A 72,089-nucleotide genomic window follows, 5' to 3' on the forward strand; every position below is an offset into this window, starting at 1 on the left:
GGGGCTTGGAAGGTGGAAAGACGCGATGCATAAGGGAGCGAGAAGACATGGTCGCCCTCCGTTTAAAGTCAACTCTCCCTACTTGCGCCCCCAACCGTCACGGGCTGAGTCTTCTCCAACACGCTCCAAGGCCCTCCCCTGCGGCGCGGGGGCTGGGTCCCGCATGTCATGCAAACCGGCTTAGAGCAGAAGAAGCCAAACTGCCACGCGTGGTGCACACAACCGCCCAGCGGTTACAAGTGACCCTCCACTTTTGCCCAGACCAACGGGCGAAAGAGGCGGGCAGCCATGCAGGCGGCATGCAATCGCGCCAAGTGGACGCGCTTCTCCGACTCCCAGCGCGCCTAGCCTAGAGGCCCAAGCCCACGCGTCACGCAACCGGCGCGCCGGCTGCATCATGCAAGCAACTGCACCGCCACTTGCGCCACCACCGCGCCTCCTCGATTGCGGAACCAATACCGCGACTCGAGGCGACCCAGCACATGACCCAGCAGCGCCAGCCTGGCGCGGCGGTCAATGCGGTCGAAAGTGGGCTGGCAGTAATGACGGTGGCAGGCGGGCGGGAGCAGCGGTCACGTCGTCAGCCAAACTCACGTCCCATCCAGGGGCAGCAAGAGAACCCCCTCTCACGGCGTGAAGACGACGCGCCTGTGATCCGTTCCTCGAACGGCTCGCGCACGCGCGACGACCGCCCCGCCAACCAATCGCCCCGTCGCATTAACTCCGCGGCGGGACAGGCGGCGCTTCTGGCAGGAGAAGCGGGCGACGCTTCGCCTTCGCCGTAATAACCGCGCCAAAAAAGGTACGCCACGTCGTTCGATTTCGTATCCTTTTCCTTTTTTCCTCTTTCTCTATCTCTTGCAACAGGGACCGGGAAAGGGGGATACCCCGAAAAGGATCCTTCCCCGTGAAGGAACCGGGCTCCGAGCCTCCCTACTGATCAGAGGTTCGAAGGCTGGCCTCCCGAGGGGTTCAACAGCCGCCTCAGATCGCGTGGGCCCTACACCCACTACTGGTCAGAGGTTCGAAGGCCGGCCCCCCGAAGGGTTCCACGGCCGCCTCAGGCTACTCAGGCTCCGCGCCCATTACTAATCAGGGGTTCGAAGGCTGGCCCCCGAAGGGTTCACAGCCGCCTCAGACGCCGAGCGAGGGATGACTAGGGGTACGTTCGATACATAACCAAGGCTCGGGCTGCGCTCCCGAGGTACCCTAGGACATTTCCGAGACCAGCGGGAGCGATCTTGTAACAGAATCCCATCGGAGGGAGGCATCGAGCCCTCGGACCCCGTCGCTAGGGGACCGGGTCCGGCAGATCACCCGCAGGTACTTTTGGGCGTGCCTCTGGGCCCCTAGCCGACCCCTAACGAACGGGGCACGGACGTCCACTCGGATTACCCGCTTGCAGCTCACCGGAGACACCATGTTCGGCGCCCATCGAGGGCAACATGGCGCTTTCCCCCCCTCCTCCTTGCGGAAAGGCGACGCAGGGGCATATGTAAAAAAGCCGAGTCTGTCCCTGATCGTCCTCTCGCCCTGTGCGGAGGCTCGGGGGCTGCTCTCGCAAACCCGGCTCCGGCCGAACCGTTGACAGCGTCAACGTACCAGCCCGAGAACTTGGGCCCCGACCATACACCCGGGCTACGGCCAGTTCGCATGAGGGAACAACCAGACCAGCCGAAGCATTACGCAAGGCATTAAGACCTCGGAGGAGTGAAACCACTCCTCCGAGGCCTCGGGGGCTACACCCGGCGGGTGCGCTCGCGCGCACCCACCGGAACAAAATGCAACCGAGAAAGGCTGGTCCCCTTGCAAAAAAGTGCGACAAAAGCCTCCAAGCGAGTGATAACACTCCCTTCGAGGCTCGGGGGCTACTGTCGGGGACCATAATTAGGGGTACCCTCAAGACTCCTAATTCTTAGCTGGTAACCCCCATCAGCATAAAGCTGCAAAGGCCTGATGGGTGCGATTAAGTCAGGGATCAGTCCATTCGAGCGACTCGATCATGCCTCGCCCGAGCCTAGCCTCGGACAAGGGCAGCCGACCCCGGAGGATTTCCGTCTCGCCCGAGGCCCCCCTCCAACGGCGGACACATCTCCGGCTCGCCCGAGGCCCTGCCTTCGCTAAGAAGCAACCCTGACTAAATCGCCGCACCGACCGACCGAATCGCAGGAGCATTTAACGCAAAGGTGGCCTGACACCTTTATCCTGACGCGCCCCCCCCCGGCAGAGCCGAAGTGACCGCCGTCACTTCGCCGCTCCACTGACCGGCCTGACAGAAGGACAGCGCCGCCTGCGCCACTCCGACTGCAGTGCCACTTGTCAGAGTGAGACTGACAGGCAGTCAGGCCCTGCTAAAGGCACCATAGGAAGCTCTGCTCCGCCCGACCCAGGGTTTGGACTCGGGCCAAGTCCCGGAAGACGGCGAACTCCGCTCCGCCCGACCCAGGGCTCCGACTCAGGCTAGGTCCCGGAAGACGGCGAACTCCGCTCCGCCCGACCCAGGGCTCGGACTCGGGCTAAGTCCCGGAAGACGGCGAACGCCGCTCCGCCCGACCCAGGGCTCGGACTCGGGCTAAGTCTTGGAAGACGGCGAACTCCGCTCCGCCCGACCCAGGGCTCGGACTCGGGCTAAGTCCCGGAAGATAGCGAACTCCGCTCCGCCCGACCCCAGGGCTCGGACTCGGGCTCAGCCCCAGAAGACGACGAACTCCGCTTCGCCCGACCCCTGGGCTCGGACTCCGCCCTGGCCTCTGCCGAACGACCTCCGCCTCGCCCGACCCAGGGGCTCGGACTCGGCCTCGGCCAAGGAAGACAGACTCGACCTCGGCTTCGGAGGAGCCTCCACGTCGCCCAACCTAGGGCGCAAGCCAGCCACGTCAACAGGAAGCGCCATCATCGCCCTACCCCGAGCTGACTCGGGCCGCAGAGAACAAGACCGGTGTCCCATCTGGCTAGCTCCGCCAGATAGGCAATGATGGCGCCCCGCAAGCTCTGTGACGACGGCGGCTCTCAGCTCTCTTACGGAAGCAGGAGGACGTCAGCAAGGACTCAACCGCTCCGACAGCTGTCCCTCCGCCAGGCTCCGTCGCTCCTCCGACGGCCACGACATCACACCAGCTGGGTGCCAAGATCTCTCCGGCTGCCACATCGTCATGTACTTAGGGCGCTAGCTCTCCCCCGCTAGACACGTAGCACTCTGCTACACCCCCATTGTACACCTGGATCCACTCCTTACGCCTATAAAAGGAAGGACCAGAGCCCTCTTAGAGAGGGTTGGCCGCGCGGGGACGAGGACGGGATAGGCGCTCTCTTGGGGCCGCTCGCTTCCCTCACCCGCGTGGACGCTTGTAACCCCCTACTGCAAGCGCACCCGACCTGGGCGCGGGACGAACACGAAGGCCGCGGGATTTCCACCTCTCTCACGCCCATCTCCGGCCACCTCACTTCCCCCCTTCGCGCTCGGCCTCGCGTCGACCCATCTGGGCTGGGGCACGCGGCGACATTCACTCGTCGGCTTAGGGACCCCCCGGTCTCGAAACGCCGACAATACTTGTGCAATGTAATCTGAAGACAAATTTGTCACAAGATTTGAATCTAATTTGGAATTGAAATTTGAAGTTGGAAAAGAAGAAGATAAAATAGGAAAATATAAAAGAAAAGAAGAAGCACCTGCGCATGGGCCGACTATCCCTAATCTCGCCCATTTAACCTTTCTTAACTCAGCATAGGCCCAAACGGATCTCGCTCGACCGCGCACGCCAGCTCCAGTGACCACCTGTCACGTGGGCCCCACTGGCCAGCCGCTCGCCCTCAGGCCGCGCGCTGTTGTGCTGTCACCGCTGTGTGGGCCACTCATGTCAGCTCTATCCTCCCCAACAGTTTCTGCCAATCATGGCGGGATTGCGCCGGGTTGGCCTGGGAGAGCTGTCTGACCGTAGATCTACCAGCAGACGACCCGGATTAGAACTTATCCTACCAGTTCGGGCAAGTAATTTGTGTCGTCTGTTTTTGGGCGGACGGTTGGAAATGAATTATGTTTATTTTAAATCATGGCCGACGATCTGTGAATCCACGTTCCCTGTTCCATACCACTTCTCGATCTAATATGAACCCATCGTTTGGAATCCAACGGTGGAATCGCGCCCGGGGGTAAGCAGCCTTGCCGCATTTGCAAATAAATCCCTAGAAGACGTAGGAACTAACCCGCGATCCATCCCCGGGTGTAGCTGAGTCTTGGGAAAAATTGCGGGTTAGCCCTCGGGCTTCTCTAAAATCGTGCGAGCAGTCCAGTGTACTGGTAAATCTGAGAAAAGGTTTAGAAATTGATTTTTGAGTATAAAAATAATTGCAGAACCTCATTTAATTCATAGAAAAGTCAGATTAAATCCATTTTAATTCATTCAAGTGGCATTAATTTTGTTTTAATATTGTTCATCACCTAGTACCTCTGTTTAGCCATGAAACTTGAATTAAAATTGTTCATTTAAATTAATCTATTCTGAGTACTAAATAAATACATAAATTCATAACTAAATAACTATAACACCAAATTTAGTGATTCTTGTTCCTACGATCTCGTTACGCAGCGTAGAATATTATCATGCATTTTGTTCTATTGTTTGGTGTGATGTTATTTTTTGCTATACTATGTATGTTTGTATTGATGCGAGTAGACGAGCAAGCCACTGAGGATCCAGGGGTTCATCAGGTGGAGACTGCTGAGCAGAAGCTCGTTGTTCACTTCCTTTTTACCAAGTCATGTTCTTATTAATCATAATGTTCTGTATAGGTTAATTTTGATGGGACTAAATAGGTTACCCCAGTTTGGCTATCTTTATACCTTGATTTACCACTGAATTTTTGGGTAGTACATGCTATTGCTTTATGTGGTTTCGGGTATGGAGATATACATTACTCATGTTCACACTTTTATTATCAGTTTATTATTTACTGTTCATGATAAGATCATTATGTTAATGGGAATAAGGAGAACCACCCGGGAAAACAGTGCAACCACAAGGGTGGTATGTGACGTCCTTGGCTGACTAACTAGGAAAGCTAGTGGATGACTACCTTAACCGATACGGGCAAGGGCAGTAGGGGAGTGGTCAGTGTAGGGAGGTCCTTGGGTTGATTTTGCTGCAATGGTGGTCAGGCGAGGGTTCCTATAGCGGGTTTTCTGAAGCTAGTGGAACTTTGTAAAGGCCTCATAGTGTTACCCTGCCTCGCTTCCTTGGTAGAGGTGTATGGTGTCTGATCAACCCCGTGGCAAATGGGTAACACGACTTATGGGTAAAAATGCATAACCTCTGCAGAGTGTAAAACTGGTATACTAGACGTGCTCACGGTATTGAGCAGCTCGGACACTCACATGATTAATTTATAGAATTAAATTTAATTTGTCATTTGCATCGCATTGGGATTATTTTATTATTACTAAGGTTTGGTATTTACTTACACTTAGCTACTGCTAATAAAATTTTGACCAACTTATAAAAGCAATGCTCAGCTTCAACCTTTATTTTATTGGTCAGCCTTACACTTTACATGAACTCTCACCTTTGGCGAGTTCATGCACATTATTCCCCACAACTTGTTGAGCGATGAACATATGTGCGCTCACCCTTGTTGTCTGACACCCCCACAAGAGAAGAACATGTGGTTCAAGAGGAGCCGCCTAACGAGGAGTTCGACTTGATCTAGGTGGCGTCTCCCAGTCAGCTTTTTGGCGCTAGAGAAATAATATTTAGTTCGCTTTATTTTTGTCATTTATTTTGTAAGACTTCCGCTATGTAATAAGTACATTTATGACATTTATCTCTATACATTCTGTTATTATATGTGTTGTTCTTCTCTGGTGCACATATGAGATGCACCCGGCTTTATCCTTTAAATCTGGGTGTGACAGAAGTGGTATCAAAGAAAATGTTAGACTGTAGGACGAAAGCTAGATAGAAATGGACAAAACCCTTACCTACTTACCTTACTCTGATTCTTTCTACACTTATCTTGATCCTGTCTCACCTTTTGTTGTTATATTATGATATTTCTTATCTTTTCTACTCTAAGACAAGACGGATTTCACACCTTGGAATCCTACATTTATGACCTTTCTAAGGGATAGGAGACATAAGACAAAAAATTAAAATTATTTCCTCTATTAAAAATGTTGGTTGATTGTTCTGATGATAAATGCCTGATTTACTTCTTTGATTGATTGGAATATTTTAGTTGGGCATCTTAGCATGTACCACCATAAAGTAATGTATTAACTTTAGTAGGTAACACACTAATCTACTTAGCTAATAAATCCCCCAAAGTAACATGATTCGTAATTACTTGCCTTGTCTACAATTCTTCCTTTCTTACCATATGTTTCTAACTCAGATGGTCAATACCAGGAAGGGTGGTGGAATTGATCTACCCCCCAATCGACACAGTCGGAGGATATTTAGACAACCACAACAACAAGAAGAAGAGATGAATCCTCCAAATCCTCCACTAGCCAGAATTGACCCAGCTGTTGCAGCCCAGATGCAGATAATGCAACAGATGGCTGATACTATGGCGGATATGCACGGGCAGATGCAGCAGGAACGCCAAGAGAGTGAGGAGATGCATCAGGAGAGGAGGGGGCAACAGCAGCCAGCCCCATTGCCACCACCGCCACCGCCACTTCCACCCCGGGACAAGCACAGAGAATTTATGAGCCACAAGCTGCCTACCTTCGCTAGTTCTCCAGATCCTCTACACGCCGACGACTGGTTGAAGTCAGTGGAGAAAATGCTAAACATTGCTCAGTGCTCCGACCAGGAGAAGGTTCTATATGCTTCAGGTCGTCTGACTGGTCCTACTGCTGACTGGTGGGATTCTTATGTTGCTGCCCATGATACTGCTGACACTATTACTTGGGCGGAATTCACCATACAGTTCAGAAACTACCACATTCCTGCTGGATTAATAAAGATCAAGAAGAAGGAGTTTCTGTCATTGAAGCAAGGCAACATGTATGTCAGCGAGTACCGTGACAAATTCATTCACCTGTCAAGATATGCTCCTGATGAGGTGGCTGATGATTAATGAAAGCAAGAGCACTTCATAGAAGGACTCAATGGGCCGCTACAGTATGCATTGGTTGCTCATACCTTCCCGTCATTTCAGAGGCTGCTTGATAAAAGCTCTAGCTATTGAACACAAGCGTGTTCAACTAGGAGACATGAAGAGGAAGGCCATTGCCCAGGGTCAGGGTAGCAGCAGTATTCGTCTGTGCTACGTTCCGCCCCAGGGTACACCAGCTCGTCCAGGAGGAGGACCACGCCCAGCTCAGTATGCTCCACAGGGGACTCCACAGACGCCCCACACTCATCAGGCTGCCCCTACTGGCACCCCGGCGAGGCCTACAGGACAGAAGACAGGTCCTACATGCTTCAAGTGTAGTCAGGTTGGGCATTATGCAAATGCTTGTCCGGCGGGGAATTCCATTGCATCAGCTCCAAACAAGCATCAGACTCTTGGTAAGGGATTCAGCATTGCACTTGGTATGTTTTATTTTAATGCAATTCCTGCAACAATATTATTTGATTTTGGTGCTACACATTCATTTATGTCTGCTCGATATGCCAACACAAATGAGTTACCACTGAAAAATATGAAAACGCCAATGATAGTAATTACACCTAAAGGGTCTGTTGAGGCAAATTATATGACACATAGATTGACATTGACAATTATGGGAAGAGAATTCTAGGCTACCCCTATAATATTAGAGGAAAGCAGTATAGATCTGATCCTTGGTATGTCATGGTTAAGAAAGGCAAAGGACGTTATACAATGCGGTAGGGGTACTGTAGAACTCACCAGCCCGAAAGGAGAAAGATTTGAAGTTGAAAGTGCAGTAACTACCACTACCAGACGTGCAATATTCTTGGTAGATGGGAAGTTTGTTGGTGACAACATCTATGTGGTTAGGGATTTTCCGGATGTCTTTCCAGAGGAGTTACCAGGGATGCCACCAGATAGGGAAGTTGAGTTTGTCATTGATCTCTTACCTAGGTCTGCTCCTATTCCTAAACGGCATATAGGATGTCCATAGAAGAACTAAAGGAACTTAAGAAGTAGTTAACAGAGTTACAGGGGGCTGAGTACATTCGTTCGAGTTTCTCACCTTGGGGAGCACCGGTTCGGTTTATACAGAAGAAAGATGGATCACAAAGGATGTGCGTGGATTATAGATCCCTTAATGATGTTACTGTGAAGAACAAGTATCTGTTACCCCGCATTAAGGATTTATTTGATCAGATGCGAGGTGCTAGGGTATTCTTGAAGATTGATCTCCGATCGGGTTACCATCAAATGAAGATTAGGCCATCTGATATTCCCAAGACGGCTTTCTCAACCCGATATGGTTTATATGAATTCACAGTTATGTCATTTGGACTAACTAATGCACCAGCCTATTTTATGAATCTGATGAATAAGGTGTTCATGGAGTATCTTGACAGATTCGTCGTGGTTTTCATCGACGATATTCTTATTTATTCCAAGAATGATAGTGATCATGACGAACATCTGAGATTGGTGCTAAAAAAGCTATGGGATAATCAACTCTACGCCAAGTATAGCAAATGCGAATTCTGGATTAACGAGGTGCCATTCCTTGGACATATCATTTCTAATGGTGGGATATCGGTGGATCCTGCTAAAGTCAAGGAGATTATGGCATGGAGCATACCCAGTATAGTTACTGAAGTTCGGAGTTTCTTGGGACTTGCAGGCTATTATCGTATGTTTATTGAAGGCTTCTCTAAGATTGCTAAGCCTATGACCTCACTTCTGGAGAAGGGGAGAGAGTTTAAGTGGGATGAGAAGTGCCAAGATAGCTTTGATCAATTAAAGATGAGATTGATGTCACCCCTAGTGTTAATTATGCCAGATCTACAGAAGGGATTTGGCATTTATTGTGATGCATGTGGCCAAGGCTTGGGATGTGTGCTTATGCAAGAAGGCCACGTGATTGCCTACGCGTCTCGTGAGTTGAGGAAACATGAGTTGAACTATCCCACTCATGACTTAGAACTAGCAGCCATAGTGCATGCGCTCAAAATATGGATACATTATATCATGGGAACCAAGTGCCAAGTGTACACCGATCATAAGAGTTTGAAGTACATATTCACTTAGAAGGATCTCAACCTTAGGCAACGTCGATGGTTGGAACTCATAAAGGATTAATATTTGGAGATTCATTATCACCCGAGCAAGGTGCATCTGGTTGCGGATGCCTTGAGTCGGAAGGAACATGTCCATTCAGCTATTGTTGCCCAGCTACCCGATGAGATTGTTGACGATTTCAAGAGACTCAACCTGGGAATTGTTGCACACACTGAAGGAGTCACCATTGAATTGGAACCTACCTTGGAGCAAGAAATCCGTAAGGGTCAGATTGGGGATGCTAAAATTCAAGAGATCAAGGATCTTATTACTGAAGGTAGAGGTCCATAATTCATGGAGGATGAACAAGGCACAGTATGGTTCAAGGACCAGATATGTGTTCCTGAGATTGATAGCCTTTGAGAGACTATATTGAAGAAAGCCCATGATTTTGATTACTCTATTCATCCTGGTAGCACTAAGATGTATCAGGATTTGAAGCGAAAGTACTGGTGGTATGGGCTGAAAAGAGATGTGGCTGCACACGTGGCTAGGTGTGATGTGTGTCAAAGAGTCAAGGCCAAACATCAAAGACCAGCTGGACTATTGCACCCGCTTAAGATACCCGAGTGGAAATGGGAAGAATTTGGCATGGATTTCATTGTTGGACTACCCCGCACTCCTGCAGGGTACGACTCCATTTGGGTGATTGTGGACAGACTGACGAAAGTGGCTCACTTCATACCTATGAGGACTAATTACACGGGAGCCAAGCTTGCAGAATTGTATATGACTCGGATAGTTTGTCTACATGGGGTGCCTAAGATGATTGTGTCAGATCGAGGATCACAATTTACTTCTCGGTTTTGGAAGAAGTTGCACGAGTGCTTGGACACACAGTTGATTTTTAGTTCGGCCTACCATCCTCAAACTGATGGGCAGACCGAGAGGACTAACCAAGTTCTGGACGATATGTTAAGAGCTTGTGCTCTTAAACATGGTGGCAGTTGGGATAAGAGCTTACCATATGCGGAGTTTTCTTACCATAATAGTTACCAGGCCAATTTGAAGATGTCCCCGTTTGAGGCTTTATATGGCGGAAATTGTAGGACTCCACTGTATTGGGATCAAACTGGTGAAAGGCAGTTCTTTGGGCCAGAAATTATATAAGAGGCAGAAGAACAAGTGCGAATGATAAGGGAGAATTTGAGGACTGCGCAGTCAGGGCAGAAAAGTTATGCGGATACCTGGAGAAGACTGCTAGAGTTTAAGGAGGGTGATCACGTGTATCTGAAGGTGTCACCGATCCGGGTATGCGAAGATTTAAAGTTGAAGGAAAGTTATCCCCTCGCTTTATTGGACCCTTCTTGATCCTGAAGCGAGTGGGAGAAGTTGCATATCAACTAGAATTACCCGATCATCTTGCAGATGTACATTATGTGTTCCATGTGTCTCAACTAAAAAAGTGTCTCAGGGTACCTGAAGAGCAGCTACCAATGGAGGATCTTAGTGTTCAAGATGATCTGACTTATATTGAGTATCCTATCAAGATTCTTGATACACTAACTCGTGTCACAAGGAGTAAAGTGATCAAAATGTGCAAAGTGCAATGGAGTCACTATGGAGAAGATGAAGCTACTTGGGAAAGAGAAGAAGAGCTACATGTAGATTTTCCCCACCTCTTTCCTAGTTCTACCCAAATCTCGAGGACAAGATTCTTTGTAAGGGAGGTAGGATTTGTAATACCCAAATAATGAGAGTGATAGAATGTACAAGAAATGAGAAATATAAAAAGTCCATTTGACCACTTGTGTTGTTATTCTCATTTTTGCATATAACAAATCATAGGATTAAACCTGACTACCAATAAATATACTAAATAAAAGAAAGTTGCATCATGTTGGGTTTTATTTGTTTATGCATCTAACAATGATAACAATAATACCAATAAAAATATAATAATGAGTGGAGGATTTAAATTAAAACCTAAAGTTAGAATTTGGAAATATAATGAATGAGGAGAAAGAAATGAGAAAAGAAAGAGTTAAGGAATATAAAACTCACATAAAGTATATATAGAATCATCTTTTCAAAATTTGTACCATACTTGTGCAATGTAATCTAAAGACAAATTTGTCACAAGATTTTAATCTAATTTGGAATCGAATTTTGAAGTTGGAAAAGAAGAAGAGAAAATGGGAAAATATAAAAGAAAAGAAGAAGCACATGTGCATGGGCCGACTATCCCTAATCTGGCCCATTTAACCTTTCCTTAACTCAGCGCAGGCCCAACCGGATCTCGCCCGACCGCGCGCGCTAGCTCCAGCGACCACCTGTCACGCGGGCCCCACTGGCTAGCCGCTCGCCCTCACGCCGCGCGCTATTGTGCTGTCACCGCTGTGTGGCCACTCATGTTAGCTCTATCCTCCCACAACGGTTTCTGTCGATCATGGCGGGATTGTGCCGGGTTGGCCGGGGAGAGCTGTTTGGCCGTAGATCTACCAACGGACGACCCGGATTAGAACTTATCCTACCGGTTCGGGCAAGTAATCTGTGTCGTCTGTTTTTGGGCGGACGGTTGGAAACGAATTCCATTTATTTTAAATCATGGCCGACGATCTGTGAATCCACGTTCCATGTTCCATACCCCTTTGCGATCTAATCTGAACCCTTCGTTCGGAATCCAATGGCGGAATCGCGCCCGGGGTAAGCAGCCTTGCCGCATTTGCAAATAAATCCCTAGAAGACGTAGGAACTAACCCGCGGTCGAGCCTCGGGTATAGCTGAGTCTTCGGAAAATTTGCGGGTTAGCCCTCGGGCTTCTCTGAAATCGTGCGTGCAGTCCAGTGTACTGGTAAATCTGAGAAAAGGTTTAGAAATTGATTTTTGAGTATAGAAATAATTGCAGAACCTCATTTAATTCATAGAAAAGTCATATTAAATCCATTTTAATTCATTCTAGTGGCATTAATTTTGTTTTAATATTGTTCATCACCTAGTACCTCTGTTTATCCATGAAACTTGAATTAAAATTATTCATTTAAATTAATCTATTCTGAGGACTAAATAACTTCAGAAATTCATAACTAAACAACTATAACTCCAAATTTAGTGATTCTTGTTCCTGCGATCTCGTTACGCAACGTAGAATATTATCATGTATTCTGTTCTATTATTTGGTGTGATGTCAATTTTTTGCTATACTATGTATGTTTGTATTGATGCGAGTAGACGAGCAAGCCACTGAGGATCCAGGGGTTCAGTAGGTGGAGACTGCTGAGCAGGAGCTCATTGAAGGCAAGTTGTGCCCTTGATCACTTCCTTTTTACCCAGTCTTGTTCTTATTAATCATAATGATCTGCATAGGTTAATTTTGATGGGACCCAATAGGTTACCCCAGTTTGGCTATCTTTATACCTTGATTTACCACTGAATTTTTGGGTAGTACATGCTATTGCTTTATGTTGTTTTGGGTATGGAGATATACATTACTTATGTTCACACTTTTATTATCAGTTTATTATTTACTATTCATGATAAGATCATTATGTTAATGGGAACAAGGAGAACCACCCGGGAAAACAGTGCTACCACAAGGGTGGTATGGGACGCCCTTGGCTGACTAACTAGGAAAGCTAGTGGATGACTACCTTACCCGATAGGGGCAAGGGCAGTAGGGGAGTGGTCAGTGTAGGGAGGTCCTTGGGTTGATTTTGCTGCGATGGCGGTCAGGCGAGGGATCCCTGCACTAGAGCTAGTGGAACTTTGTAAAGGCCTCGTAGTGGTACCCTGCCACACTTCCTTGGTAGAGGTGTATGGGGTCCGATCAACCCCGTGGCAAATGGGTCACACGACTTATGGGTAAAGATGTGCAACCTCTGCAGAGTGTAAAACTGGTATACTAGTCGTGCTCGCGGTCATGAGTAGCTCGGACACTCACATGATTAATTTATGGAATTAAATTCAATTTGTCATTTGCATCGCATTGGGATTATTTTATTATTACTTTTATTTATTATTGCTAAGGTTTGGTATTTACTTACACTTAGCTACTAGTAAAAAAATTTGACCAACTTATAAAAGCAATGCTTAGCTTCAACCTTTATTTTATTGGTTAGCCTTACACTTTATATGAACTCCCACCTTTGGCGAGTTCATAAACATTATTCCCCACAACTTGTTGAGCGATGAACATATCTGAGCTCACCCTTGCTGTCTCACACCCCCCCACAGGAGAAGAACAGGTGGTTCAAGAGGAGCCGCCTAACGAGGAGTTCGACTTGATCTAGGTGGCGTCTCCCAGTCAACTTTTTGGCGCCACAGAAATAGTATTTAGTTCGCTTTATTTTTGTCATTTATTTTGTAAGACTTCCGCTATGTAATAAATACATTTACGACATTTATCTCTATACATTATGTTATTATATGTGTTGTTCTTCTCTGGCGCACATATGAGATGCACCTGGCTTTATCCTTTAAATTCGGGTGTGACACATATTCAGGATTGGCCTTGGCACCAAGCTCCGAGAGCGTCTCAACACCATTCGGGCCAATTGTTACAACGAGCTAGTCAATTTGTCCATCTCACAAGAAGATTGTATTATGGCCCATAGAGCAGAAAAGAAGAGGAAAACACATGTGGCTGGACCCTCTACACAGCCTTAGTGTTTTAGGATCTTGTCCAACATTTAGAGCAAGGGACCACAGCAGCAACAGGGAAGATGGGTACTTAGGCCACCATAGCAACAAGCACCCAATCGTTCTCAAGCCCTAGCTTTGAGGAATGACAACAACCAGCCTCCACAACAGCAGCAGCAATACCATCAGGGCAATGGCAACAAATGTTGCTCTTGTGGCAACACGGGCCACTATGCTAAGGATTGCCCTCGGAACCAGCCAAAGCCAGCTCAGAATGCAAATCAGAACCAGGGAAGGAAAAAAAGTGCAAGTGAGGCAGGGCAAATTGAACTTCACCACGTTACCAGAACTTCCCGAAGGAGCACCCGTCATTACTGGTACCTTTACCGTTTTTAATCAGCCTGCTCTTGTTTTATTTGATTCTGGCGCATCACATAACTTCATCAGTCCAAGGTTTAGTGTCAAGTACCAACTACCGTTTTTTCACACAAAAGGGGCAATCATGATCGCAACGCCAGGGGGCAAAATTGCATCTAACCAAATTGTTCGACACGCACCTATAAAGATGGGAACCAAAGTATTCAAAACTGATCTCACTATTCTAGGGCTAGAAAATGTGGACATCATTCTGGGAACTGCTTCGATGACCCAGCACCAGGTATTGCTGGATGTCGCAGCCCGAGCCCTTGAAATACACTCCCTTACCTGTGGAGAGCTCATCTTATACCTTCCCAGCCAAGGTGACACACATTCTTGTGCCTTTTCCATGATTGAATCACCCTTGAAAAGGATTCTTGTGGCTAGTGAGTATCCCAACTTCTTTCCCGACGAATTGTCTGGAATGCCTCCTGACCGAGACATAGAATTTGCCATAGAATTGCAGCCAGGAACAGCACCCATATCTAAAAGGCCATACCAGATGCCACCAACAGAGTTAGCCGAATTGAAGAAGCAGCTACAAGATTTACTGGACAAGGGATTCATCCATCCAAGTACTTCACCTTGGGGATGTCTAGCCTTATTCGTGAAAAAGAAGGATGACCGTCTAAGGTTGTGTATAGATTACCGCCCTCTTAATCCAATGACTATTAAAAACAAGTATCCTTTTACCCCGCATTGAAGTTCTTTTTGATCAGCTAGTTGGGGCTAAGGTATTTTCAAAAATCGATCTTCGCTCCGGTTATCATCAAATCAAGATCAGGGCAAGCGATGTTTTGAAGACTGCTTTCTCTACCAGATATGGACTTTATGAGTATTTGGTGATGTTATTCGGATTGACTAATGCCCCAGCTTGTTTCATGTATTTAATGAACTCAGTTTTCATGCCAGAATTAGACAAATTCGTCGTGGTTTTCATTGATGACATCTTGGTGTATTCGAAGAATGAAGATGAACATACCATACATCTGCACATTGTACTCTAACGCCTACGAGATCAGCGCTTATATGCCAAACTTTCTAAATGTGAATTCTGGCTGAAGCAAATCAAGTTCTTGGGTCACACAATTTCTTAGGAAGGAATAGCTGTTGATCTCGACAAGGTGCAAGAAGTGATGGAATGGAAGCCTCCTACTACGGTTCGACGGATTCAAAGTTTTTTGGGATTAGCTAGATATTATCGGTGATTTATTCCGGACTTTTCCAGAAGTGCTAAACCAATGACTGAGCTCTTGAAAAAGGGAGTCAAATTTGAGTGGAGCCAGAAGTGCGAGGATGCCTTTGATACCTTAAGGCACCACTTAACAACCGCACTCGTGCTAGCGCAACCCGACAACACCAAGTGTTTCGATGTATATTGTGATGCTTTAGGAATGGGACTCTGATGTGTTCTGATGCAAGATAACAGTGTCATCACATATGTGTCAAGAGCACTAATGCTCATGAGAGCAGAATTATCCTACTCATGACTTGGAACTAGCAGCTGTAGTTCATGCTCTAAAGATCTGGAGGCACTACTTGATGGGAGCCTGATGTAACATCTACGCTGACCATAAGAGCCTCAAGTACATATTCACCCAGGCTGACCTCAATACGAGACAGAGGAGATGGTTAGAACTGATCAAAGATTATGGCCTGGAAGTGCACTATCACCCAGGTAAGGCAAATGTGGTAGTCGATGCTCTAAGTTGTAAATCTCAATGAAATTGTCTAACCATGGATTCTCACATCAACACCTTGTGCGACGTGTTGAGCAAGTTAAACATGGAAGTGATTTCTCCGGGAACTCTGGATTATATCCCAATCAAGATTAGATCATCTTGGCACAACTTGGGGACAATGGAGTTTGAATCATCAAGGAGATGCTCACCGAAAAAGTGGAAAAGTACAAATGTTTCCGTCAGGATAGCAAAGGAATATTGTGGTTCGAGGACCGACTTGTTGTTCTGATGGATCAAGCCCTAAGGAAGAAGATTTTGGGTGAGGCTTATCTTTACAAATTTTCCATGCACCCTAGAAGCAACAAGATGTATCACGACCTCCGTTCCCTATATTGGTGGACTAGGATGAAGAGGGAGATTGCTAAGTACGTGTCTGAATGTGACACCTGTCAAAGGATCAAGGCAAGTCACTTTAAGACACTAGGCACCTTGCAACCACTTCTTATACTATCATGGAAATGGGAAGACATCAACATGAATTTTATTGTTGGATTACCCAATACCTCCCGGCACCATGATTCTATTTGGGAGATTATAGAGAGGCTAACTAAGGCAGTTCATTTCTTGCCAGTGCATACCACTCATAGAGCAGAGAAATATGCAGAAATCTACATTGATCAAGTGGTACGCTTAGATGGGATACCCAAGACCATTATCTCTGATAGGGGGCTCAGTTCATAGCACGCTTTTGGGAGAAGTTACAAGAGTCCCTTAGAACGACTCTGATCAGAAGCTCAGCATACCAAACCCTCAAACTGATGGTCAAACAAAGAGAGGAAATCAAATTCTTGAAGATATGTTAAGGGCGTGTGTGATTCATTATGGAAAAAACTGGAACAAATGTCTTTCACTGACCAAGTTTTCTTACAACAACAGCTACCAGGCTAGCTTAAAGATGGCACCATTTGGGGCTTTATATGGGAGGAGATGTCGAACACCCCTGAATTGGTAAAAACGGTGAGAGGGAAATTTTCGGACCTAACATAGTGCTTGAAGCCGAAGAAAAGGTCAAGATCATTAAGAAGAACTTAGAAGCTGCTCAAGCAAGGCAAAAGAGCTATCACGACAAAAGAAGAAAGTCCCTATGGTTTGAAGTGGGAGATCATGTGTATCTCAAAGTCTCGCCCACCAAAGGTGTGCACAGATTTGGAATCAAGTACAAATTAGCTCCTCGCTATATTGGACCTTACAAGATCATGGAAGCATGTGGACCAGTAGCCTACAAGCTGAAGCTACCATCTAAACTGTCAGCGATACATGATGTATTCCACGTATCTCAGATAAAGAAGTGTGTCTGAATACTGACAGAAATCCTGGTTGAACCAAAAGTGGAAGTGGAACCAGATTTGACTTACCAAGAACACCCCGTTGAAGTACTAGATCATAAAAGCATATCCACACGTAATCAGACAAATAAGATGTATAAAATCCAGTGGTGCAATCACACCAAAGAAGCTACATGGGAGACCGAGGACTTTCTAAATAGAAACTACCCCAGATTTCTATCAAAAAGTGTTGGTACATAACCATACCCCATCACCCCTTGCCTTCTGCTCTTAAGATGCCATCATACCTCCCTACTTAAAGGAAGATAAAACCTCTAGTTAAGAATAATAGGACTTCCTTCTGTAGTTGCAAAGAGGATGACATTCGAAGAGCCAGTTGGAAAAGGGTCTCGAAATTTACACCACCCATGTTCAGACAGTAGAGTCACCAACCTCCTTATCACTCAAGATCTCACCCAAATCTCGGGATGAGATTCTTTTTAGGGGGGAGGGTTGTAACACCCCAGGTGTTACTCAGGGTTTCTACTCTAGAGCCACACCCTGACCTATTATCACATGTGTATTAGTGGAGCCTTGGATAAACATAACAAAACAACAAAGGGGTCAGCTAGTGTTTAAGATCACATGATGTTTTCCTTGACCATATGGTGCATATGACAAGAGAAAATTTTCAGAACCCTAAGTCTAAACCACTCAAACTATGTGAACCAAGACAGAAATTGTAAAAAACAAACGATGAAACAATCCTTATCACAAGTTGGACTAATTACACGAGTTGAAGATCATCAAAATATCCACTAGAGATAGTAAGGGAGATTCCCCAAAACAAGCCTTAAACAGCCCCAAATCGATCACTAACTGAAAGAACCCTAGAGGGGAAAACTAGATTTTCTCTAAGTCTCTCCAACCCGAATTCCAAAAACCTGTGGTGTTCACCAAACTCCTCAACTCAAATCCAAATGGTCAAATGGAAAAAATGGCGCCTAATTACCTCAAGCACGCCCTGGTAAAGTTTGACATCGAACCAAGACAGTTTGACATGTCGTGGCATGAGTTTTGTCGCGACTTGGGTACAGCGACAGGCCCGACTTGACACTGGCATAGCTCCTCACCCTAATCACATCACAACTTGGGACTCACATGAAAAAGCAAGGATTTGAAGGATGGAAGAGATCCTACATGGGGCCCTTGCCAAGATAGGCACTCTAGGGCAGCTAAACAGGCGCTTGGACATGAGTAGAAACGATCCTCCACGTGTTCGACCTCAGCTGAGCGCGCTCTGACCGTGTCGCGCACACCACGAGCTCTGGTCGGCTCGATCGCATGCTCAACCCTGCACCCGTGCTCAAGCCCTTGCATATAAGAAGCCCCAGCCCTTGGCCTTGCCCTCCCGCACACCCCATACCCTTTTATCGGTGATTGGACGCCGGTAATTGCCAGAACACCGAGTGCATCGTCGTCCGCAAACTTGCCGACGCGTCGACCACCTCAGACCGAATGATACCTCGCCGGAGAAGCATGAACACCTCGCCGGATTTGTCCTGTCCGCTGGTTCCCTTAGTCCAGGTAATCCAACCATCCATTCATCAATTCCTTACACGCACACACTCCTTGCCACTTAGTGAACCTCCTTGTGCGCTCTGATTGAGCTCTACTGTCATGGTATGGTCAGTGCAGACATCTCCGACGAGCTCCACCGCATGGATCCGTGGCCAGACCAGCTCCGGGCACCAGAGAAGCCGACTCGTACCTCGACGTGACTTCCAAAGGCTCCCCATCCTCGCCCGACCCTTCGCTAGAACCCTACCAACGCCGGTAAGTCACTCCACCGTCTTCTTCACCGTGCGTACTGTGTAACCTAGCCAGGGACCGAGGCTTAGAGGTTAGGAAAACCCAGAGGGTTATGCGTAAAGGTCTAGACTCAAGTGAATAGTACGCCAGGGACCAATCCGTAAGAAAAGAGGGCATGGACCCTTCTGAAAGAAGGATTTTCCTTTCTTTTTCGAAAATCCATTTTAAATAATCAGCAGAAAACTTTTAAAATTCATAACTTGGACAAAATATGAACAAATTTAGTCAAACAAATTTTACTAGGTTCTGGACAAGGTGAACTTTAGAATAAAAATAGAAAACCCACTAGTCCAGTACTGTTTCCGGAAGTTTAGATTTCTATTAAGATATTAACTAATGTGCAAAAATAGAAGTAAAATTTGTAGAAATATAGTACTGAAGCGAGTAGAGTCCTACAAAAATTTTGTACACCATAGTCTTCTCATTTAAGTAGAGATTATAAAACAAATTAGGTTTCTGTCCATTTTCTTGGAAAATAAAATTAGGACCTAGACATGTGAACCACAAGACCAACTTATTTTTCCTATACTAATTTAGCAGCAAGGTTTTGAGGAAAATATAAAAATGACCTAAGTATGACTAAGAAATATGTTTCCCCTGCCCCATGAGAAATTATAAAGAACTTTAGAAAATCATACAACTCATCCCCTACAAGGAAAAAATGACCAAACTTAGAAATGATTGCTCTTGCACAAAAAAAAGGTTAGGAAAAATGCCCAATCTATTGTTTGACATTTTTCAAAGGAAAAGTTAGTTAAGAGTGCCGGTGTCTAGTGTCCGACCGCACACCCAGGGCACTCTCGTGGTGCTTTTGGGTAGGACGGTGTCGTAGATCGTAACTCGATGGTTCGTGCCGTGGGCACGAGGAAGAGAGAGTCGGGCAATTTTTTGCATGTTCGGGCCGCTTTGAGGGGCGTAATACCCTACTTCCTGGGGTGGATTTGTATGTATGGTGTGTTTACAAGTGGCGTCTCTTGAAAGGAGAGGTGCCAATGGGATGAAAATGATGGGGTTCCCCTAGGCCTTAGATACACGACCGTAGGGCACTCCCTGCGCACATGCTTGTCACACTCTTCTAGCTTATCTCCTAGCTAATAGCGAACAGACTTTGCTTATCTTGAGGAAAACCCGGTGGCTCCGTTCTGAGCTATCCCCGACATTTGAGGACATCGGGCGCGGGAAAAACGAACGGTTGCCTAATCCCGCGAACGATCCGGACGTGAGCCCATCGCATTCTTGGGTCGGCCCATTTCAACTGTAGTTTTTGCCCAGCCCACGATGCGGCGACCTTGTGGGGCGACTGGCTTGTGGCCCCGAGCAGGGTTTTCGCCTTCTAGTGGACCCGGGGGATATCTGTCCCCCACAAGCCCCCAATCTTTGGGTTGATTTTGAAATAATTGACTCAAAGGTTCCTGGTCCTGCCTATGGGTTCGTAGCATGACTTGAACTATTTGTACCTCTATTGGGTGCATCGAAGGTGCACCCATTGGGTGTAGTCCCCGAGCTTTGAGTGGATTTAGAAATAATCCCTTCAAAGGTGTTCATCTTTATGCTTTTGAAACCAGCACTTAGCTTCAGGGTATTGTGAATATGTTGGGTGCACCGAAGGTGCACCCAATGGGTGTAGCCCCCGAGCTTTGAGTTGATTTTGGAATAATCAACTCAAAGATCTTCATTTTTGTGCTTTTGAGATCAACACTTAGCTTTAGGGTATTGTGAATTTGTTGGGTGCACCAAAGGTGCACCGAATGGGTGTAGCCCCGAGCTTTGAGTTAATATTGAAATAATCAACTCAAAGGTATTCATCTTGTGCCGCTTTCAAAATGATTCTTCTGAATAACCTGGTGATGACATCTGTCCATATCTTGTTAGGTCCAGAATCAATTTGATCGGTGACGAGTTGAAAATCTAGGCAGTCGAAACAGAGAACCCTTGGCTGGACACCACTCAGCCTCGTACTTTAATGCTTCTGCTGATTGGACTTGTGCTTTGGTAACTGCATTTGGACTTCCTCCCATTTCAGTCGATCTTCCCTTTTTGTCACGGTATATTCATTGCATATATTTTGCAGTTATCGCCACTTCAGAAAATCTTGAAGAAATTAGGCGGTTAAGCGGTACACCCAATGGGTGTGCCCAAAGGGTGTCTGCTCCGCGAAAGGTGTTTACCGCGTTGTCCTGAAGTAGTAACTTGATATGACGGAGGGGTGTAATCATTTGCCTGAGGAGTGGACTTCAATCATACCGGTGCCTTGTTACGCAAAACGGCGCCAGATGCCTGACTCATTTTCAGGCAGTTTGAATAGCTTATTGAATTCTTGCGACTGTTCGGTGAGCGAGTTAGGAAGTGGATGGTCACCCCTCAACCTCTTTCAATAGCCCACTTACCTCGGCTTCTTTCTTCACTCGCTCTTGATCACTTGCTTTCTTCTTCCTTCTCACTTCTCCCCCTTCTGCGCGATCATGGGGAGAGACAAGAAAGGCAAGGGATGGCCCCGCCGCGCTGATGGGAGCGCAAGCGTCCTCCAAGTCCGCCCTCGGAGGACTTCGGGGACTCGGAGTACTCGAAGGAGGCTTCCTCCGAGTATGGTCGGTCGCCCGCTCCAGCGTCCCCCGTGGCGTCATCCGAGGACTCGGACGACTCCATGGGGTTGTCCGTTGCGGCATGGGCATACTGGCGATCCATCGAGCACGCTGGGCTCAGTGGGTCGGACGACTCAGAGGAGACCTCCTCGGAGGAGGTGGAGGACTCCTTCGACTCTGAGGAGTGGAGCAGCGGCGAGGGCGACGGTAGCAGCAACGACGACGACTGCGATGGCAGGGGCGATAGTGACGGCGAAGGTGACGACGGCAAGGGCGACGACAAAGGCGACGACGAAGGTGGCAATGGCGACCGCAAGGGCGACGACAACGGCAAGGGTGACGGCAAGGCTGGTGGTGGCATAATGCTGCTGGCATGAATATTAGTATAGGTAGTAGTAGTAGTTAGTAGTAGAATAAGGTAGTTCAGTTAGTAGTGTAGTGTAGTGTAGTGTAAGTAGTAATGTAATGTAATGTAATGATCGAGGGGTGGGGAGGCCGACTCATAATGAGTCGGTCTCAAGTTTGTAATGGTCTCCCCCTATGAATGAAGAAACGGTTTCCTGTTGATCTGTTGTTGCTCGCTTTGTTCCTGCATTTGATGGCTAATTAGAATTTTAGAGGTAATGCTTGAGTGATGCTTGCTTTTCAGCGATCTCAACTTTTCCCGATTCATCGGCCTGCCACTTTGTGCCCGACTTAACACGCCAACCCATACTTCTGCTGACGTCCCCCCTTGCGTTCTGAACCCTAGTTCTTGCTTTTTTTTCCTCCGCCACTTTCTAGCTTCCTGAGTTCCTGTATCCGCCCGCATCGCTTGAGAGATCACGATGGCGCCCAAGAAGAGAAAACAGAGTGCTACTATTCCAGTCATCTCACCAGTCGACCCTAATAGTCTACTCCTGGAAATCTGGCACGGAGTTACTGTCCCGACAGAGGATACTCATGAGGTTGTTATCTTTGTGTTGTTTCTCATCCAGGGACTGGCCCTGCCAGTTTCTCCTTTATTTCGCGGCCTTCTCGACTTTTATTCTCTGAATCTCACCCATTTAAATCCCAATTCTGTACTTCAGATTGTTGTGTATGTTCATCTTTGCGAGGCCTTCCTTGAGATTCTTCCTCACTTTGGGCTTTGGAAGTACCTTTACCACTGTTGGCCCGGGATGGCTGGAGGACAGCATCAGCTTGTTGGAGGTGCTAGCCTGGAGCTTCGCCGAGGCAGAAAAGTTGAGTATCTTGACATCCCCTTGAAAGACAGTATTAAGGGATGGCGGCTCGAGTGATTTTCCATGGAGAACTATAACAAGTACCTTCCTGCTCGATCAGGGAGGCAGCCTGACATCCAAACGCCCAGCTGGATGGAAGTCCCTATAGATTTAGAGCTTGCTGAGTCCAGAGTGCTGCTTGGAGAGATATGTGCGTTGAAAGACAGAGGCTTGACTGCTGAAGCTGTTGTTGTTGATTTTGACTTCAAGAATATTCAATCTCTGAAGGATAGAGTCTACCTTGCCTACATGTATACTAGGGTCAATGATCCTACCCGAATTACCAACAGATGGATTTCTGAAGAAGACGTGTTGAGCTGAGTTGATTTGATGCTGAGAGGCAAGATTTCGAATGGTGGTGCTCCCTTATCGTATTCTGCCTAGAATCTTCCTCCAAAGAGCCCATTTTCTGAGTTTGTTTCCAACCCTCCTGTTCAAGATGGCAATCCGGGCCATAGAGTGCGACCCTCCCCAGAGGATATTGAGGCCTTCATTGCTCCATACCGAAATCTCCCTGAAGAGGAAAGGCAGACCCATTTCTAGATGCAGACGACCGCTGATGAGGCTGAGGTGAACGTTGTTCTCATTATTCTGGTGGGTGAGTCGTCTGACTCCGCCCGTACTGAGTCGGTGAGTGCTGCAACTGGACATGGCCTTGGCGAGGATGAAGGAGTTCAGAGTCCTAGAAGTGTTCATCGCAAATGATTATGTCGAACGAGCCATCCAGTCGTGCCTGTCAAGGGGAAGAAAAGAAAGAAAATACTTCGGCGGTCATCGGGCTTGGAACTGGGTGCTGATCCTACTGCCTTAGTCCTCGGCGGTGGCTTGGCGAGCGCCAACCTCGAGGATGACATTGAAAATTGTGGTGGTGTCAGAGTTGGTGGTCGTGTGCTTGATGAGGATGAAGAGGAGGAAGAGGAAGTGTCCCTTTGATTCGCAAGAACAGTCATAGCCACAGCAGCAACGATGTCCCAATTCAGGCTTTATTAGGATTGTTTAATCTCCAGGGGTTGACGATGTCTGCCATTGACCATTCAGTGGAGGAGATTATCCCTGAAGACCTTTTATTGGAGCCTCCTGAAACTGAAAGTGTTGTCATCCGTACAGAGGTTCCGGATGACATCCCCTTAGCTAGTAATCCAGTCGGGCAAGAAATAACCCGGACAGTTTCTCACGCTTCTTCGACCTTGGAGGGTGGCCTAGCTCGCAAGAACACACTGGCTCTTGACGTTGCAAGACAAGGTTATTCAGCTCTTATGGGCACGATCGAGGGTTCTTCAGCTTCCAAAGGTGACGCCAAGGATAACCCAGCCCTCAAGGGTGCTGCTAAGGACAACTTAGCCCCCAAGGGTGCCGAGCTTGGTTCCTCCTTGGGTGCTTCCATGGACGTTCATGCCAGATCACCACCGGTTCAATCTGAGGAACCCGTGGTGATAATTCTTCCCCTGCTCTTGACGGTCCGGTCACTTTAGAGGTCAGTGACCCGGATGCCAGGAATCTGCTACCTGCTATCAGAACTGAGGTCTCCCTGAGTGACGCTCTCAATATTGCTTCTGCTAATACTCCATCATTAGACAGTGTATAGATGTCTCTGGCGCTGGGATTTCCCTTATTCCTTTCTAACCTTCAGGTGAGCTGATTTTTGCTTTGCGTTACTTATGTTGACAAACAGGTTCCCTTGACAACTTTTGTGCTTGCAGAATGTCCTCGACTCTATGTCGGCCCAATTGAAGTCTTGTGGTGCCCCTGTTCCTGATCCAGTTTTGTCCTTGATGCAGTGGAATCCCCTCCTGCTCCAGAGGCAAATAGATGATCTAAAAGCTTCCAACATCGGTTAGTGGGTATGTCGCTTTCTTTTGCTATTTATTGCTTCTCTCGTTTTACCTCTTGTATTTTTCCTATTGCTTTACCAGCTCAAACTCAACGGTGTTTCGATGCTGAGGAAAGGTATGCCCAGAGTCAAGCTGATCTGAATCAGGTTTCTGCATTCTTGGATGGCGCTCGGACTCTGAATTCCTCTTTGAACGCTCAACTTGATTTAGAGAAGAGGGCCCATGAGGTAGACTTTCCTAACTGCTCCTGTTTCACGCCTTTGCTTCGATGCTCAGTGCCTTGCTTGCCTATAGGAGGAGAGGCGAGCGCTTCTTGATTCCCGCGATAATCTGGATAGATTATATCGTGATGCCAGCAATTCCCTCACTATCTTGGAAAGGAGTCATCGCTTTACTATGTCAAAGCTAGACCATCACAGGGATGAGTTAAGGGCCTCCCAGACTAAAGTGTCACGACTTAGTAAGCTACTGTCTTCAAAGGATTCTTTCATCAGGGAGTTGCGCGCCTCGAAGAAACTTGTCACGCAAGAGTTGGAAGTCGTTCGTCACAACGTTAAGGCCTTAGAGGATGACCGTGTCGTCATGAAAGCAATGTGTGACAAGGCGATGGACAAAGTTGTTCGTGCTGGGTGAATCCTAATGAAAATACCTATGTTGTGGTGCCTGAGGACATCATTGCTGACGTTCTCGCCGTTTCTGCTAGTGTGAGCAAACCTTCTTCCTCTGGTAACCCTGCTGGCGAGGTCACCTGCAAGAATGCTCCTGCATAGTGATTTACGTGATGAAGACAAACTTTGATTTGTTTAGATAAGAAACACTTTTCATTGAGTTAGTATTTTTTTTCAAGGCGGTGTATCATAGAGTTCATGCACGTGTGATCACGCTATGTTTATATCGACCGTTCCATCAGTGGGGTGTTGAGGCCGCCCTCGGATATACGAGTGTAAGCATGCTCGAGGTGCTCCCAATTTGAGCTGATTGCTTCGTTAGTTGGGCATAGTGATCACCCTGAGTCATGTAAGCGTGAGCATGTCGCACCGACTTAAGGTGTTTCTGACTTAAGTTGATTCCTCCATTAGTAGGGTATAGTGATCACCCTGAGTAGTGTAAGCGTGAGCATGTCACACCGACTTAAGGCGTTTCCGACTTAAGCCGATTGCTCCGTTAGTAGGGTATAGTGATCACCCTTAGTCATGTAAGCATGAGCATGTCGCACCGACTTAAGTCGATTGCTCCGTTAGTAGGGTATAATGATCACCCTTAGTCGTGGAAGCGTGAGCATGTCGCACCGACTTAAGGCGTTTCCGACTTAAGCCGATTGCTCCGTTAGTAGGGTATAGTAATCACCCTAAGTCATGTAAGCATGAGCATGTCGCACCGACTTAAGGCGCTTCCGACTTAAGCCGATTGCTCTGTTAGTAGGGTATAGTTATCACCCCTAGTCCTGTAAGCGTGAGCATGTCGCACTAACTTAAGGCATTTTCGACTTAAGCCGATTGCTCCATTAGTAGGGTATAGTGATCACCCTTGGTCGTCTAGGTATGATGCGCCGATTTTAAGTCATGTCTGACTTAGGTTAGTCGTTGATCAAGAATTTGTATGCCTTAGAACATGGAAGCTTTATTGATAATGAGACCCTTTGCTTACAAAGTACAACTCGTCCACAAGAGTCTCAAGGTACTGCTATGGATAAAATTTCCTGAGGTGCTCAATGTTCTACGAATTCCCCACTTTGGTGCCATCCATTTGAGTGAGCCAGTAGGATCCTGGCTGGGTAACCTCTGCAACGATGAATGGTCCTTCCCATGGCGGTGACAGTTTGTGTCGTCCCTCTCCAGTCAGTACTCAGCGGAGGACTAAATCTCCCACTGTGAAGGATCGATGCCACACTGCTTTGTCGTGGTAGCGCCTTAGGGTCTGCTAGTATCTGGCTGACTGAATGACCACATTCAGCCGTTCTTCCTCTAATATATCAATGTCTTCCAGCCTGGTTGCTTTTGCCTCAGCTATGCTTTTGAATGTTAGCCTAGGTGCTCCAAAGATCAGATCTGCTGGTAATACCGCCTCTGACCCATATACCATGAAGAATGGGGTGTTTTCATGTAAAGCCCGACTCGGCTGGGTTTTCATGCTCCAGACCACATACGGTAGTTCCCTGATCCATTTTCCTGCGAGCTTTTCGCTCTTGTCAAACTTCTTTTTCCTGAGTGCATCGAGTATCATGCCGTTGGCTCTTTCCACATGTCCATTAGCTCTTCGGTGTGCCACCGATGCATACTTGATCTGGATGCTCCTTTGCTCGCAGAAGTCAAAGAACTCTGAGCTAGTGAAGCTAGATCCCAGGTCTGTGATAATGCTGATAGGTATTCCAAACCTAAACATTATTTCTTGAATGTATTCCACTGCCTTTGCTGAGGTCAAAGAGGCTATGGGTTTGTATTCTATCCACTTCGTGAATTTATCAATGGCAACCAGTATGTGAGTATATCCTCCTTGAGCCTTCTTGAAAGGCCCAATCATGTCCCACCTCCAGCATGTAAACGACCAAGTTATAGGAATAGTTTGCAACTGTTGTGTGAGTAGATGATGTTGTTTTGATAAGAACTGGCATGCTTCGCACTTCTGAACTAACTCTGCTACATCGTTCTTCGCCGTTGGCCAGTAGAACCCGGACCTGAAGGCTTTCCCTACTAAGGTCTGTGACGCTGCATGCACGCCACATTGCCCAGCATGGATTTCGTCCAACAGCTGCTTTCCTGTAGCCGAGTGAATACACTTCATGAGGACTCCCCTGCACCGCTTCTATAAAGTAGACCCCCTGTGATGGTATAGTGGGCCGACTGTCTCACAATGCCGCAGTTTTATCATCTGGTTCTTCCTCGTTTCTTATGTATCTGATGATTGGCTCCCTCCAGTCATTGGGATCTGCTTCTGCCTGACCCAGAACATGGCATTCCTCCATCTGCTCTATGGTGATGCTCGGTTGCTGTATCTCTTGGACAAAAACCCTAGGTGGAGCCTGGGCTCAACTGGACCCCAGCTTTAACAGTGCATTCGCCGCTGCGTTGCAATCTCTTTCCATGTGGTGGAACTCGAACCCTTCGAACTTGTCCTCTAGCTTCCGTACAGCTGCGCAGTATCTGTTCATTGAGTCAGTTGAGCAGTCCCTGTCTTTGTTCACTTGGCTGATGACCACCAGTGAGTCACCATACACCATTAATATTTTGAGTGAGACGGTGATGCTTAGCCTATGGACCAGGGCCTCGTACTCTGCAGCATTGTTGGATGCCAGAAACAAGAGTTGAAGCGCATACTTGAGTTGATCACCTCCAGGAGCAATGAAGAGAATCCCTGCTCCTGCTCCTTGCAATCTTAGCAAGCCATCAAAATACATTCTCTAGACTTCAGCAACTTCTAGGCTTTCCGGGACCTGGTGCTCAGTCCATTCTGATACAAAATCAACCAGTGCTTGAGTCTTTATTGCAATTCGAGGTCGGAACTCTATATCATGAGCTTCGGGTTCGCATGCCCACTTTGTTGTTCTCCTAATAGCTTTCTTGTTGTGGAGTATATCTCCTATTGGAATTCTTGTGACTACTATGACTTTGTGGTCGTCAAACTAGTGCTGGAGCTTGCGAGCAGTTAGAAGTACTGCGTATAATAGCTTCTGAACTTGAGGATACCTTATCTTCGAGGGGTCGAGGACTTCGCTGATAAAGTAAACTAGATGCTACACTGGGTATGCGTGCCCTTCTTCTGCCCGCTCGACTACCAACGTGGTGCTTACCACGTGAGTCGTGCAGGAAATATATAGTAGTGGATCTTGGGCCGGCTAATCAGATGAAGCTCGTTGTGGTGGCTTGACCACTGGTGGTGTGGTCAGAAACTTCTTTAGCGCCTCCAAGGCTTCCTGAGCTTCTGTGGTCCACTAGAATTTGTCCACCATTTTGAGCAACTTATAGAACGGCATTCCTTTCTCACCCAGCCTTGATATGAATATGCTTAGCGATGCCTTACACCCAGTGAGTATATGTACCTTCTTCTATGATCGCGGTGGTTCCATCCTCATAATAGCTTCAATCTTCTCTGTATTTGCCTCTATTCCTCGGTGGCTGATAATAAACCCGAGCAACTTCCCAGCCGGCACCCCGAACACACACTTTTCTGGGTTCAGCTTCCATCGATAGCGCCTCAAGCTGTTGAAGACCTGTTGCAAATCCTCGATGAAGTTGTCTGAGTTTTCTGTCTTGATGACTACATCATCAACATAAGCTTCTACTCGCTTGCCCTAGTGGTCGGCTAAGCATGTATGGGATGGCCCTCTGGTAAGTCGCTCCAGCGTTTTTGAGGCCAAACGACATGGAGGTATAGCAGAAGGCTTTGAATGGTGTGATGAATGCAGTTTTCTCATCATCTTCCTTTGCCAGACTGGTCTGATGATATCCAGAGTAGCAATCTAGGAAGGAGAGCATAGAACAGCCAGCAGTCGAGTCAACTACCTGATCTATTCTAGGGAGCCCGAAGGGATCCTTCGGGAAGTGCTTATTGAGATCGGTACAGTCGACGCACATGCGCCAATCAATTTTATTCTTTTTGAGTACAAGAATGGAGTTTGCTAGTCATTCAGAATGCAGTACTTCTCTAATGAACCCTGCCGACACTATGCGAGCTAATTCTGCCCGAGTGGCTTCTCTCTTGTCAGGCGTGAAACGACGTAGCTTCTGTCGGATTGGTCTTGCCTGAGGGTACACTTTGAGTTTGTGCTCAGCCAGTTCTCTTGGGACTCCCGGCAAGTCCGCACGTTGCCATGCGAACACATCTCGATTGTCTTGCAGGAACTGGATGAGCGCGCTTTCCTATTTGTCGTTGAAGCTGGAGCTGATGATTGCAGTCTTGCGTTCATTAGAGAATCCTAGCTTCATCCTTTTAGTCTCTTCAGTCGACCGCATAGAGGTCATGGTTGGAGCTTCATTTGAGGGGGTCGTGAAATTCTCATCCACCAGCTTGTCATCGGCCTGTGTGGGAAGGGCTATCTGGGGCCCGGCAGTGAGAGGCGTCTGAATGGCACCCCAAAAGCATTCTGCGGCGCCTTGGAAGTCGGCACGTACGGTGATAATCCCCTGAGGTCCTAGAATCTTGAGTATCATGTACGGGTAGTGTGGAATAGCCATGAATTTTGCCAGTCCTGGTCTTCCAATGATGGCATTGTACGCGCAGTCGAAACATGCCACCTCAAACCTCAGGAACTCAGTTCTATATTTATCTGGGGTTCCAAAGGTGACAGGCAGGTAGATATGTCACAACGGGTACTCCCCTTCGGTCGGCACGATGCCAAAGAAAGGAGTATCTGACTCAGTGAGGTCTTCGATGGCGACCCCTAGGGCCTAGAGAGTCCGGGGGAAAGTGACGTTGATGCTGCTGCTACCGTCCACCAGCACCTTCTTCACCTAGCTTTCTCAGATCACAGGATTGACGAGTAGCGGATATTTGCCGGGGTGATCGAAGTTAAGCCATTGATCAGCTCGGCTGAAGGTGATCGCATGTTCCGACCATCGGTAAGGAGCCGGAGCACTGTTCGTGGCCACCAGGACCTGCCGATCATGAAGCTTTTGTTACCTTCTGCTTTCTTGTACTCCATGACCTCCGAATATGATGTTGACCTCCCTGTCAACGTGCGGGAAAGCTCCACCCCTCCCCCCTTCTAGCTATTGAGGCTGCCTAGGCTCGCTAGGTTCTCCTTGGGGCGAGGGAGGTGGTAGTGGCTGGAACGGTCGGCCATGCCCAATGGAGTGTTTGAAGTCTCTGCAGTTCCATAGGGTGTCGTGCATGTCATTGTGATACGGACACTAGGAGTTGAGGATTTCGTCTAGTGTCTGCACTCCTCCACGGGGTGCACCGTGGGCTCGAGTTGCAGGTGGCTCGGCGGTGTGCACCTCCTCGCGGGGCCTCTTTTCCCAGCGTTTATCTGGTTGCTGGTTCATGTCTCGTCACGGCGCGGGTGGTACGGAATTTGTGCCTCCGATGAGGTCCTGGGCTCGCTCATCCGCGGTGATGTAGATGTCTGCCTCCCTGAACAATCGTTCGGAGGTGGCCGGTGCCTTTTGAAGTATGGCTCAGACGAAGGCCAGGTCGTTGGATCCCTGATAGAAGTCTTCTATCACAACCGCCTCTACGACTTCGGGAATACGGTTCCTCATTGTTTGAAATATTTTGAGGAACGACCGGAGAGTCTCATCATTCTGGCGCCTAATGGATTTGAGGTCCCATGGCTGCGCTGGTTTGTCGGAGAGAGACTGGAAGTTCACGATGACCGGCTACTGAAGTCATTCCAGTCGTCGATGCAGTGTCGAGGTAGGTGTCAGAGCCATTGCAGCGCGTCCTGTCCCAGAACAATGAGCAAGTACGAGGTCATGACGTCCTTCATTGTCCCAGCAGCCCGGGCAGCGGTTGTGTAGATAGCCAACCAGCCTCCCGGGTCTTGCTTGCTTAGGCTCATATTTGTCGACGTTGAAGACCTTGAAGTTAGGAGGCCATTGGATGGCCCGGAGGCGAGGAGTAAGCGTGGAGACTCCGCACGCATCTTCTTGTCGATGTTCGAGTCGTCGATCCCAGGGAAGGGAGTCAGTATGAGGTCGTCTCTACCGTCCCTAGAATGGGCTGTTGGTTGAAGCTACCACCGACTCGATCCATGTTGCACGGCTTCGCGCTGGTACACCATGATCTCGGACGTACTCCTCCCAGCGCCTTATTTCATTTTTGTGTCGTTGGTCGTGTGAAGCATTGATGGTGCTCCATGCATCTCGTCGGCTGTTGATGGCGTGACACAAGTCGTTCGCAGGATGAGCAAGAGGTAGAAGATGATTGGCCGCCTGAGCAAGCAGCCGCTGATAACCCTCCGCGTCTAGGGTTCGCGGAAGATCGTCGGCTATCTGCGCCAGCACTCCTTTGACTTCACTCGGCGTGTTCAATGCTCGGGCGAAGTCGAGGTATAGGTTTCGAGCGAGGAGAGGGTTCTCCCGCCGGAGTCTAGCATCTTGCTCAGCTAGTTCCCATTCCCGTTCTTGAGCCTATCGGCGATCGCAGCGGCTTGAGTTGCGTCTTTATTGGTGTACTCGTTCATCAGAAGTTTCTCCCACTTCCAAAGCTTCGTCCTAGGATACCGGTTGCACCGGGTCCCGTTCCCCGGCTTTGTGATGCCGCCGCACATTCCGGCATCTGTTTCTTCGTCGTCGGGCATCACGCTGGGGAGGTTCCTCCCCTTGCATGGTAGGTTCATTGTCAGAGACGGGCAATGACTCCAATCTCCCCTAAATGAAAAGAGGATGTCGGGGTAGAAAGGAGCAGGTATGGCGGTGTGCTTCTTCCCATCCTCCTTTGAAGGCAGAGGTGCCGGGAAGATTGCTCGATGTGTCTTCCTTCCTCGGCATGGCACATTCACTTCCTTTTTCCGAGTGATCTACGTCCACTCCTTAGTGGGTGAGTTGGACAACAGAGTTCTTTGGGTCGGAGAGGCCCCGACTGACTGGCCCTCCATCCTCCGAGGGCACTCGAGCCCTGGCTTGCGAGGGGGCATCTTCCCCTGAGATGTGAGCAAGGGCATGGCTTACGGGCTTGCTTCAGCTTCTCTCAAGATTTCCAAGGTGGGTCTTTTCTCGGGCGTATCTACTATGCGGCACAGAGTTCCCCCTTTGTCCGCTATGCATGAGATGGTTCTGAAGCGGAACATAGCTCCTGGGCTGAGGGCGATCTTGTTCTTGAAGACGATAGCCATGGAGTTAGCTTTGACCAACGACACACCCCGTACCTGGCACGCCAGCTGTCGGTGTGTAGTGTCCGACCGCACACCCAGGGGTACCCTCATGGTGCTTTTGGATAGGACGGTGTCGTAGATCATAACTCGATGGTTCGTGCCGTGGGCACGAGGAAGAGAGAATCGGGCGATTTTTTGCAGGTTCGGACAGCTTTGAGGGGCTTAATACCCTACTTCTTGGGGTGGCTTTGTATGTATGGTGTGTTTACATGTGGCATCTCCTGAACGTAGAGGCTGCTACTGAGGATCTACCTGTTGTCCCAGCAATTGAAGGCAAGCCACGGTTTTATGCATAACCCTTTATATATGCTATTTTACTACACTTAATGTTTGTAGGATTGTACTATGTACTTAAGTGTAGGAGTTGTTTGAAACCCTAGTTGCATGAACTCATATTTACTTTTGAGATGGATACAAGTATGCTAAGTCGAGTAGCTGCTATGCTAATTCAGGATATCGGTAGAAGTCGAGTGATTTTTCTAGCACTTGTGCGAGGTGAGGAATTGATTGCATCCACTTTGATACTGGAACTATGATGGCATGTGGACAAGGATCCATGGGGGTGCCTTGTCTACGAGATGAAACTGGAATAAGGATTAATGTGTGGTACCATGTGTCAAGCGTTTGAAAGTACTAAGCACATGCCGAGAAATATGGTAAATCGGTAAGCCTAGTACCGGAGTGAACCTACCAGCAGACATACATCGCCACGTGTTCATGAGACGGGGTCTCCCATTCCAATTATGGTGGGTACAAGTGCGATCACTGCACGGCGGCGGCCAGGGTTAGTGGAGCATTGTATGCCACTGACAATGGGCCCTATTCTGTTGATGGCAGATGGGGACGGTTGACGTGTGTGGGGACAGAGTGCTCCTACATGTTGTGTGTTTAGGTTTACCTTGCAAGGGTCTAAACTCGATTTGAATCGTGTGCTTCTCGTAGCTAATGAGACTGCTTGATACGTGATGTTGTTCTCATGAGATAAAGTGTTGCTTGCACTAAATGTTCGTTACCATGTATGTTTAGAAGGATGAAACCTATTTTAAGGAATACTATTAAACTTGCAAAAGCTAAAATTTGATTTTAGAATCATCGGGCTGTAACACCCCTGGTCTTACTTATGGTTTCCACTCTAGTGCCACACCCTAATCTGTCATCACATGTGCAATAGTGGAATCTTTGAAGAACACAATTTAGCCACACGAGGATTATCTAGTGTCTAAGTTCATATGGTGCTTACCTTGACCATATGGTGCTTATGACAAGAGAAAAATTTCAAAAAACCTAAGTCTAAACCCCTCGAGTTAGGTAACCAAAACTGAAAACATGAAAGCAAAAGATAAATCAGACCTTATCATCATATGGCTAAATAAACAAGTTGAAGATCATAAAAATCTCTATCAAAGATAGTAACAAAGTTTCATCAAAACAGACCTTGATCAGCCACAAATTGATCACCAACTGAAAGAACCCTACAGGAGAAAACCCAGATTCTCTCTAAGTCCCCCAACCCGAATTCAAAAACTTGTTGCGTTCACCTAGCATCTCAACTCAAATCCAAATGGTCCAATGGACAAAATGGTGCCTAATCACCTTAGACACGTCCTGGAGAAAGTTGACACCAAACCGAGCCCATTTGACACGCTTGGCACATGCTTTTGTCACAATGCACTATGACAGACCCGACTTGACATTGGCGTAGCTCCTCACCCGAAGTGTCTCATGGCTCGGTACTCACATGGAAAAGCAAGATCTTGGTGCAAGGAAGAGATCCTACACGACATCCTTGCTGAGATAGGCACCCTAGGGTAGCTAAACAGACGCATGAACTCAGGAAGAAGCCATCCTCCACGTGTTCGACGCGAGCTGAGCGCGCTCTGACCGCGCCGCGCGCGCCACTAGCCTCGGTCAGCTCGGTCGCGCGCTCCACCTCGCGCCCATGCCTGAAACCTCCCCTATAAGAAGCCTCGACCATCAGCCTTGTCCTCCTGCACACCCATACTCTTCCATCGGCGACTGAGCACTGGTAATCGCCTGAAAACCCAGCTCGGCGTTCCATAAGATTGCCGACGCAACGACCGCCGTAGACCGGCCACTCCAGCCCAACCCCGTCCAATTCAGTTCCTCGGCCAGCTTCCCTAGAGGCTAGTAAAGCTTCCCAGCCGCTCGGACCGAACGGTACCTTGCCAGAGAAGCCAGAACACCTCGCCGGACCTCCTTCACCCACCGGAGCACATGGACCAGGTAACATACTCGATTCCTTGCGCACACAAACTCCTGGCCATCCCGTGAACCTCTATGTGCGGTCTAATTGAGCTCTACCATCGTGGTTTGGACGGTACAGGTTGCGCCGATGTGCTCTGCAACCTGGACTCGTGGCCAGACCAACTTTGGGCACCAGAGACGTCAACCAGTACCTCGATGTGACCACCAGAGACTCCCCATCCTCGCCCAACCCTTCGTCGGAACCCTACCAACGCTAGTAAGCCGCTCCACCGTCTTCTTCGCCGCAGTTACTGTGTAACGTAGTCAAGGACCACGGGTTGAGAGAAACATAAACCTAGGGGGTTTTCTGCGAACCCTATAACTCATATGAATATCCTTGAAGTCACTTTGATTCCATTCAAAGATGTTATTTCCCTGGAAGACTAATAGGTGAACCACACTTTATTTTATGTCTTGGAACATAAGTACCTGAACTAATCCAAACATAAACATACAAGAATCATCATATTTTTGTACCATACTTGAATTTTTCATATTATTTTGAATTGAAACCTAGGAAGAATGTGATTAAGTCAATTATTCTCTCCTAAGTAAACAATATGAAGTAAAATAAATAACAATAAAAATAATAGTAGGAGTTACCTTATATTAGAATTTTAGTGTACAATTTAGAAGCTGAAATTCAAAACTCGAATGTGAATTTAGTTTGAAAACCTGAAAATAAAAGAAAGGAAAATAGAGAAAAGAAAATAAAAGAAAAGAGAAACTGGCCTCATGGGCTGAAACCCCCACCCATCGACCAATCCTTGCCTCGCCCACACTGCATCATTGTCGTGTCCCTGTAGGGTGGGGCCCGCCTGTCATCCTTGACTCTCCCTCACAACGACTTCCCGTGCGCCTGAGCGAGCCCGCGCCGGGGAACTCGATAACCACTGTGGCTCTCTCGCCACGATCACGCCCACACCGCAGTATAAAGCCTTCCCTTCCGTGCCTACCCTTCCCCTCCTGCTCTCGCGTTGTAGTCTTTTCCCTCGCAGTCACGTCGCGCCGCCGACATTGAGCCACTTCATCCCTGGCTAACGACCCATGCTTGCCCCAGTATCGAGCTGCTCTGTCCCCTACTAGTGATCTTCGCTCGCCATTACTCCACTCACCTCACCTCGTTGTGTTTCGTCGTGGCGCGTCTCACCAACAAGCAACCGAGCACCACACCGAAGCTTCGCGGGTTGCTGTCTGTGCTTCCCCCTCGCCACGCATTGTCGTAAAGGTGAGGTCTCCTACCTACCCTTCTGTCTTCCACGCGCTTGTAGCGGTCGAGTGCCTCGGCCCCGCCGCATGTGCTTAGATCGCCGTCGAGCCGCAGCCTCCCCTATCGTGCTGCCATGCTGAGTCGGCCAGAGGTAGGCGATGATCTGGTCACCATTGATTCCTTTGTGGATAGCCTGATTCATCCAATATACCAAGTTAGTTATGGGCCATTGATCCCAGCGTGTGCGGCTAGGATAAGATCTAGCTACCTCCTCACTGCATAAAATCTAGATCGTAGACAGAAGAACCAACGATGCTGGTGTAGCATTCCTTGTGGACCATGGATCTATGATCCAAGGGCCATTGTTGCGAACTGCTTATTTAAAATGGGGATCTTATTCGGGCGGCCGGCCCTGTATCGGAAGGCTAGCAATCACCCATACCCCTTCGCATGGCAAATTTGCACAGAAGCCCCTGCACTTTTCTACAATTGAACCCACTGTCCCGACAGTGGTAGGGAATTGCATAAAGGTCCTAGAATTTGCATAAACCCCCCAGAAGAAATTTCAGATATAAAAGTAACATCAATCCTACTTATCCCATAACTTTGGCATTACAACTCCGATTTAATCCATTCAAATTGCATTAGATTCATATTAGTATTGCCTACATGATAACCACATTTATTTTAGTATTTTCAGAAATAATTAAAATACCTGTTTACCAAATTGACTTTTCTAGTCAAGATTAATGTGACATTAGAAATTAACCTATGACTACAGTCTAACTACAACATGACTCTAGTACAGTTATAACACAAATGAAAGTTTAATTAATCACAGGTGATATATTCTCACATGATTTATATCAATCAATCTAGAATGCAATCTACTATTTAAATCACCTAAAGCTTCGGAGAATCATATCTTTTTAACCATAACTCCGATTTTAGTGATTCTCAAACCTACGACCTAGTAGCAGCGTGTAGAATATTCTTACGTTTTTGTTATCATGTTTGGTGTATTGTTATGTTTATGTACTCCTTGTCTATTTGTATCTATTGCTACGAGTAGCATTAAGGTCACGAGAAAATTGAAGATTAACTTGGAGAAGTACCTGGGAACCTCGAGTATAAGGCAAGTTGTGCCCTTGATCACTTTTCTCTCTACCTAATAATGTTCATGTTAATCACTATGACATGCTCAGGTTAATTTGATGGGACCTAATAGGTTTCCCAAGTATTGTTTATCCCGCACCTTGCAAACAAATGAACTATTGGGTAGTATTGCTACTGCTCTACTTGGTTTTGGGAAATTAATGTTATATTATTATCATGTTCCAATTATGTTGTTGTTTTAATTATTATTCATGATAAGATCATCGTGTTAATTGGAACATGGAGAACCACCCGGGAAAACAGTGCTACCACAAGGGTGGAATGGGACGCCCTTGGCCAAGTAATTAGGAAAGATAGGGAGAGATTACCCTACCCGAAAGGTGCAAGCGAGGAGGCATTGTTGTAGAGTATAGGGAGGTTCTCGGGTCAAACTTCTATGATGGCAGTTTAGACGAGGGATTCATATGCTTCCTTCTTCCTGAAACCGTAGTGGGTATTCTCGAACTAGTGGAACTTTGGAAAGGCCTCGTAGTGCTACCCTGTCTCGCTTCCTCGGTTGAGATGTATGAGGTCCGTACAACCCGTGGCAAATGGGTAACACGACTTGTGGGTAAAGATGTGCAACCTCTGCAGGGTGTAAAACTGGTATATCAGCCGTGCTCACGGTCATGAGCGGCTCGGACACTCACATGATTAATTTATGGAACTAAACTTAATTTGTCATATGCATTGCATTGTGGGTGTTATTATTAGTTTGATATCTTATTTATTTGGGTTGGTATCTACTTATACTTAGTAACTGCTAATAAAATTTTGACCAACTTTAAAAAATGCTCAGCTTTAACCATCTTCTTTGGTAAGCCTTACATTTCACATGAGCCCCCACTAGTGAGCTCATGCACATTATGCCCCAAAACTTGTTGAGCGATGAACGTATGTGAGCTCACCCTTGTTGTACTCACATCCCCCCAGGTCAAGAACAGATACCGTAGGATGAGGAGCATGAAGGATGTCGCGATGAGTTCATGAGAGGTCTAGGTCGTCATCTCCCAGTCAACTTTGGTTGCTAGATCGTTGTCTTTGTATGATGTAATTATTTACCAATTTTGTATAGAACTTCATTATATATTAATGATGTGACATTTGTTTATGCACCATGAGTCATCATATGTGTGAGACTTGATCCTAGCACACATGTGAGTCACGCCTGAGTTTAGCCCGTAAATTCGGATGTGACACTGCTGAAGTTTGACACACCTTGGCATGGTTTTTGTCGTGGCCCGGATAGAGTGACAGACTCGACTTAACACATGCTTCTCTCCCCACCCTAAGCATATCTAAGCTCGGGACTCACATGGAAAAGAAAGGATTTGGAGCAGGGAAGAGACCCTACACAGGATCCTTGCCGAGATATGCACGTTAGGGCAGCTCAACAGGTGCTTGGACAGGGGCAGAAGCAAACCTCCACGTGTTCGACCTCGGTTGGCACTTTGTAGTGTGCTCTGACCGCGCCCGCGCACGCCACGAGCTCTGGTCGGCTCGACCGCGTTCCTAGCCCCGCGCCTGTGCCCGAGCCCTCGCCTATAAGAAGCCTAGCCCTCAGCCTTGCCCTCCCGCACGCCTCACACCTTTGCCGGCGACTGGACGCTGGTGATCGACGAGATACCGAGTCCAGTGCCACCCGCAAGCTTGCCAAGGCTACGGCCACTGTAGCCCGACCACCCCATCCTATCCTTGCCTAGTCTAGCTCGATGACCAGCTTCCCCAGAGACTGGTAAAGCTTCCCAACCACTCAGACCGAACGCTACCTCACTGGAGAAGCCAAATCACTTCGCCGAACTTCTCTCTTCTGTCGATTCCGTTGGTCCAGGTAATCTAGCCATCCATTCGTCAATTCCTTGCACACACACTCACTGCCACTCAGTGAAGCTCCTAGTGCGGTCTAATTGAACTCTACGATCGTGGTATGACCGATATAGACATCGCCGACAAGCTCTATCGCTTGAGTTCGTGGCCAGACTGACTCTGAGGACCATCGATGCCAACTCGTACCTCGACACGACCGCCAGAGGCTCCCCATCCTCACCTGACCCATCGCCGGAACCCTACCATCGCCGGTAAGCCATTCCACCGTCTCTTTCGCCGCGGGCACTCTTAAACCTAGCTAGGGACCGCGGATTAGAGGTTAGTAAAATCCAGGGGGTTAAGTGTAAAGACCCATACTCAAATGAATAGTGTACCAGGGACCAATCTGTAAGGAAAAGAGGAGAAAAAGACCAGGGACCCGTTTAGAAGTGTGTTTTCCTTTTCTTTTTCGCAAATCTACCTTACTTAACTAGCAAAAACTTTAAAAATTCATAACTTGGACAAAATATGCCCAAATTTAGTCAAACAAATTTTTGCTAGGTTCTGAACAAGATAAACTTTAGAATAAAAATAGAAAACCCAATAGTTCAGTACTATTTTTGGAAGTTTATATTTTTATTAAGATGTTACATAATATGCAAAAATGGAAGTAAAATTAGTAGAACTATAGTACTTAAGTTGAGAAATTTTTAGGAGATCATCGATCAACAGTAATGTTTCACAAAATTATTGTATGCCATAGTTTTCTCATTTAAGTAGAGATTATAAAATAAATTAAGTTTCTGTCCATTTCTTTGAAAATAAAATCAGGACCTATACATGTAAACCACAAGACCAACTTATTTTTCCTAGAATAATTTAGCAACAAGGTTTCAAGGAAAAATATAAAAATGACCTAAGTTTAACTAGGAAATATGTTCCCCTGCCCCATGAGAAATTATAAGGAACTTTAGAAAATCATACAGCCCATTCCCTATAAGGAAAAATTACCAAACTTAGGAATGATTGCTCTTGCGCAAAGAAAATATTAGGAAAAATGCCAAATTTTTTGTTTGACATTTGTCAAAAGAAAAGTTAGTTAGAGGCACCTTTTAGCCCCACAACTTTAGAAAATCACAGATAAATATTCACTGAGTATAATTAAGTAATGTTTTACACAAGGCCATGATATTGCATCTAAATACCAGTAAAAATAACCTTTGGAACATAGGTCACTTCTAGATAGAAAGTTTAGTGTAAAGTGACCCCTCTACCCTAGTTTTTGTTATTTTTTTAAAACAGATTCTAATTAGTTTTGACCTAAAATTTCTAGGACAGACTAGTTTAACCTGTATTAAGTTACTGTAAATTTTTCAGAATTTTTGGAGATTCTAAATAGCATTCATAGTTCAAACCACCATTTAAGGCCTAAGGGAAAATAGAATAAAGAGGTAAGTCTTACCCATGTTCAATTAAAATTTCAAAGACTTAGCTGATCTTTCACTAACTTCTTGAAAGAAAAACTACATCCCTTATTTCCACTAGATATCAGTTTAACTTAAAAATCGACAAGAACACTACTAAGAAGTTGGGTTAGAAGGGAGAAACCTAACATTACTAAATGACCTCGTGTTACTCAACCATGCATCATATTTATCATCTGCATATTATAAATGTACATGCATCTTATGCATCATATTAAATAGATTGCAACCTCGCTGATGGAGAGTACGTGCTCATCCCCGAGCAAGGAGCAGACCTAGAGGAAGTTTAGGAGCCAGCTACAAAAGCTTCTACAGAGGATCTCCCTACTGCCCCAGCAATTGAAGGCAAGCCCTGGTTTTATGCATAATCGTTTATATATGCTATTTTACTACACTTAATGTTTGTAGGCCTGTACTGTGCACTTAAGTGTAGGAGTTGTTTGAAACCCTAGTTGCATAAACTCAGGATTCCTTTTGGAAGGATACTAGGATACTAGTATGCTAGGTCGAGTAGCTGCTATGCTAATTCAGTATCTCGGTAGAAGTCGAGTGATTTTTCTAGCACTCGCTCGAGGTCAGGAATTGATTGTATCCACCTTTGATATTGGAATTATGATGGTCTGCAGACATGAATCCATGGGGATGCGTGGTCTTCAAGACGGAATTGGAATAAGGATTAACGTGTGGATACTTGTGTCAAGCGTTTGAAAGTACTAATCACATGCAAAAAATATGGTAAATCGGTAAGCCTAGTTTCTGAGTGAACCTGCCCGCAGACATAACTACCCACGTGTTCATGAGATAGGGTCTCCCATTCCGATTATGGTGGGTCACTGTACGGCGGCGGCCAGGGTCAATGGAGCATTGTATGCCAATGACAGTGGGCTCCGATCTGTTCATGACATACCTGTAGGAAACGGGTGACGCCTAAGAGGGGGGGTGAATTAGGACTTCTAAAACTTTTACTAAACTAGGCCACAATTAAATCCCTAGAGCAAAACCTATGCAAATAATCAAAACTAGAATGTGTAAACTAGGTTTTGTCTAAGTGTTGCTATCTCTACCGCAAAGGCTAAGTTTCAATCTACACTAAATAAGTATGACTACAAGATTGAAACTTAAATGCTTAATATAAATGCGGAATGTAAAGAGCTAAGTAGAGAAGCAAACTCTCGTGGATGACGCCGGTATTTTTACCGAGGTATCCGGAACCACGCAAGGTCCCGACTAATCCTCGTTGGTGCCCCTACGCAAAGGGAAGCCCACGCGAGGGCCAAGCACCACGGTCGAGTAACTCCGTAGAGAGCCACGGGCCTTCTCCACGCAAGTGGTGCTCCGCTTCCGGCTCCTCTCGGACGCTCCCCGCCGTCTCCACTATCGAGCTTCCGGCTGAAACGCCGCGGGCCTCGTTCCCTCCGGTACACGGTGGCGGCCGTGACACAAACGCGGTTGTCACGGTCTCGCAAGACTCTCGCCCCACTCGGTACAATTACAATGGCTCACGCAAGAGCCGAGGGGTTGTGTGGTTTTACAAAACTCACTCAACTAACTAGGGTTCACCTAGAGCAAGCGCCAAAGCGGTCTAACTAACCTAAGCACTTCGCAAAGCACCTACGCTAATCACCGAGTGATTCTATTAAGCACTTGGGTGTTTGAGCTCTTGGAAATATGCACTATGTGTATTGGTATGTTGCTTGGGCTCTCACACTTGAGAATGGCCGGTTGGGGTGGTATTTATAGCCTCCACACCCCCAACTAGCCGTTGGACAGAAAGGCAGTAGCTTTCTGTCGTCGGGTGCACCGGACAGTCCGGTGCACCACCGGACATCTACTGTGCAGTGTCCGGTGCACGCCACGTCAGCCGACCGTTGGCGCCTGTAGCAGTCGACCGTTGGATCCGACCGTTGCCGTCTGCCCGTTGGCACACCGGACAGTCCGGTGCTACAGCCAGAGAGCGCCTGTCTGCGGCCTCTCTGCGCAGACTGTCCGGTGCCTCACCGGACAGTCCGGTGCGCCACCAGGCGCTGGCTGACAGCCCTTATCTTGGATTTCTTTGCTGATTTCTTCGGGCTTCTTTGTTCTTGAGTATTGGACTCCTATGCATCTTTTTATGTCTTCTTTTGAGGTGTTGCATCCTTATTGCCTTGGTCCAATTCTCTTCGCATCCTGTGAACTACAAACACAAACACTAGAAAACTTATTAGTTCACGGATTGTGTTGTTCATCAAACACCAAAACTCAATTAGCCAAATGGCCCTGGGTCCATTTTCCTTACAATCTCCCCCTTTTTGGTGATTGATGACAACACAACCAAAGCAAGCAAGTTATACAAGTATTTGAGTGAAAATGTGCAATCTACTTGCTAAGATGCATGATTGTCCCCACAAAGTGATATTATGGACTTAAGCCTCCCCTTAACTCCATAATTCACTTACTTCCTATTTTTGGACCAAATAACCAAAACCGCTATAAAATTTTAAATTGGTGGTGTTTGGTGTTTGATATAGTTTTCATTGCTTTGGTCCCTAAACTTCTCCCCCTTTGGCATCAACCACCGAAAAGGAAGACATTAAAAGCATATAGGAAGTAAATAAAAGCTTGCCCTCAACAAGAATTGAATCAAATGACATCACTAGAAGGATATTAAAATAAACCATGTGAATGATATCAGTTGAAGGAGTCCTCAAAAGATTACTCCCCCTAAATGAGTTGTCTCCTTTAGAAAGAGTTTTTCTCCCCCTTTAGAGATGAAGAAATACTCCCCTTGACAGAGATCCTCTACTTAGGAAAAAGCATGTGAAAATTAGAGGAGCAAGACATGATTTGAAAAGACTAACTTCCCTTATGCATAGGTAACAGAATATGAGTTAACTACTTATGCATTTATAGCAACATGGGAAGTATAAGATATGAAATATAGTCTAACCAAATAATGGAGAAGACATGTAAATGTTACTAAGTGTAGTCTCAAAGATACCAATTGAAAGTCAATTGCAGACCAATTGAATACCAATGTCAGGCTTGCAGACATAAGAATTCTTGAAGATTTGCAGTGGAAGCTTGTTGTCTTTCTCCGGGGACTTCATTTTCCTTACAACGAGACTACTACATGAAATAGACTTGAAAACAGGTATTAGTCTCAAAGACTTAGATTATAGAGTAATCTCCCCCTGAAAGTGTGCATACAAGTTTTGAATACTTGTAGGAGACATGCACTTTGATTTGATATCAAGGGGGCAGATTATCCATAATCCGAGCTTTGGCACATATAAGTTAAATGATACACTTTGTAGAAATCAAAATTTTCAATTTTTGCATCATTTACTATGGAGTGATGTAGAAGCTATGTGCCGTGCTTAAATAAACATTTTAAGCCATGTAGGTTTGCTTAAGTGTATGAATTAAGAACAAGCAATCCTACCATATGATTTACCTAGTATGCATGATTTTAAACAAAAGTGCATAACAAATGTAATACTAGGCAAGAAAGGTAAACTAGATAAAAGATAAATAGATACGCATATCTAAAAACGAGAAATACAATAAAACTAGTTACCTTAGTCATGGGTGGGAAATTTGGGTCCAAAATTTTTACTAACCCACTTGGCAATAAACTTGATCCAATATGATGTATCCCATGATATACATCCCAATTTTGCCAAATCTCCAAATTTCTCGCTGACCTTTGGTCCACTCACTTCCCTTTCGGGATCCAAACCTTCTTGGTGCTTTTCATGGTTGAAATTATCTCCTTTGGCACCCAGATGCGTTTGGCCCCCTTTCCTTTGTTGGCTTGCTTGTTGGCCTTGATTGCTATCACCTTTCCGTTCTTTTTCTTCTTGATCAAATATGGTGTAGCATCCTTTTTGTTCACCTTTTTGATGTAGTTGTTGGAGATTTTGCTTGATGGCTTTTGCTTGAGCTTTCGCCTTTGTTTATCCCCGGTCATCGCCTTGCATTGGAAAGACTTGTGGCCTTCCATGTGGCATAGCCTACAAATCACAGTTTCTCCCTCCATAGGCTTGTTCACTCCCGCAGTGGTGTTATCCTGTGGAGGTCGGATTTGTTTGGCTTTGCCTTTCTTGTCATACAAAGCCTTGCCAAGGCGAGCCACTTCTTGCTTTAATTGTTCATTTTCCTTTGCAACCTCATCCGAACATGTCTCTACAACAATATTCTCAACAACGACTTGGTTGCAGGGGTTAGAATCATCAATTAAATCAAAGCAGGAAGTAGAAGCATCTTTCTTAAGTATTTCAGGTATTTCAACTAAAGATGCTGCTGGGGTGCTACCAATGTTTTCTAGCTTAGTAGTTAGCTCATTATTGTGTATGCTAAGAATTTCCATTTTCTCTAGCAAATTTTCAATAGCTTCTTGGGAGCTAGCTAACTTAGCCTTAAGTTTTTCATTCTTTTTAATAAGGCTATCATTGGTAGCAGTGGATGGAGCACTAGATTCTAATAGCTCAATTTTAGTTGATAGCTCACTATTTAAGTTTGCAAAAGTTTCAAATTTTTCTAGCAAACCTTTGTAATCATTTTGAGAGCTAACCAACTTATTTTTCAAAGTTTTAAGTTGAGCTTTTTGCTTAGTGCAAACATCCTGGAAAAATTCTACGGCTTCCGCAAGCTCATCTAGAGAGGGCTTTCCCTCACCTTCATCATCACTACTACTTTCATCACTAGAGGATGGAATGCTTTTGTTACCTCTTGCCATAAGGCATTTGTGTGATGACCGTGATGATCGTGACGAGGACCGGTGGCTGCGCGTCCTTGGAGGTTCATCTTCACTTGAAGAATCATCCCAAGTTCTAACACTTGTTAGCGCCTTGCCTTTGCTTCTCTTCTTTTTGGGCTTGGCCATATTTGGACAGTTGTCCCTGAAGTGGCCCTTCTCCCCGCATGCGAAGCATCCTCTCTTCCTTTGCTTTTTCCTGTCAATGTTAAAGAGAAGATCCTCGACCTGCAGGGGCACACCCATTAGATTAATCTTGCGGATCATCCCCATTACCTTTCCGACGCGTCGGATTGTTTCTTCATCCTCGGAGGATGATGTGCATGGTTGATTATCTTCATCATCATCACTTTCTTCTTCCTCTTCTTCACTTGAGGAACTTGGAGTGGGAGCCTTCTTTTTGCCCTTCCTTTCATCACATGCAAAAGCATATGGTCTTGAGGAAGTTGGCTCCTCTCCCCGACTCATTTTACGCGACATCTCAAAGGCCGCGATTTTCCCAATCACAATGGTCGGGGTCATGTTGCTCAAGTCCTCCATGTTGTGAAGGATGGTGATGATGCTCCCATATCTTTGTTGTGGTAGCAGGGAGATAATCTTCCTCACAATGTCTGCATCACCTAGCTTATTAATGCCAATAGAATTGAGCTCATTGATAATTAGATTCAATCGAGAATACATGTCTCTAACAAGCTCATCATCTTTCATAGCAAAAGAATTATACTCATTTAAGACTAGGCAATGTTTTTGCTCACGGACATTGGATGTGCCGTCATGGAGCTCATGCAATTTTAGCCAAATCTCATTAGCAGTTTTCAAGGTAAATACTTGATTGAAAATATCCATGCTAAGAGATTCATACAAGCAATTTTTGGCTCTAGCATTTAAATGGATTTCTTTTTCCTCACTCGTGGTGGGTTTCTCGGGATTCTTGAGGGGTTTCATCCCGTCACGAGTGACTCTCCAAACACCTAGATCAACGGCCTCTAGGTAACAAGCCATTCTAGCACTATAATATGGGAAGTTAGTGCCGTCGAAGTGTGGTGGCCTATGGGTATCCATCCCTTCCTCTAAAAAGCGTCGGCTCTTTTAGCGGTGAAGCTAAAGCGTTTCAAATGAGCCAAACCGGGCTTTGATACCACATGTAGGAAACGGGTGACGCCTAAGAGGGGGGGTGAATTAGGACTTCTAAAACTTTTACTAAACTAGGCCACAATTAAATCCCTAGAGCAAAACCTATGCAAATAATCAAAACTAGAATGTGTAAACTAGGTTTTGTCTAAGTGTTGCTATCTCTACCGCAAAGGCTAAGTTTCAATCTACACTAAATAAGTATGACTACAAGATTGAAACTTAAATGCTTAATATAAATGCGGAATGTAAAGAGCTAAGTAGAGAAGCAAACTCTCGTGGATGACGCTGGTATTTTTACCGAGGTATCCGGAACCACGCAAGGTCCCGACTAATCCTCGTTGGTGCCCCTATGCAAAGGGAAGCCCACGCGAGGGCCAAGCACCACGGTCGAGTAACTCCGTAGAGAGCCACGGGCCTTCTCCACGCGCAAGTGGTGCTCCACTTCCGGGTCCTCTCGGACGCTCCCCGCCGTCTCCACTATCGAGCTTCCGGCCGAAACGCCGCGGGCCTCGTTCCCTCCGGTACACGGTGGCAGCCGTGACACAAACGCGGTTGTCACGGTCTCGCAAGACTCTCGCCCCACTCGGTACAATTACAATGGCTCACGCAAGAGCCGAGGGGTTGTGTGGTTTTACAAAACTCACTCAACTAACTAGGGTTCACCTAGAGCAAGCGCCAAAGCGGTCTAACTAACCTAAGCACTTCGCAAAGCACCTACGCTAATCACCGAGTGATTCTATTAAGCACTTGGGTGTTTGAGCTCTTGGAAATATGCACTATGTGTATTGGTATGTTGCTTGGGCTCTCACACTTGAGAATGGCCGGTTGGGGTGGTATTTATAGCCTCCACACCCCCAACTAGCCGTTGGACAGAAAGGCAGCAGCTTTCTGTCGTCGGGTGCACCGGACAGTCCGGTGCACCACCGGACATCTACTGTGCAGTGTCCGGTGCACGCCACGTCAGCCGACCGTTGGCGCCTGTAGCAGTCGACCGTTGGATCCGACCGTTGCCGTCTGCCCGTTGGCACACCGGACAGTCCGGTGCACACCGGACAGTCCGGTGCTACAGCCAGAGAGCGCCTGTCTGCGGCCTCTCTGCGCAGACTGTCCGGTGCCTCACCGGACAGTCCGGTGCACACCGGACAGTCCGGTGCACACCGGACACCAATGTCCGGTGCGCCACCAGGCGCTGGCTGACAACCCTTATCTTGGATTTCTTCGCTGATTTCTTCGGGCTTCTTTGTTCTTGAGTATTGGACTCCTATGCATCTTTTTATGTCTTCTTTTGAGGTGTTGCATCCTTATTGCCTTGGTCCAATTCTCTTCGCATCCTGTGAACTACAAACACAAACACTAGAAAACTTATTAGTTCACGGATTGTGTTGTTCATCAAACACCAAAACTCAATTAGCCAAATGGCCCTGGGTCCATTTTCCTTACAATACCTACCCACGCGATCACTGTACGGCGGCGGCCGGGGTCAGTGGAGCATTGTATGCCAATGACAGTGGGCTCTGATCTGTTGCTAGGGAATCGATGGCGACGGTTGATGCGTGTGGGGACGGAGTGCTCCTACATGTCATGTGTTTAGGTTTATCTTGCAAGGTTTTAAACTGGATTCGAATCGTCTGCTTCTCACAGCTAATAAGACTGCTTGATCCATTGTACTACATTGAGTAATAAGTGGAAATGAGGTTTCTGGCAAAAGATGTTGATTGACATAATGTTTGATACAATGTATGGATAGTTAAGTGCTCATCTAGTCTAAATTATTATTCTAGAACTTGTAAAGCTAAAACTTGATTTTAGACTCAGCTAGTGCTTTTGGCAAACCAAACCACTCAGCTAAACAAATTCATGGTCTAGAGGTAGAGGAGTAGACTCCTCATACCGGGTAAGTCTAGCTGAGTATTAGTATACTCAACCTTGCTTGTGGCATAATTTTTACAGGTACTTTTGAGGAGGATATGGTTTCTGGGTTGACTTGGCCATCCACCTTGCCACCCGGTTGGACAGTCGAGTGGAACCCTGCCGCAGCAGGAGATGACCAGGAGTGACGGGACAGGCTTCGCCTCACTCTTTTATTTATCATTAGTTAATTTCCGCTGCATCAATGAACAAAGTTTACTACTTTTAAACTCCGATGATGTAATAATTCTAAGTCTTATTTAAATTTGGGGTATTATGCTTTATTGTATTTCTCTGTGCCTCATCTTCGTGTGAGCAAATGGTACTCGATCCTTGGTAAGTGGCTTCAATCTGACTAGGTCCGAGGAATTGACAGTTTATTCCGATATAAGTGTGTGTCGTTGCTCTTGAGGCAAGACCATGGCACTTAAGCTGGAATAATCTAGGTGATTCTGCCACACCAGCTTTCTTGAAGTTGGCAAATGTTTCTTGCAAATCAGCAATGTGATTTTCTTGCTTCGTACTCTTGACTATGATGTCATCAACATACTTTGGGATTCAAAATTTGCAACTTGAAAAACAAAATAAAATAAAGGAAAAGAAGTCTATCTGCTAAGCGCTGGGCCCAAAACCCCTTCCCTCGGCCCATTCCCTACGTCGGCCCAGCCATTTCCTTTACCGCGCGGCCCACCTCTCGTTTCACGCAGCGCAGATCCTACTTTCACGGTCGTGTGGGCCCACGTTGTCAACTTGCTCTTCTTCACCTAACCATATCCACGCGCCAGCGCAACAACTCCTCCCTCGCTTGCCGGAATCACATCTGAACCCCATCCTCTGGTCGATAGCCTTGGGGCATAAAAAACAGCGCCCACGCTCCTTCCGCGACGCACTACAAGGACTGCGCCGCGTCGTGAATGCATCACTACGAGGGCAGAGAGAGTTGAGAGCCGCAGAAGTCATTTCCCATTGGCACAGCTGTTCTAACCCTATGCGGTGGCCTGGAGGTTTGGGGTTGGGTACTATGGGTGCCTGTGGCGCGTTCGTGCTAGGATTTCGCCTAGGATGCACACGATTTCTTGCCGGTGTGGCATGGCACGGCCAGGTCCACCTTTGCCGTCGCCGGGTTGCCCCGGAAATTTAATCTCTGGTAAGATCTCATCCCACGCATTTGACATGTTCTCTAGATCATGTAGCCGCCTTCAGATTAGGGATAGTGTCTTGCACCATCGAACGACGTGGCTCCGGCTATCCCTCCGTCGTGGAGGTCGGCGGCGCCACCGTTGTCGGCTGTCGGGAGCGGAGATGCGTCGGGCCATCGATTACCTGGTGGGCGGTCGAGATTAGATTTGGTTGTACCGGTTCGTTGAGTTACTTGTTGGCCTTTGGATCCGTGGGTAACAGGTGGGATTAGAAACGTTATACCCTTTCGTCCAAATCGTCTGCGGGCTGTTGATCTTGGATCGGTCGATCGGGAGGCAGTCGCAGTCATCTGATGTCTCCGCCATTGATCTCGGATCGGGCGGAAACCAGTGCGTACTGGTTCGATGAGAGTTGATCTAATCTGGGTAGTCCGACTTTGATCGGACGATTGGAATCCCTACGTGGCCCTTCGTCGTTGTAATTTATCTAAAGAGCCCCTGGGTTTAATGGGAATCAACCCGCCATCCTCAGCCTGTGTAAAGTAATTACAACCGAGCCTAGAACTTTGCACCCTAGCCCCTGTAATGTCTAGTATTTGTGTCCAGAGTCCAGAGTCTTTAGAGAAGTTCAGAATTAAAAACAGAAAATGATTTCTAGTATAAAAATAATTCTAGAAACTTGTATAATTCATAAGTAATTCATTTTAACTCCTTTTTGATCCATTCCAGTTGCACTAATCTCATATTAATATTTTTATCATCTAGTAACCTTGTATTGCCATGAAACCTATGATTAAAATCTTGTATCTCCTTTTCTTTATAGTAGACACTTAACCTTCGAAAAATCATAACTTTATAATTGTAGCTCTGAATTTAGTGATTCTTGAACCTACGATCTAGTTATAACGCGTAGAACATTATTATGCAGTTTGTTCTTATGTTTGGTGTGATGCTAATTTTTCCTATACCATGTTTGTTTGTATTGCTACGAGTAGCAGCGAGGTTACGTGTCACTTGAAGACCAAGTTGGTACCTGGGAATCTCGAGTCTAAGACAAGTTGTGCCCTTGATCAGTCATATTTACCCAATAATATTCTTTGTTAATCACTGTGACATGCTCAAGTTAATTTGATGGGACCCAATAGGTTTTCCTAGTATTGTTTATCCCACACCTTGCAAACAAATGAAGTTTTGGGTAGTATTGTTATTTCTCTACCTGGTTTTGAGAAATTAATGTCATATTATGATCATGTTCTAGTTATGTTGTTGTTTAATTATTGTTCATAACAAGATCATTGTGTTAATTGGAACATGGAGCTTAACTTGAAATAACAGTGCTACCACAAGGGTGGAATGGGACGCCCTTGGCCAAGTAACTAGGAAAGCTATGGAGAGATTATCTTACCCGAAAGGGGCAAGCGGGGAGGCGTCGCTGCTAGAGTATAGGGAGGTTCTCGGGGCGAACTATTGCGATGACAGTTCGGACGAGGGATTCCTATGCTTCCTTCGTCCTAAAACTGTAGTGGGTATTCTCGAACTAGTGGAACTTTAGAAAGGCCTCATAGTGCTACCCTGCCTCGCTTCCTCGGTAGAGGTGTATGGGGTCCGATCAACCCTGTGGCAAATGGGTTACATGACTTATGGGTAAAGATGTGCAACCTCTGTAGAGTGTAAAACTGGTATATCAGCCGTGCTCGCGGTCAAGAGTGACTCAAGACTCTCGCAACATTAATCTATGGAATTAAACTTAATTTGTCATATGCATTGCATCGCGGGTGTTGTTATTAATTTTGATCTCTTACTTAATTAGGTTGGTATCTACTTATACCTAGTAACTGCTAATAAAATTTTGACCAACTTTAAAAGCAATGCTCAGCTTTAACCATCTACTTTGGTAAGCCTTACACTTCACATGAGGTCCCACCTTTGGTGAGTTCATGCACATTATTCTCCACAACTTGTTGAGCGATGAACGTATGTGAGCTCACCCTTGCTGTACTCACATCCCCCACGTCAAGAACAGGTACCACAAGATGAGGCGCATGAAGGACGTTGTGATGAGTTCGTGTGTGGGCTATGCCATCGTCTCCCAGTCAACTTTGGGTTGTTGGATCGTTGTCTTCGTATGATTTAATTATTTAACTATTTTATACAGAACTTTGTTATATATTAATAATGTGACATTCATTTCTGTATCATGAGTCATCATATGTGTGATACTTGATCCTAGCACACATTTGAGCTCGCTCCCGGGTTTTGGCCTGCTAAAATCCGGGTGTGACAAATGGTTCCACTATCGTCGTACGTTCTCAAGTGACGTGGGTCTTTACATCCTAGATAAGACGTGAGAAAAGACCCAAACTCAACATGACACGACGCTGCAGGAGTGCAGCACTCCCGGATAGTTCCACCTCGCTAGCCAAAGGAGGACAAAGCGGTCAAGCTAGCTATAAGAAAGGGACAATTCTCCTTTTCAATTCATACCTTTCTTGGTCTTCTGGCTAAGGTAAAGTACAATAATTGTAGTTTAATATCTAGTATGTGGGTCATATGTCTCCTTTTCATTTTAAGTTTTTTTTGTGGGGGAGAGTGTACTTTAATTTTAATTTTTTTGACAAATATGATTGTTGTGCCGTTGCAACACCAGCAATGGTTAGTAGTAATATTAAGGGCTAGTTTGGGAACTATATTTTTCCATGGAATTTATATTTTCCCAAGGGAAAATGAACTAATTTTTATTGAAAAAATAGAAATCCCTTTGAAAATTGTGGTTCCCATACTAGCCCTAAACAGGAGTTTTTCGGGCGTCACCCCCTTCTGTGCATTTCTTCCTCCACGTTTAAATAGCAAAAAATGATAAAATTATATACTCAAGCATAATACAAGCGGCTCGGCACTTTCGGTTGCTTACACCCCTTCAATGCACCTCTCTTTACTTCCCATGTTTAAATGGTAAACAAAGCTAAAATTATGTACAAGCTGGGATTTAAACTTCGAACAATGATTGTTGATTCCAAACACGTATTCACACCCACTTAGCCAATCGAACACAAGTTTTATATTTTATATACACAAGCATAATATAGATACTTATTTAAAAATAGAGAAAAAATAAAATTAGGTCGTGTCGGACCTAGCCCGCCATGCCATATTTAAGGCCCAGACACGACACGGTGATTGGACGGTGTCGGCATTGGTCCAATGGACAATAGGTCGGGTCATGCTTAGGACACGCTAAACAGTGACAGGCAACACGAGGAGGACCCGCCCACATCATCCTCGCAAGACGCTCAGGACTTTCGCCCGCTTACTCTGGTGGAAGGCAAAGCAGAGAGGAGAGGAGGAAGGGGCAGCAGCTAAGGTTTGATGCCACTCGAGCCACCTCACGAGAGATGCCACAAGATTAGAATTATAGTTTCTCACTCGTCATATGAAATGCATTTATGCAAGTTAAATGGTAGACACATTGAGATCAGGCACAAAGATCAATTAAAATATAGCACATATCGCTATAAAGGTTTGAAACATGTTTGAATAGCTATCCATTTAAACAAGGTTTACCTATGTGATATATAAAAATTTGATCTGAACTGTGATCTCTACAAACAAAACTTTTGTTTCTGACCACTATAATTTATATTGATTTGTGTTATATAAAGAAACTATATATATGTGTCGGGGACCATAATTAGGGGTACCCTCAAGACTCCTAATTCTCAGCTGGTAACCCCCATCAGCATAAAGCTGCTAAGGCCTGATGGGTGCGACTAAGTCAGGGATCAGTCCATTCGAGCAACTCGATCATGCCTCGCCCGAGCCTAGCCTCGGACAAGGGCAGCCGACCCCGGAGGATTTCCGTCTCGCCCGAGACCCCCCTCCAACGGCGAACATATTTCCGGCTCGCCCGAGGCCCTGCCTTCGCTAAGAAGCAACCCTGACTAAATCGCCGCACCGACCGACCAAGTCGCAGGAGCATTTAATGCAAAGGTGGCCTGACACCTTTATCCTGACGCCCCCTCCCCCCCGGCAGAGCCGAAGTGACCGACGTCACTTCACCGCTCCACTGACCGGCCTGACAGAAGGACAGCGCCGCCTGCGCCACTCCGACTGCGGTGCCATTTGACAGAGTGAGGCTGACAGGCAGTCATGCCCAGCCGAAGGCACCATAGGAAGCTCCGCTTCGCCCGACCCAGGGCTCGGACTCGGGCTCAGCCCCGGAAGACGGTGAACTCCGCTCCGCCCGACCCAGGGCTCGGACTCGGGCTAAGTCCCGGAAGACGACGAACTCCGCTCTGCCCGACCCAGGGCTCGGACTCGGGCTAAGTCCCGGAAGACGGCGAACTCCGCTCCGCTTGACCCAGGGATCGGACTCGGGCTAAGTCCCGGAAGACGGCGAACTCCGCTCCGCTCGACCCAGGGCTCGGACTCGGGCTAAGTCCCAGAAGACGACGAACTCCGCTTCGCCCGACCCCAGGGCTCGGACTCCGCCCTGGCCTCAGCCGATGACCTCCGCCTCGCCCGACCCAGGGGCTCGGACTCGGCCTCGGCCACGGAAGACAGACTCGACCTCGGCTTCGGAGGAGCCTCCACATCGCCCAACCTAGGGCGCAGGCCAGCCACGTCAACAGGAAGCGCCATCATCACCCTACCCCGAGCTGACTCGGGCCGCAGGGAACCAGACCGGCGTCCCATCTGGCTAGCTCCGCCAGATAGGCAATGAAGGCGCCCCGCATGCTCTGTGACGACGGCGGCTCTCAGCCCCCTTACGGAAGCAAGAGGACGTCAGCAAGGACCCAACCGCTCCGACAGTTGTCCCTCCGCCAGGCTCCATCGCTCCTCCGACGGCCACGACATCGCACCAGCTGGGTGCCAAAATCTCTCCGGCTGCCACGACGGCATGTACTTAGGGCGCTAGCTCTCCCCCGCTAGACACGTAGCACTCTGCTACACCCCCCATTGTACACCTGGATCCTCTCCTTACGCCTATAAAAGGAAGGACCAGGGCCCTCTCAGAGAAGGTTGACCGCGCGGGGACGAGGACGAGACAGGCGCTCGCTTGGGGCCGCTCGCTCCCTCTCCCGCGTGGACGCTTGTAACCCCCTATTGCAAGCGCACCCGACCTGGGCGCGGGACGAACACGAAGGCTGCGGGATTCCCACCTCTCTCACGCCGGTCTCCGGCCGCCTCGCTCTCCCCCCTTCGCGCTCGCCCTCGCGCTCAACCCATCTGGGCTGGGGCACGCGGCGACACTCACTCGTCGGCCCAAGGGACCCCCCGGTCTCGAAACGCCGACAGTTGGCGCGCCAGGTAGGGGCCTGCTGCGTGTTGACGAACAGCTTCCCGTCAAGCTCCAGATGGGCAGTCTCCAGCAACCTCTCCAACCCGGGACGGTGCTCCGTTTCGGGAGTCTTGAGTTCATGTCCCTCGACGGCAGCTACGACATGATACTCCTTCCACCGACGCACGACAACGACAATGGCGACCGATAGCCCGCCCGCTGGCGGCGGAATCGACGACGTTTTCCCCGCGTGGCGGAAGAACAACCTTCGAGCTCGTCCCGCCTTCTTCCCTGTCGGCGGAGGGGAAGGCAGGGCAACCAAGGCCAAGCAGGAGGCAGCGCCTCGTCGGCTGTCGAGCGAGTCGACAGCGCCGGCACCCCAACGGGGGGCGCACCGGGTATCGACTCCGCGCTTGAGACAAAGATGAGCGCCGTCTCCCCGCGACACGCCAATCCCGAGCAAGCGGACAACGCCAGCGCGCTTGCGCAAAGCTTGCTGGACGTCGCCCTCGTACCTGAGACGACGGTGCAGTCAGTCCCTGACGTGACTTCGTCGCTGCTCGTCGACCAAAAGGTACCGACCAATTCCCATCCTACGTCATTTGGATTCAGCCTCAACCCGCCTAGCGACCTCGCTTTGGCGGACACTCTCGTAGAGGCGAGTCCAAACCCTCTGGGGTTTCGCATGCGGTCGCCTTGGGACCGGCTGACGGACGTCTCGACCTACGGGCCCTCTGGGTCCGAGGAAGACGACGGGCCCAGCATCTGTTGGGATTTCTCTGGACTTGGCAGCCCCAGTGCCATGCGGGACTTCATGACCGCATGTGACTACTGCCTCTCCGACTGTTCCGACGGTAGCCGCAGCCTCGGCGACGAGGACTGCGGCCCAAGCCGCGAATGTTTCCACGTCGATCTAGGGGGTCCCTCCGAAGGCAATCATCTCGGCATGCCGGAGGACGGTGATCTCCCTAGGCCGGTGCCCCGCGTTGACATCCCACGGGAGCTAGCTGTGGTCCCCATTCAGGCAGGGGGCCATGACCCACAGCTCGAGCGAATCCGCGGGGTGCAGGCCAGGCTCGACGAGGGAGCAGGGGCGCTTGAGCCGATCCGCCGGGACGTCGGGCAGGCATGGGCGGGCCAACCCCCGGCCGGAGAAATACGTCATCTGCCCCAGGGTTTCCAGCACCGCGTCGCCGACGACGCCAGGGTCAGGCCGCCACCCGCATCTAGTGGCGTCGGCCAGAACCTGGCTGCCGCAGCGATGCTTCTCCGCGCGATGCCGGAGCCATCAACCACCGAGGGTCGGCGAATCCAGGGGGAGCTCAAGAATCTCCTGGAAGGCGCCGCGGTCCGACGGGCCGAGAGCTCTGCCTCCCGAAGGCAGGGATACCGCTCAGAACCTCATGCCGCGACTTCCCGATTCATAAGGGAAGCCTCGGTCTACACCGGGCGCACGCGCAACACCGCGCCTGCGGCCCCAGGCCGCCTCGGCAACGAGCACCATCACCGCGACCGTCGGGCCCACCTCGATGAGAGGGTGCGCCGAGGCTACCACCCCAGGCGTGGGGGACGCTATGACAGTGGGGAGGATCGGAGTCCCTCGCCCGAACCGCCCGGTCCGCAGGCCTTCAGCCGGGCCATCCGACGGGCACCATTCCCGACCCGGTTCCAACCCCCGACTACTATCACAAAGTACTCGGGGGAGACGAGACCAGAACTGTGGCTCGTGGACTACCGCCTGGCCTGCCAACTGGGTGGAACGGACGACGACAACCTCATCATCCGCAACCTCCCCCTGTTCCTCTCCGACACCACTCGCGCCTGGTTGGAGCACCTGCCTCCGGGGCAGATCTCCAACTGGGACGACCTAGTCCAAGCCTTCGCCGGCAATTTCCAGGGCACGTACGTGCGCCCCGGGAATTCCAGGGATCTCTGAAGCTGCCGGCAGCAGCCGGGAGAGTCTCTCCGGGATTACATCCAGCGATTCTCGAAGCAGCGCACTGAGCTGCCCAACATCACCGACTCGGATGTCATCGGCGCGTTCCTCGCCGGCACCACCTGCCGCGACCTGGTGAGCAAGTTGGGTCGCAAGACCCCCACCAGGGCGAGTGAGCTGATGGACATCGCCACCAAGTTCGCCTCCGGCCAGGAGGCGGTCGAGGCTATCTTCCGAAAGGACAAGCAGACCCAGGGCCGCCCACCGGAAGATGCTCCCGAGGCGTCGACTCAGCGCGGCGCCAAGAAGAAAGGCAAGAAGAAGTCGCAAGCGAAACGCGACGCCGCCGACGCGGACCTTGTCGCCGCCGCCGAGTACAAAAACCGTCGGAAGCCCCCCGGAGGTGCCAACCTCTTCGACAAGATGCTCAAGGAGCCGTGCCCCTATCATCAGGGGCCCGTCAAGCACACCCTTGAGGAGTGTGTCATGCTTCGGTGCCACTTCCACAGGGCCGGGCCACCCACGGAGGGTGGCAGGGCCCGCGACGACGACAAGAAGGAAGATCACCAAGCAGGAGAGTTCCCCGAGGTCCGCGACTGCTTCATGATCTACGGTGGGCAAGCGGCGAATGCCTCGGCTCGGCACCGCAAGCAAGAGCGCCGGGAGGTCTGCTCGGTGAAGGTGGCGGCGCCAGTCTACCTAGACTGGTCCGACAAGCCCATCACCTTCGACCAAGCCGACCACCCCGACCACGTGCCGAGCCCGGGGAAATACCCGCTCGTCGTCGACCCCGTCATCGGCGACGTCAGGCTCACCAAGGTCCTTATGGACGGAGGCAGCAGCCTCAACATCATCTACGCTGAGACCCTTGGGCTCCTGCGCGTCGATCTGTCCTCCGTCCGAGCAGGCGCTGCGCCCTTCCACGGGATCATTCCCGGGAAGCGCGCCCAGCCCCTCGGATGACTCGACCTTCCCGTCTGCTTCGGAATGCCCTCCCACTTCCGAAGGGAGACTCTAACGTTCGAGGTGGTCGGGTTCCGAGGAACCTACCACGCGGTACTGGGAAGGCCATGCTACACGAAGTTCATGGCCGTCCCCAACTACACCTACCTGAAGCTCAAGATGCCAGGCCCCAACGGGGTCATCACCGTCGGCCCCACGTACAAGCACGCGTTCGAATGCGACGTGGAGTGCGTGGAGTACGCCGAGGCCCTCGCCGAGTCCGAGGCCCACATCGCCGACTTGGAAAGCCTCTCTAAGGAGGCGCCAGACGTGAAACGTCATGCCGGCAACTTTGAGCCAGTGGAGACGGTTAAGGCCGTCCCCCTCGACCCCAGCATTGATGCCTCCAAGCAAATCCGGATCGGCTCCGGGCTCGATCCCAAATAGGAAGCAGTGCTCGTCGACTTCCTCCGCGCGAACGCCGATGTCTTCGCGTGGAGTCCCTCGGACATGCTCGGCATACCGAGGGATGTCGTCGAGCACTCGCTGGATATTCGGGCCGAAGCCCGACCCGTCAAGCAGCCTCTGCGCCGATTCGACGAGGAGAAGCGCAGAGCGATAGGCGAGGAGATCCACAAGCTGATGGCGACAGGGTTCATCAAAGAGGTATTCCATCCCGAATGGCTTGCCAACCCTGTGCTTGTGAGAAAGAAAGGGGGGAAATGGCGGATGTGTGTAGACTACACAGGTCTCAACAAAGCATGTCCGAAGGTTCCCTACCCTCTGCCTCGCATCGATCAAATCGTGGATTCCACCGCTGGGTGCGAAACCCTGTCTTTCCTCGATGCCTACTCAGGGTATCATCAAATCAGGATGAAAGAGTCCGACCAGCTCGCGACTTCTTTCATCACGCCCTTCGGCATGTACTGCTATGTCACCATGCCGTTCGGCTTGAGGAATGCGGGCGCGACGTACCAGCGGTGCATGAACCATGTGTTCGGCGAACACATCGGTCGCACGGTCGAGGCCTACATCGATGACATCGTAGTCAAGACGAGGAAAGCTTCCGACCTCCTTTCCGACCTTGAAGTGACATTCCGATGCCTCAAGGCGAAAGGCGTCAAGCTCAATCCCGAGAAGTGTGTCTTTGGGGTGCCCCGAGGCATGCTCTTGGGGTTCATCGTCTCCGAGCGGGGCATCAAAGCCAACCCGGAGAAGATTGCAGCCATCACCAGCATGGGGCCCATCAAGGACTTGAAAGGCGTACAGAGGGTCATGGGATGTCTCGCGGCTCTGAGCCGTTTCATCTCACGTCTCGGCGAAAGAGGTCTACCTCTGTACCGCCTCTTAAGAAAGGCCGAGTGCTTCACTTGGACCCTCGAGGCCGAGGAAGCTCTCGGGAACTTGAAGGCGCTCCTCTCAAAGGCGCCTATCTTGGTGCCTCCAGCTGCCGGAGAAGCCCTCTTGGTCTACATCGCCGCGACCACTCAGGTGGTTAGCGATTGTGGTCGAGAGGCAAGAAGAGGGGCATGCATTGCCTGTTCAGAGGCCAGTTTACTTCGTCAGCGAGGTACTGTCCGAAACCAAGATCCGCTACCCACAAGTTCAGAAGCTGCTATATGCAGTGATCCTGACACGGCGGAAGTTGCGACACTACTTCGAGTCTCATCCGGTAACTGTGGTGTCATCCTTCCCCCTGGGGGAGATCATCCAGTGCCGAGAGGCCTCGGGTAGGATCGCAAAGTGGGCGGTGGAAATCATGGGCGAGACAATCTCGTTCGTCCCTCGGAAGGCCATCAAGTCCCAGGTCTTGGCGGACTTCGTGGCTGAATGGGTCGACACCCAGCTACCGACGGCTCCGATCCAACCGGAGCTCTGGACCATGTTTTTCGACGAGTCATTGATGAAGACAGGAGCCGGCGCAGGCCTACTCTTCATCTCGCCCCTCGGGAAACACCTACGCTATGTGCTACGCCTCCACTTCCCGGCGTCCAACAATGTGGCTGAGTATGAGGCTCTGGTCAACGGGTTGCGAATCGCCATCGAGCTAGGGGTCCGGCGCCTCGACGCCCGCGGTGACTCGCAGCTCGTCATCGACCAAGTCATGAAGAACTCCCACTGCCGTGACCCGAAGATGGAGGCCTACTACGATGAGGTTCGGCGCCTGGAAGACAAGTTCTACGGGCTCGAGCTTAACCACATCGCTCGGCGCTACAACGAGACTGCGGACGAGCTGGCTAAAATAGCCTCGGGACGAACAACGGTTCCCCTGGACGTCTTCTCCCGGGATCTGCATCAACCCTCCGTCAAGATCGACGACACGCCCGAGCCTGAGGCGACCTCGGCCCAGTCCGAGGTACCCTCGGCCCAGCCCGAAGTACCCTCGGCACGGCCCGAGGCACCCTCAGCTCAGCCCGAGGTACCCTCGGCCCCTGAGGGTGAGGCACTGCGCATCGAGGAGGAGCGAAGCGGGGCCACGCCTGATCGAAACTGGCAGACCCCGTACCTGCAATATCTCGACCAAGGAGAGCTACCCCTCGACCGAGCCGAGGCTCGACGGGTGGCGCGACGCGCCAAGTCGTTCGTCTTGCTGGGCAATGAGAAGGAGCTCTACCACCGCAGCCCCTCAGGCATCCTCCAGCGATGCATCTCCGTCACCGAAGGTTAGGAACTCCTGCGGGAGATACACTCGGGGGCTTGCGGCCATCACGCAGCGCCTCGATCCCTTGTCGGAAATGCCTTCCGACAGGGCTTCTACTGGCCGACGGCGGTGGCCGACGCCACAAGAATTGTCCGCACCTGCGAAGGGTGTCAATTCCATGCGAAGCAAACCCACCTGCCCGCTCAGGCTCTACAGACAATACCCATCACCTGGCCCTTTGCTGTGTGGGGTTTGGACCTCGTCGGCCCCTTGCAGAAGGCACCCGGGGGCTACACGCACCTGCTGGTCGCCATCGACAAATTCTCCAAGTGGATCGAGGTCCGACCTCTGAACAGCATCAGGTCCGAGCAGGCGGTGGCGTTCTTCACCAACATCATCCATCGCTTCGGGGTCCCGAACTCCATCATCACCGACAACGGCACCCAGTTCACCGGCAGAAAGTTCTTGGACTTCTGCGAGGATCACCACATCCGGGTGGACTGGCCCGCCGTGGCTCATCCCATGTCAAATGGACAAGTAGAGCGTGCCAACGGCATGATTCTACAAGGGCTCAAGCCTCGGATTTACAACGACCTCAACAAGTTCGGCAAGCGATGGATGAAGGAACTCCCCTCGGTGGTCTGGTGCCTGAGGACAACGCCGAGCCGAGCCACGGGTTTCACGCCGTTCTTCCTAGTCTACGGGGCCGAGGCTGTCTTGCCCACAGACCTGGAATACGGCTCCCCGAGGACGGGGGCCTACAGCGATCAAAGCAACCAAGCTAGCCGAGAAGACTCGCTGGACCAGCTGGAAGAGGCTCGGGACAAGGCCTTACTACACTCGGCGCGATACCAGCAGTCCCTGCGACGCTACCACGCCCGAGGGGTCTGGTCCCGAGACCTCCAGGTAGGCGACCTGGTGCTTCGGCTGCGACAAGACGCCCGAGGGAGGCATAAGCTCATGCCCCCCTGGGAGGGGCCATTCGTCATCGCCAAAGTTCTGAAGCCCGGAACGTACAAGCTGGCCAACAGTCAAGGCGAGGTCTACGGCAACGCTTGGAACATCCAACAGCTACGTCGCTTCTACCCTTAAGATGTTTTCAAGTTGTTCATATACCTCGCACCCACGCAAAGTTTAGTCATCAAGGAAGGGTCGGCCTCGCCTCGGCAAAGCCCGACCCTCCCTCGGGGGCTAAAAGGGGGGGAACCCCCTCTGCGTTGAAATTTTCCTCGAAAAAAGATCTCTTCTGCCAGAATGTCTTTCGTGCTTTTTGACTACTTCGAAAAGTGGATCCTGAAAACGACGGAGTACACGTAAGCAGCCAAGGCTGACCGAGCCGAGGGACTCCTACGCCTCCGGGATACGGATACCTCACTCATCACCTTCTGCGATAAGTAACTCACGTCCGGATAAGTGGTTCCGCGGACCGAACAAGTCTTCACGTTCGGAAGTTCTTCTGCCGAAGTGATCCTTCGAACCTTCTCGACTGAGTCGGTGACAGAGCCTCATGGACGGGTAAAAGTGCGCGTAAGCGGCAAGGCCGACCGAGCCGAGGGACTCCTACGCCTCCGGGATATGGATACCTCACTCATCACCTTCCGCGAGAAGCAACTCTCGCTCGCACAAACATCCCTGTTACCGACAAAAAAGTCCAGATACTCGAAACAAGAGGAAAAGAGACGCAGCTTTACAACACAGCGAGGGTGTGTTCTGGCCTCGGCGGCCGCAGGAGACACACGCTACAAGACAATCTGATCCTGCAGGCTCGGGTCTTGACGCTGGAAGGGGGCAGCAGCACCCTCGGCATCGACGACACCCTCGGCGAGATCCGACCTAGCCTCGGACGATGACGCGGTCCAAGGATCTCCGCTCCGAAGGACGATGTCATCGCCACACCCGGGCAATCGCTGCCAGGGTCTTCTTCGGAAATCTGGCCCGAGCAGGCGGCTCGGTCGGTCACTCCGGGGCCTCGGCCAACCATCTTCCAAGGGCGCCAGCCCGACCCGAGGCCTCGGAGGGTCAACTCCGGCGTCAGTCCCACTAACGGACGACCCAGCTGGGCTCCGGTCAACCAGGTTTCCTTTTCGAGCCAACTCTGCCCCTGTTCATGCTGATATCGCTACCCCTGGCCTCGGCTCATCGAAGAGCGGCCAAGGGGTCCCTTTAACTAAGCTAGAGAAGCCTTAGACAACAAGGCCGACCGAGCCGAGGGACTCCTACGCCTCCGGGATACGGATACCTCACTCGTCACCTTGACACGGGGCAACTCACGCTTGGTGAAGCGGTTCAGACAACCAACAGGCGAGTCTTAGTGCTCGAAAATGAGGAAAAAACACGGCTCCGTGCCGAAATTACATACATGTTCAGGCCTCGACAGCCACAATGAACAAAAAACACTGGCATCCAAAGTGCCATTACAAACGGAACTCCGGTTCCCCCTCCGCAGGTACGAACAACCCCACTCGATGGGGGAGGGCCTGCGGAGCAACAGAAGACCGACGAACGGCGCACCGTCGCCCGCTCCAACAGCAGCGACGATGATGACTTCTGCTCCGGGGGGCCGAACAGCGGCAGCACTGACCTCAGGGCGGATGCTGCTGCCAAGAGGCCCCCGCCCATGCCCAGACTCGTCAGGCAAGGACGGGCAGAAGGCCGTAGAGTTGGAGGTCGGTCCGTGGACGGCCCTGGCTATCTCGTCGGCGGAAGAACCCCTTCCAGCTGCCGTGGCAGACGCCGGCGCCGCGAGCGGCTCCGAAGCCACTCGCGTCCGAGAGCCAGGCACGGTGCAGCTGCCGGCGCCACGGACGACGACCGCCCTTCCCTCCGATCACTGAGTGAAGGAGCAGGCCACCGCCCACGCAGGGGCTGACCCCAACTCGGCACACTCCCCTCCCCAGCCCTGGTGATGAAAATCCTTGAGGCTGAGGGAGGGGTAGAGGCCGCAGCCCGGCTCGCTTTCCCCCACCATCAAGCTGGAGGTCACCATCTTGGGTGACCGCCGGCGGAGGGGTGCAGCCGGGCTGCATGATGAAAATCCTTGAAGCCGAACGGTGGCTGAAAGGTACCAACTCCCACGGAGTTGCGTTCCTCCAACGATGAGGCGAAAAGACGGCGGGTATCCCCCATCCGGGGGCTTGGAAGGTGGAAAGACACGATGCGTAAGGGAGAGCGAAGACATGGTCGCCTTCCAAAAGGGGTCGCCCTCCTTTTAAAGGCGACTCTCCCTACTTGTGCCCCCGACCGTCGCGGGCTGAGTCTTCTCCAACACACTCCAAGGTCCCCCCTGCGGCGCGGGGGCTAGGTCCCACACGTCATGCAAACCGACTCAGAGCAGAAGAAGCCAAACCGCCGCGCGCGGTACGCACGACCGCCCAGCGGTTACAAGTGACCCTCCACTTTTGCCCAGACCAACGGGCGAAAGAGGCGGGCAGCCATGCATGCGGCATGCAACCGCGCCAAGTGGACGCCCTTCTCCGACTCCCGACACGCCCAGCCTGGAGGCCCAGGCCCACGCGTCATGCAACCGGCGCGCCGACTGCTTCGTGCATGCAACTGCACCGCCACTTGCGCCACCACCTCGCCTCCTCGACTGCGGAACCAATACCGCGACTCAAGGCGACCCAGCGCACGACCCAGCAGCGCCAGCCTGGCGCGGCGGTCAGTGCGGCCAAAAATGGGCCGGCAGTAATGACGGCGGCAGGCGGGCAGGAGCAGCAGTCACGTCGTCAGCCAAGCTCACATCCCATCCAGGGGCAGTGAGAGAACCCTCTCTCACGGCGTGAAGACAACGCGCCCGTGTTCCGTTCCTCGAACGGCTCGCGCACGCGCAACGACCGCCCCGCCAACCACTCGCCCCGTCGCATTAACTCTGCGGCAGGACAGGCGGCGCCTCTGGTAGGAGAAGCGGGCGACGCTTCGCCTCCGCCATAATGACCGCGCCAGTAAAGGTACGCCGCGTCGTTCGATTTCGTATCCTTTTCCTTTTTTCCTCTTTCTCTCTCTTGCAACAGGGACCGGGAAAGGGGGATACCCCGAAAAGGATCCTTCCCCGTGAAGGAACCAGGCTCCGAGCCTCCCTACTGATCAGAGGTTCGAAGGCTGGCCCCCCGAAGGGTTCGACAGCCGCCTCAGATCGCGTGGGCCCTACACCCACTACTGGTCAGAGGTTCGAAGGCTGGCCCCCCGAAGGGTTCCACGGCCGCCTCAGGCTACTCGGGCTCCGCGCCCATTACTGATCAGGGGTTTGAAGGCTGGCCCTCGAAGGGTTCACAGCCGCCTCAGACGCCGAGCGAGGGATGACCATGGGTACGTTCGATACATAACCAAGGCTCGGGCTGCGCTCCTGAGGTACCCTAGGACATTTCCGAGACCAGCGGGAACGATCTTGTAACGGAATCCCATCAGAGGGAGGCATCGAGCCCTCGGACCCCGTCGCCAGGGGACCGGGTCCGGCAGATCACCCGCAGGTACTTTTAGGCGTGCCTCTGGGCCCCTAGCCGACCCCTAACGAACGGGGCACGGACGTCCACTCGGATTACCCGCTTGCAGCTCACCGGAGACACCATGTTCAGCGCCCATCGAGGGCAACATGGCGCTTTTGATAGTCGCCTAGAGGGGGGGTGAATAGGGCGAAACTGAAATTTACAAATATAAACACAACTACAAGCTGGGTTAGCGTTAGAAATATAAACGAGTCCGCGAGAGAGGGCGCAAAACAAATCACAAGCAAATGAAGAGTGTGACACACGGATTTGTTTTACCGAGGTTCGGTTCTCGCAAACCTACTCCCCGTTGAGGAGGCCACAAAGGCCGGGTCTCTTTCAACCCTTCCCTCTCTCAAACGGTCCTTCCGACCGAGTGAGCTTTCTTTTCTCAATCACTTGGAACACAAAGTTCCCACAAGGACCACCACAAATTTGGTGTCTCTTGCCTCAATTACAAGTGAGTTTGATCGCAATGAAAGAATCAAGAAAGAAGAAAGCAATCCAAGCGCAAGAGCTCGAAAGAACACAAGCAAATCACTCTCTCTAGTTACTATGGCGTTGTGTGGAATTTGGAGAGGATTTGATCTCTTTGGTGTGTCTAGAATTGAATGCTAGAGCTCTTGTAGTAGTTGGGAAGTGGAAAACTTGGATACAATGAATGGTGGGGTGGTTGGGGTATTTATAGCTCCAACCACCAAAAGTGGCCGTTGGGAGGCTGTCTGTTCGATGGCGCACCGGACAGTCCGGTGCTCCCACCACGTCATCACTGCCGTTGGATTCTGACCGTTGGAGCTTCTGACTTGTGGGCCCGCCTGGATGTCCGGTGCACACCGGACATCTACTGTTCCTTGTCCGGTGCGCCGGAATGGGCGCGCCTGCCTTCTGCGCGCGCAGAGCGCGCATTAAATGCGCTGCAGGTAGCCGTTGGCGCCGAATAGCCGTTGCTCCGGAGTTGCACCGGACAGTCCGGTGCACACCGGACATGTCCGGTGAATTATAGCGGACTAGCCGTTGGAGTTTCCCGAAGCTGGCGAGTTCCTGAGGCTGTTCCTCCTTGGCGCACCGGACACTGTCCGGTGTACACCGGACAGTCCGGTGAATTATAGCGCGAGTGCCTCTGGAAATTCCCGAAGGTGGCGAGTTTGAGTTGGAGTCCTCTGGTGCACCGGACACTGTCCGGTGGTGCACCGGACACTGTCCGGTGGCACACCGGACAGTCCGGTGTGCCAGACCAGAGGTGCCTTCGGTTGGTCCTTTGCTCTTTTGTTGAACCCAACTCTTGGTCTTTTTATTGGCTAAGTGTGAACCTTTAGCACCTGTATAACTTATACACTAGAACAAACTAGTTAGTCCAATTATTTGTGTTGGGCAATTCAACCACCAAAATTATTTGGGAACTAGGTGTAAGCCTAATTCCCTTTCAATCTCCCCCTTTTTGGTGATTGATGCCAACACAAACCAAAGCAAATACAGAAGGGCATAATTGAACTAGTTTGCATAATGTAAGTGCAAAGGTTGCTTGAAATTGAGCCAATATAAATACTTACAAGATATGCATGGATTGTTTCTTTCTTAAATAACATTTTGGACCACGCTTGCACCACATGTTTTGTTTTTCCAACTCTTTTGTAAATCCTTTTCAAAGTTCTTTTGCAAATAGTCAAAGGTAAATGAATATGATTTTGCAAAGCATTCTCAAGATTTGAAATTTTCTCCCCCTGTTTAAGATGCTTTTCCTTTGACTTAACAAAACTCCCCCTAAATGAGATCCTCCTCTTAGTGTTCAAGAGGGTTTTGATAATTTTTGCGATACTACTTTCTCCCCCTTTTGAACATAATAGGAAAACCAATTGATAATATCCTTGGAAACACAAAGTTTTTGAAATTGGTGGTGGTGCGGTCCTTTTGCTTTGGGCTCTTACTTTCTCCCCCTTTGGCATGAATCGCCAAAAACGGAATCATTAGAGCCCTCGAAGTAATTTCTCCCTCTTTGGTCAAAACAAATGAGTGAAGATTATACCAAAGATGAAGTCCTTTTGCTCTCTCCCCCAAAGATGGAGAGTGGCTTGGAGCGACGGCGAAGGATGAGTTACGGAGTGGAAGCCTTTATCTTCGCCGAAGACTCCAATTCCCTTTCAATATACCTATGACTTGGTTTGAGATAGACTTGAAAACATATTAGTCATAGCACATGAAAGAGACATGATCAAAGGTATATAAATGAGCTATGTGTGCAATTTTAGCAAAAGAAATTGCGTGAATCAAGAATATTGAGCTCATGCCTAAGTTTGGTAAAAGTTTGTTCATCAAGAGGCTTGGTAAAGATATCGGCTAATTGATCTTTAGTGTTAATGTAAGAAATCTCGATATCTCCCTTTTGTTGGTGATCCCTAAGAAAATGATACCGAATGGCTATGTGTTTAGTGCGGCTATGCTCGATGGGATTGTCGGCCATTTTGATTGCACTCTCATTATCACATAGCAAAGGGACTTTGGTTAATTTGTAACCGTAGTCCCGCAGGGTTTGCCTCATCCAAAGCAATTGCGCGCAACAATGGCCTGCGGCAATGTACTCGGCTTCGGCGGTTGAAAGAGCGACCGAATTTTGCTTCTTTGAAGCCCAAGACACTAAGGATCTTCCCAAGAACTGGCAAGTCCCCGATGTGCTCTTTCTATTGATCTTACACCCCGCCCAATCGGCATCCGAATAACCAATCAAATCAAAAGTGGATCCCCGAGGGTACCAAAGCCCAAACTTAGGAGTATAAGCCAAATATCTCAAGATTCGTTTTACGGCCGTAAGGTGGGATTCCTTAGGGTCGGATTGGAATCTTGCACACATGCAAACGGAAAGCATAATGTCCGGTCGAGATGCACATAGATAGAGTAATGAACCAATCATCGACCGGTATACCTTTTGATCCACGGACTTACCTCCCGTGTCGAGGTCGAGATGCCCATTTGTTCCCATGGGTGTCTTGATGGGTTTGGCATCCTTCATTCCAAACTTAGCAAGAATGTCTTGAGTGTACTTTGTTTGGCTAATGAAGGTGCCCTCTTGGAGTTGTTTGACTTGGAATCCTAGAAAATACTTCAACTCCCCCATCATAGACATCTCGAACTTTTGTGTCATGATCCTACTAAACTCTTCACAAGTAGATTCGTTAGTAGACCCAAATATAATATCATCAACATAGATTTGGCATACAAACAAATCATTCTCAAGTGTTTTGGTAAAGAGTGTAGGATCGGCCTTTCCGACTTTGAATCCATTAGCAATAAGGAAATCACTAAGGCATTCATACCATGCTCTTGGGGCTTGCTTGAGCCCATAAAGCGCCTTAGAGAGCTTATAGACATGGTTAGGGTACTCACTGTCTTCAAAGCCGGGAGGTTGCTCAACATAGACCTCTTCCTTGATTGGTCCATTGAGGAAGGCACTTTTCACGTCCATTTGATAAAGCTTAAAGCCATGGTAAGTAGCATAGGCCAATAATATGCGAATTGACTCAAGCCTAGCTACGGGTGCATAGGTTTCACCGAAATCCAAACCTTTGACTTGAGAGTATCCCTTGGCCACAAGTCGAGCTTTGTTCCTTGTCACCACACCATGCTCATCTTGCTTGTTGCGAAAGACCCATTTGGTTCCTACAACATTTTGGTTAGGACGAGGAACCAAGTGTCATACCTCATTCCTAGTGAAGTTGTTGAGCTCCTCTTGCATTGCCACCACCCAATCCGAATCTTGTAGTGCTTCCTCTACCCTGTGTGGCTCAATAGAGGAAACAAAAGAGTAATGTTCACAAAAATGTGCAACACGAGATCTAGTAGTTACCCCCTTATGAATGTCGCCGAGGATGGTGTCGACGGGGTGATCTCGTTGGATTGCTTGGTGGACTCTTGGGTGTGGCGGCCTTTGTTCCTCTTCCTCCTTGTCTTCCTCATTTGCATCTCCCCCTTGATCATTGCCATCATCTTGAGGTGGCTCATTTGCTTGATCTTCTACTTCATCAACTTGAGCTTCATCCTCATTTTGAGTTGGTGGAGATGCTTGCGTGGAGGAGGAAGGTTGATCTTGTGCATTTGGAGGCTCTTCGGATTCCTTAGGACACACATCCCCAATGGACATGTTCCTTAGCGCGATGCATGGAGCCTCTTCTTCACCTATCTCATCAAGATCAACTTGCTCTTCTTGAGAGCCGTTAGTCTCATCAAACACAACGTCACATGAGACTTCAACTAGTCCAGTGGACTTGTTAAAGACCCTATATGCCCTTGTGTTTGAGTCATAACCAAGTAAAAAGCCTTCTACAGTCTTAGGAGCAAATTTAGATTTTCTACCTCTTTTAATAAGAATAAAGCATTTGCTACCAAAGACTCTAAAATATGAAATGTTGGGCTTTTTACCGGTTAGGAGTTCATAGGATGTCTTCTTGAGGATTCGGTGTAGATATAACCGGTTGATGGCGTAGCAAGCGGTGTTGACCGCCTCGGCCCAAAACCGATCCGAAGTCTTGTACTCATCAAGCATGGTCCTTGCCATGTCTAATAGAGTTCGATTCTTCCTCTCCACAACACCATTTTGTTGTGGCGTGTAGGGAGAAGAGAACTCATGCTTGATGCCCTCCTCCTCAAGGAAGCCTTCAATTTGAGAGTTCTTGAACTCCGTCTCGTTGTCGCTTCTAATTTTCTTGATCCTTAAGCCGAACTCATTTTGAGCCCGTCTCAAGAATCCCTTTAAGGTCTCTTGGGTTTGAGATTTTTCCTGTAAAAAGAATACCCAAGTGAAGCGAGAGTAATCATCCACAATAACTAGACAGTACTTACTCCCGTCGATGCTTATGTAAGCAATCGGGCCGAATAGATCCATGTGCAGGAGCTCCAGTGGCCTGTCGGTTGTCATTATGTTCTTATGCGGATGATTAGAGCCAACTTGCTTCCCTGCTTGGCATGCGCTACAAATCCTGTCTTTCTCAAAATGAACATTTGTTAATCCTAAAATGTGTTCTCCCTTTAAAAGCTTGTGAAGATTCTTCATCCCAACATGGGCTAGTCGGCGGTGCCAGAGCCAACCCATGTTAGTCTTAGCAATTAAGCAAGTGTCGAGTTCAGCTCTATCAAAATCTACCAAGTATAGCTGACCCTCTAACACTCCCTTAAATGCTATTGAATCATCACTTCTTCTAAAGACAGTGACACCTACATCAGTGAAAAGACAGTTGTAGCCCATTTTGCATAATTGAGATACAGAAAGCAAATTGTAATCTAAAGAGTCTACAAGAAAAACATTGGAAATAGAATGGTCAGGAGATATAGCTATTTTACCAAGACCTTTGACCAAACCTTGATTTCCATCCCCGAATGTGATAGCTCGTTGGGGATCCTGGTTTTTCTCATAGGAGGAGAACATCCTTTTCTCCCCTATCATGTGGTTTGTGCACCCGCTGTCAATGATCCAACTTGAGCCCCAGGATGCATAAACCTACAAAACAATTTTAGTTCTTGACTTTAGGTACCCAAATGGTTTTGGGTCCTTTGGCATTAGACACAAGAACTTTGGGTACCCAAACACAAGTCTTTGACCCCTTGTGCTTGCCCCCAACATACTTGGCAACTACTTTGCCTGATTTGTTAGTTAAAACATAAGATGCATCAAAAGTCTTAAATGAAATGTTATGCTCATTTGATGCACTAGGAATTTTCTTTCTAGGCAACTTAGCATGGGTTGGTTGCCTAGAGCTAGATGTCTCACCCTTATACATAAAAGCATGATTAGGGCCAGAGTGAGACTTCCTAGAATGAATTCTTCTAATTTTGCTCTCGGGATAACCGGCAGGGTATAAAATGTAACCCTTGTTATCCTGAGGCATGGGAGCCTTGCCTTTAACAAAGTTAGACAATCTTTTAGGAGAGGCACTAAGTTTGACATTGTCTCCCCTTTGGAAGCCAATGCCATCCTTGATGCCCGGGCGTCTCCCATTATAAAGCATGCTACGAGCAAATTTAAATTTCTCATTTTCTAAGTTGTGCTCGGTAATTTTAGCATCTAGTTTTGCTATATGATCATTTTGTTGTTTAATTAAAGCCATATGATCATGAATAGCATTAACATCAACATCTCTACATCTAGTACAAATAGTGACATGCTCAATGGTAGATGTAGATGGTTTGCACGAATTAAGTTCAACAATCTTAGCATGAAGAATATCATTTTTATCTCTAAGATCGGAAATTGTAACTTTGCAAACATCAAAATCTTTAGCCTTAGCAATTAAATTTTCATTTTCTACTTTAAGGCTAGCAAGAGAAATGTTCAATTCTTCAATCCTAGCAAGCAAATCATCATTATTATCTCTAGGATTGGGAATTGAATCATTACAAACATGTGAATCAACCTTAGCATTTAAACTAGCATTTTCATGTCTAAGGTTGTCAATCATTTCTCGGCAAGTGCTCAGCTCACTAGATAATTTTTGACATTTCTCAATTTCTAGAGCATAAGCATTTTTAACCTTAACATGCTTCTTATTTTCTTTAATAAGGAAGTCCTCTTGGGTGTCCAAGAGATCATCCTTTTCATGGATGGCACTAATCAATTCATTAAGTTTTTCCTTTTGTTGCATGTTGAGGTTGGCAAAAAGGGTACGCAAATTATCCTCCTCATCACTAGCATTATCATCACTAGAAGACTCATATTTAGTGGAGGAGTTAGATTTAACCTTCTTCCGTTTGCCGTCCTTTGCCATGAGGCACTTGTGGCCGACGTTGGGGAAGAGAAGTCCCTTGGTGACGGCGATGTTGGCGGCGTCCTCGTCGTCGGAGGAGTCGCTTGAGCTTTCGTCGGAATCCCATTCCCGACAAACATGGGCATCGCCGCCCTTCTTTTTGTAGTACCTCTTCTTTTCTCTCCTCTTGCCCTTCTTGTCGTTATCCCTGTCACTGTCACTTGATAATGGACATTTTGCAATAAAGTGACCGGGCTTACCACACTTGTAGCAAACTTTCTTGGAGCGGGACTTGTAGTCTTTCCCTCTCCTTTGCTTGAGGATTTGGCGGAAGCTCTTGATGACGAGCGCCATTTCCTCATTGTCAAGCTTGGAGGCGTCTATTGGTTGTCGACTTGGGGTAGACTCCTCCTTCTTCTCTTCCGTCACCTTGAATGCGACGGGTTGAGCTTCGGATGTAGATGGATCATCAAGCTCGTTGATCTTCCTCGAGCCTTCGATCATGCACTCAAAACTTACAAAATGCCCGATTACTTCCTCGGGGGTCATTTTAGTATATCTAGGATTACCACGAATTAATTGAACTTGAGTAGGGTTAAGGAAAATAAGAGATCTTAGAATAACCTTAACCACTTCATGGTCATCCCACTTTACGCTCCCGAGGTTGCGCACTTGGT

The sequence above is a fragment of the Zea mays genome, chromosome 1, assembly GCF_902167145.1.
Source record: "Zea mays cultivar B73 chromosome 1, Zm-B73-REFERENCE-NAM-5.0, whole genome shotgun sequence".
Classification (NCBI taxonomy): domain Eukaryota; kingdom Viridiplantae; phylum Streptophyta; class Magnoliopsida; order Poales; family Poaceae; genus Zea; species Zea mays.